The sequence below is a fragment of the Oncorhynchus mykiss genome, chromosome 20 (assembly GCF_057628025.1).
Source record: "Oncorhynchus mykiss isolate SJ-2025 chromosome 20, ASM5762802v1, whole genome shotgun sequence".
Lineage (NCBI taxonomy): Eukaryota > Metazoa > Chordata > Actinopteri > Salmoniformes > Salmonidae > Oncorhynchus > Oncorhynchus mykiss.
The window spans coordinates 15,546,066-15,596,988 of NC_143041.1; the positions used below are offsets into that span (position 1 = coordinate 15,546,066).

At 43.7% G+C, this 50,923-nt stretch overlaps 3 protein-coding genes and 1 pseudogene across 5 annotated transcripts; 3 read left to right on the plus strand and 1 right to left on the minus strand.

The window, feature by feature from the left end:
- Positions 1-13,745: 13,745 nt before the first annotated feature.
- Positions 13,746-16,250, plus strand: LOC110499585 (uncharacterized; annotated as a pseudogene).
- A 1,771-nt stretch (positions 16,251-18,021) lies between these two features.
- LOC110498740 (BRD4-interacting chromatin-remodeling complex-associated protein-like) lies at positions 18,022-38,612 on the minus strand. Of its 3 annotated transcripts, none has more exons than XM_036955734.2 (13): positions 38,320-38,612; positions 35,992-36,043; positions 35,417-35,462; positions 35,159-35,207; positions 34,983-35,048; positions 33,698-34,891; positions 33,557-33,602; positions 33,424-33,473; positions 31,356-31,405; positions 30,525-30,670; positions 21,705-21,799; positions 21,524-21,626; positions 18,022-21,433 (listed from the first exon to the last, which is right to left on the minus strand). In XM_036955734.2, exons 2-13 carry the CDS (start codon positions 36,017-36,019, stop codon positions 20,970-20,972), a joined length of 2,337 nt encoding a protein of 778 aa, XP_036811629.2. In that variant the 5' UTR covers positions 36,020-36,043; positions 38,320-38,612; the 3' UTR covers positions 18,022-20,969. The 3 variants fall into 3 exon arrangements, with proteins under 3 accessions (XP_036811629.2, XP_021431047.3, XP_090068448.1); XM_021575372.3 differs by lacking the exon at positions 38,320-38,612 and adding an exon at positions 38,069-38,262; XM_090212322.1 differs by lacking the exon at positions 35,992-36,043 and having other exon boundaries at positions 38,320-38,599.
- Positions 38,613-39,949: 1,337 nt separating this feature from the next.
- On the plus strand, positions 39,950-41,593 carry LOC110498938 (tubulin-specific chaperone C). Its single transcript, XM_021575673.3, has 2 exons — positions 39,950-40,541; positions 40,668-41,593. The coding sequence occupies exons 1-2, from the start codon at positions 39,975-39,977 to the stop codon at positions 41,133-41,135; spliced, it is 1,035 nt and encodes a 344-aa protein (XP_021431348.3). The 5' UTR covers positions 39,950-39,974; the 3' UTR covers positions 41,136-41,593.
- Positions 41,594-41,748: 155 nt separating this feature from the next.
- LOC110498939 (peripherin-2) lies at positions 41,749-50,287 on the plus strand. Its single transcript, XM_021575674.3, has 3 exons — positions 41,749-44,427; positions 47,018-47,264; positions 48,702-50,287. Exons 1-3 carry the CDS (start codon positions 43,847-43,849, stop codon positions 48,906-48,908), a joined length of 1,035 nt encoding a protein of 344 aa, XP_021431349.3. The 5' UTR covers positions 41,749-43,846; the 3' UTR covers positions 48,909-50,287.
- The last annotated feature ends 636 nt before the right edge of the window (positions 50,288-50,923 follow it).

A 50,923-nucleotide genomic window follows, 5' to 3' on the forward strand; every position in this document is an offset into this window, starting at 1 on the left:
GCAACTTGAGGCCATTCCACTACAAGGGGTTGGCATCATGTGGCCAACCTGGCTTTTGGGGGGGTGGGGGTTTGGTCCAAAAACACTGTAAAATTACCAGGAATTCAGCTACCAATTTGTTTAATTGAGGAAATCTATTCCCAAGTTTTCCCACAAATAAAAATAGACCTATGTGAGCATATTTGATTCTGAGTTTATACATAGTGTAGTGTATTCAGACCCCATGACCTTTTCCACATTTTGTAGCCTGATTCTAAAATAAATAAATACATTTAAAAAAATATCATCAATCTACACACACTACCCCATAATGACAAAGCTAAAACAGGTTTTTAGAAGTTTGTGCAAATGTTTAAAACATAAAACCCGATACCTTATTTACATAAGTATTCAGATCCTTAGCTATGAGACTCGAAATTGAGCTAAGTTGTGTCCTGTTTACATCATTCTTGATGTTTCTACAACTTGATTGGAGTCCACCTGGGGAAATTCAATTGATTGGACATGATTTAGAAAGGCACAGAACTGTCTATATAGGGTCCCACAGTTGACAGTGCAAATCAGAGCAAAAACCAAGCCATGAGGTTGAAGGAATTGTCCGTAGAGCTCCAAGACAGGATTGTGTCGAGGCACAGATCTGGGGAAGGGTACCAAAAAATGTCTGCAGCATAGAAGGTCTTCAAGAAGACAGTGGCCAACATCATTCTTAAATGAAAGAAGTTTGGAACCACCAAGACTCTTCCTAGAGCTGGCCGTCTGGCCAAACTGAGAAATCGGGGGAGAAGGGCCTTGGTCAGGGAGGTGACCAAGAACCTGATGGTCACTCTGACAAAGCTCCAGAGTTCCTCTGTGGAGATGGGAGCAACTTCCAGAAGGACAACCTTCTCTGCAGCACTCCACCAATCAGGCCTTCATGGTACAGTGGCCAGGCGGAAGCCACTCTTCAGTAAAAGGCACATGAAAACCCGCTTGGAGTTTGCCAAAAGGCACCTAAAGACTCTGACCATGAGAAACAAGATTCTCTGGTCTGATGAAACCAAGATTGAACTCTTTGGCCTGGAGGAAACCTTGCACCATCCCTACGATGAAGCATGGTGGTGGCAGCATTATGCTGTGGGGATGTTTTCAGTGTCAGGATCAGGGGAAGGATGAATGGATCAAAATACAGAGACATCCCTGATGACAACCTGCTCCAGAGCGTTCAGGACCTCAGACTGGGGGCGAAGGTTCACCTTCCAACAGGACAATGACCCCAAGCACACAGCCAAGACAATGCAGGAGTGGCTTCGGGACAAGTCCCTGATTGTCCTTGAGTGGTCCAGAGCCTGGACTTGAACCTGATCTAACATTTCTGGAGAGATATGAACATTTATGTGCAGCGACGCTCCCCATCCAACCTGACACAGCTTGAGAAAATCTGCAGAGAAGAATGGGAGAAACTCCCCAAATACAGGTGTGCCACGCTTGTAGCGTGGGTATGCCCAAGAAGACTCAAGGCTGTAATCGCTGCCAAAGGTGCTTCAACAAAGTACTGCGTAAAGGGTCTGAATACTCATGCAAATGTAAGATTTCAATTTTAATGTTAATACATTTGCTAAAATTTATTGGCCTGTGTTTGCTTTGTCGTTATGGGGTATAGTGTGTAGATTGATTGGGGGGGAGATTTAATCAATTTTAGAATAAGGCTGTAACGTAACAAATTGTGGAAAAAGTTAAAGAATACTTTCCCAATGCACTGCATAACGTGTCTATGTGAAAACTACTTCAAAGACCCATACATTCAGTTATTCCGAACACACTTGAGCTGAAGAGGGAGGCTCACTCTGCTGGTGCTAGCGCACACGCAGATCAAATATACTTCTGGAACGCCGTTTTAGGGTGTTTACATGCCCTAATAATTTGAAAGATTGCTCAGGAAACCATGATTTAATTGGCGTAGGTTTACTTCGATTTTTTTTTTAGCCTTTTGCCAATTCAAGATAAGCAGAGTAAGGTGTTTTATGTGACTATTGCATAATCTGCCTACTCCCATAATCAGCTTAATATCGAATTATTAGTATGCATGTAAACGTGCTCAATGAAATCAAAGTATGACGTTATTGTTATTTTCAAACATAATCAATATTTAGGCTTAGTTGTGGTCAATGTGGTTTTTCCAATTATTATAATTGAGTTCCGGACCCCGACCATTCGCTCCGACACAAATCGGGCCGCGGCTGAATCTAGTTGCCCTACCACTGTAGTACACTCACTCACTCACATGTAGCAGTTTTAGGCTGATGTGTGTACATAATCTGAGTATTAGAAGGATTGACAATGAAGCTAAAACACATTTCTCTCCTCTCTCAGGGTGAGTCGGTTAAGTATTTCTTGGACAATGTGGAGAAGCTCGGGGAGCCGGTAAGTTTCTCTCCCTCGCCCTCTTTCCCTCCATAAATCACTCTGCCTCCTTAACACCCCCATCCTCTTCTCCTGTCTTCTACTCATCCCTCTCTCTCCTCCAGAGCTACATCCCTTCCCAGCATGACGTCCTGCTAGCCCGTAAGCCCACGAAGGGCATTCATGAGTATGACTTTGAGATCAAGAGTATTCCCTTCAAGATGGTGGACGTGGGAGGACAGCGCTCGGAAAGACGTCGGTGGTTTGAGTGTTTTGACTCTGTCACCTCCATACTGTTCCTAGTGTCTTCTTCAGAGTATGACCAGGTACACACACAGTGGACATGCACGCACACTGAACACGCTCACCACACACGCCCTCTGTTTCTCTCTCACTGACACACTACCTAATTTATTTATTTATTTCATTTTTTTATCCCCTGTGTGTTCTAGGTCTTGATGGAGGACAGGCAGACCAACCGGCTGAGAGAGTCGTTGAACATCTTTGAGACGATTGTCAACAACCGAGTCTTCCTCTCAGTCTCCATCATCCTCTTCCTCAACAAGACTGACCTGCTGGAGGAGAAGGTCTGTACAGTCACATTCCCCGTAATCACAAACTCGTTTACCTAAGATAGTGATGCCTTGAGTAGATTGGACCCTGCTCGCATGAGTCCTCACTGAAGAAAATGGGCTCTTAGCTTTTCAGAGAGAAATATATTGATGTCAAGTATTGTGATTGAGTCCCAACCAACCTTCTGATTGTACTGACGTTCCATGTTATGTTCGGTTGATCCTTGTTCTCGGCAGGTCTTGAATGTTTCGCTAAGTAAATACTTCCCAGAGTACACGGGGCCGGACCACAGCCTGCCGGACGTCCAGAAGTTCCTAGTGGACTGTTTCCGGGAGAAGAGAAGAGACTTGACACAGAAGCCCCTCTACCACCACTTCACCACGGCCATCAACACAGAGAACATCCGCCTGGTGTTCCGAGATGTCAAGGATACTATCCTTCATGACAACCTCAAACAGCTGATGCTCCAGTGAACTATGACCTCCAGAGAGGACCTGAGCAAAACCAGCCTCCGAGAGGACCCCAGAGAGGACTTATTCTCCTGCCTAAAAGAGGACCTGATTGAGGACCTCTCACCTTTTAAAAGAGGACCTGCAATAAACCAGACTTTAAGAGGACTTGGTTGAGGACACCCATGCCTTGGGGAGGACTTTGACGTTCCACTTCTGTTTAGATGTTTTTATTTGGTTTTTACTGCCCTGTGGTGAGTGGATGGTCTATAGACTGCTCTGAAGTCAGTTTGGCTAGGGACATGATTGAATGCTGGATACTAAGCTCTGTCCCTGGGTCAGTTTGATGTCTACCCTGATGCCTACCGTGCTATCATAGCCCCTCTCCTGTCCACTGATCTGTGTGACTAACTGATGGAGAAACCATAATGCCTTCATACAACATCTTAATAACCCTTAATCACTGTGTGTGTGTGCGTGCATGCATGCATGTGTTAATCTGTACTGAGCTATCTGTGTATGTATACCTGTCTAGCCTTAGGTATTTGCGTAAACTATCATTTAATCAATAATGTCCTTGATCACCTACATTCCTGTGTGTGTGTGTGTGTGTGTGTGTATACAGTTAAATGTCTGCCTTACTATTCCCTGATGGTTAACTTGTAATTCTGCTGTAAGGACACACACACTTGCAGCAGGCAGGCGTGACGGTTAGCTAATATTGTTATCTCAGGGTTGTATGGAGACCATTGTATAAATGTCATTATTGTGTCTGTAGTCTATTGTCGAGACCCCTCAAATTCAAATCTGGCCCTTCAATGCTTTTTTCAATTTTCCCCTTCTAATCAGGGACTGGTTTAGACCTGGGACATCAGGTGGGTGCAATTAATTATCAGGTAGAACAGAACCAGCAGTACTCCATACCTCGTAGGGTAATATTTGAATACCCCTTGTCTATATTGGATACTCCAGGTTAAAGCTTTAGATTCTTAGTTAAATGTCTTCCGTGCGAACCTGTTCTTGGACGTATTCTTTAGGCACGAATTGGAAGAAACGGGCTGCAACGGGGAGGTACTATCTGAACTTGTCCAATAAGAAACTGCTTTTTTTTTTCATTGCACAATGTTTTGAAACGTTTTGCCACAGTGTGCCCTAATGAATACAACCCAGAAGAGCAGAGGGGTGTGTCTCAGGCCCTGGGCTGCATTCATTTGGGGAGCAAATGTTATATAACCTTCAGGTAGTGCCATACATGCGTGTTAATTCCTATATGAACGTTCTATAACGCCTCCCACTCCTCCCCTCCCATTGGTGCCCTTGTAAAGGGATGTGTGTTGCGTTAGACAGCCTCTCTGGCCATCTGTTTGATGTTTATAGTTGTACAGACTGACTCCAATTTATATTCTAGTTGAAATGTTTTTGTTTCTTTCCTGTCTATACTGTAACCTGTGTTGTTGATGACCATAGTGTGTGTGTATACTGTCATAATGTGTATAGGTATGCTGACACTGTAAAATCTGCCACCTTTATAGTGCTGAATGACAGCTTGAGGTTAACTCCAGATCAGCGTTGTAACGTTTCTCTCCTGCTAAATCACACTGTGCCTTCACCATATGTGTACAAGGATCAACTGATAGTTTTCCTCTAGCTACGGAGATGACGTGTCTTGTCTTTCCACTGTCCCTCTCTGGCCTTGTACATACTGACACCTGATGCCTTAGTTGTAATATAAAACACTTGGTTTACTTTCATGTGTAAATGGTTGTTTAAAAAATGGGCAGATGATTATTTGCTGATTGCTGTTTCACACATTGCCTTGTCATTGAACAGACTATGGACATGTTTCCTTTTTTCTAACAATCAGCATTCTTCCTTGTTTAATGCCACTTAAACCGTTAAAATAAAACATATTTCTTTAATGAAGTGACTTGTCATTCATTCACACCATAGACTATAAAGTAGGGGTTCTCTTGTTCTGGACCGTGTGCATGCTTCAATGCCCCAAGGTCTGATTAGACTAAGGTTTCTCAAGTTCAGTTGAACTGAAGAGTTCCATCCTCTGACCAGACTGCCTTAAAATGAAATCTAAAAAGGCATTACGTTTGATTGTTTTCCTACTGCTCTACACAACCTGCTCCACATTTCCAATCTGAATGAAGTATAGAAGTGTTTCTAAATGAATATGTGATGATATCTTCCTTTTTGTCTTCACACCCCAGAGTTAATGCTTGGTGGAATCACCTTTGACAGGAATTACAGCTGTAAATCATTTTAAATAAGATTCTACTGACTCTGCACAACTCTTAGAGCAACATATCCATTGTTTTTGTCAAAATTGCTAAAGCTCAGTAAATTTGGTTGGAAGTCACTCTGAAGGACAGCAATATTCAAACCTTTTCTATTTTTTTTTTTTTAAGCAGATTTGTCAGGACTGAGACTAGACCCCTCAGGAACACTCAACACCTCTTAGAAAGTCATTCTGGTGTGTATTCGGCATTACGATTTGTGTAATTGTCCAGCTGAAAAATACAACTATCCCAGGATTAGTTATTCAGAAGACTGAGGCATGTTTTCCTAACTTTTTACCTTGGCTTTGTTCCTTTCATATTTATTTTGATCCTGACAAACTCGAGTCTCTGCCGGTGACAAGCATACCCATGACATGATGCTGCCCCCACGATACTTGAAAATACAGAGGCAGTGGCGTGTATTCATGGATGCCATGGGAAGCCAGGCTTCCCCAAAAAGGACATTTCCTTCACAAGGTTGAATGTACTGTGCCTTCGGTAAGTATTCAGATCCCTTTACTTTTTCCACCTTTTGTTACGTTATTCAAAAATAGATTAAATAAATACAAATCCTCAGCAATCTACACACAATAACCCATAATGACAAAGCAATTTTTGAATAAAAAAAATCAAATAAACACCTTAATTACATAAGTATTCAAACCCTTTGCTATGAGACACGAAATTGAGGTCAGGTGCATCCTGTTTCCATTGATCATCCTTGAGATGTTTCTACAACTTGGGAGTCCACCAGTGGTACATTCAAATGATTGGACATGATTTGGAAAGGCACACACCTGTCTATATAAGGCCCCACAGTTGACAGTGCATGTCAGAGCAAGAAACAAACCATGAGGTTGAATGGAATTGTCCGTAGAGGTCCAAGACAGGATTGTGTCGATGCACAGATCTGGGCAAGGTTACCCAAATACATTCTGCAGCATTGATGGTCCCCAAACACACAGTGGCCTCCATCATTCTTAAATGGAAGAACTTTGGAACCACCAAGACTAACTAGAGCTGGCTGCTCGGCCAAACTTACCAATCGGGGGGAGAAGGGCCTTGGTCAGGGAGGTGACCAAAAACCTAATGGTCACTGACGGAGCTTTAGAGTTCCTCTGTGGAGATGGGAGAAACTTCCAGAAGGACAACCATCTCTGCAGCACTCCACCAAACAGGCCTTTATGGTAGAATGGCCAGATGGAAGCTACTCAGTACAAGGCACCTAAAGACTCGCACACCATGAGAAACAAGATTACTGAAAAACATACCCACCGCATGATGCTGCCACCACCATGCTTCACCTTAGGGAAGGTGCCAGGTTTCCTCCAGACGTGACGCTTGGCATTCAGGCCAAAGAGTTCAATCTTTTATTTAATTGTTTTATTTTTCCTTTATTTAACCAGGTAGGAAAGTTGAGAACAAGTTCTCATTTACAATTGCGATCTGGCCGAGATAAAGCAAAGCAGTTCGACACATACAACAACCCAGAGTTACACATGGAGTAAAACAAACATACAGTCAATAATACAGTAGAAAAAAAAGTCTATATACAATGTGAGCAAATGAGGTGAGATAAGGGAGGTAAAGGGAAAAAAAGGCCATGGTGGCAAAGTAAATACAATATAGCAAGTAAAACACTGGAATGGTTGATTTGCAGGGGAAGAATGTGCAAGGTAGAGATAGAGATAGGTATAGATAATGGGGTGCAAAGGAGCTAAATAAATACAGTAAGGGGGAGGTAGTTGTTTGGGCTAAATTATAGGTGGGCTATGTACAGGTGCAGTAATCTGTGAGCTGCTCTGACAGCTGGTGCTTAAAGCTAGTGAGGCAGATAAGTGTTTCCAGTTTCAGAGATGTTTGTAGTTCGTTCCAGTCATTGGCAGCAGAGAACTGGAGGGAGAGGCGGCCAAAGGAAGAATTGGTTTTGGGGGTGACCAGAGAGATATACCTGCTGGAGCGCATGCTGCAGGTGGGTGCTGCTATGGTGACCAGTGAGCTGAGATAAGGGGGGACTTTACCTAGCAGGGTCTTGTAGATGACCTGGAGCCAGTGGGTTTGGCGACGAGTACGAAGCAAGGGCCAGCCAACGCGAGCGTACAGGTCGCAGTGGTGCGTAGTATATGGGGCCTTGGTGACAAAACGGATGGCACTGTGATAGATTGCATCAAATGTATTGAGTAGGGTATTGAAGGCTATTTTGTAAATTACATCGCCGAAGTCGAGGATCGGTAGGATGGTCAGTTTTACAAGGGTATGTTTGGCAGCATGAGTGAAGGATGCTTTGTTGAGAAATAGGAAGCCAATTCTAGATTTAACTTTGGATTGGAGATGTTTGATGTGAGTCTGGAAGGAGAGTTTACAGTCTAACCACACATCTAGGTATTTGTAGTTGTCCACATATTCTAAGTCAGAATCATCCAGAGTAGTGATGCTGGACGGGCGGGCAGCTGCAGGCAGCGCTTGGTTGATGAGCATGCATTTAGTTTTACTTGTATTTAAGAGCAATTGGAGGCCACGGAAAGAGAGTTGTATGGCATTGAAGCTCGTCTGGAGGGTTGTTAACACAGTGTCCAAAGAAGGGCCAGAAGTATACAGAATGGTGTCGTCTGCGTAGAGGTGGATCAGAGACTCACCAGCAGCAAGAGCGACATCATTGATGTGTACAGAGAAGAGAGTCTGTCCAAGAATTGAACCTTGAGACAGCCCCATAGAGACTGCCAGTGGCGCGGACAACAGGCCCTCCGATTTGACACACTGAATTCTATCAGAGAAGTAGTTGGTGAACCAGTCGAAGCAAACATTTGAGAAACCAAGGCTATCGAGTCTGCCGATGAGGATGTGGTGATTGACAGAGTCGAAAGCCTTGGCCAGGTCAATGAATATAGCTGCACAGTATTGTTTCTTATCGATGGCGGTTAAGATATCATTTAGGACCTTGAGCGTGGCTGAGGTGCACCCATCACCAGCTCTGAAACCAGATTGCATAGCGGAGAAGGTATGGTGGGATTCGAAATGGTCGGTAATCTGTTGACTTGGCTTTCGAAGACCTTAGAAAGGTAGGTTAGGATTGATATAGGTCTGTAGCAGTTTGGGTCAAGAGTGTCCCCCCCTTTGAAGAGGAGGATGACCACAGCTGCTTTCCAATCTTTGGGAATCTCAGACGACACGAAAGAGAGGTTGAACAGGCTAGTAGTAGGGGTTGCAACAATTTCGGCAGATAATTTTAGACTGGGTCCAGATTGTCTAGCCCGGCTGATTTGTAGGGGTCCAGATTTTGCCGTTATTTCAGAACATCAGCTGACTGGATTTGGGAGAAGGAGAAATGGGGAAGGCTTGGGCGAGTTGCTGTGGGGGGTGCAGTGCTGTTGACCGGGGTAGGCCAGGTGGAAAGCATGGCCAGCCGTAGAAAAATGCTTATTGAAATTCTTAATTGTAGTGGATTTATCGGTGGTGACAGTGTTTCCTATCCTCAGTGCAGTGGGCAGCTGGGAGGAGGTGTTCTTATTCTCCATGGACTTTACAGTGTCCCAGAACTTTTTTGAGTTTGTGTTGCAGGAAGCACATTTCTGTTTGAAAAAGCTAGCCTTGGCTTTTCTAACTGCCTGTGTATATTGGTTTCTAGCTTCCCTGAAAAGTTGCATATCACGGGGGCTGTTCGATGCTAATGCAGAACGCCATAGGATGTTTTTGTGTTGGTTAAGGACAGTCAGGTCTGGAGAGAACCAAGGGCTATATCTGTTCCTGGTTCTAAATTTCTTGATTGGGGCATGCTTATTTAAAATGGTGAGGAAGGCATTTTTTTTTAATAACCAGGCATCCTCTACTGACGGGATGAGGTCAATATCCTTCCCTGCCAGGTCGATTAGAAAGGCCTGCTCGCTGAAGTGTTTCAGGGAGCGTTTGATAGTGATGAGTGGAGGTTGTTTGACCGCTGACCCATTACGGATGCAGGCAATGAGGCAGTGTTCGCTGAGATCTTGGTTGAAAACAGCAGAGGTGTATTTAGAGGGCAAGTTGGTAAGGATGATATCTAGGGGGGTGCCCGTGTTTACGGCTTTGGGGTGGTACCTGGTAGGTTCATTGATAATTTGTGTGAGATTGAGGGCATCAAGCTTAGATTGTAGGATGGCTGGGATGTTAAGCATGTTCCAGTTTAGGTCGCCTAGCAGCACGAGCTCTGATGATAGATGGGGGGCAATCAGTTCACATATGGTGTCCAGAGCACAGCTGAGGGCAGAGGGTGGTCTATAGCAGGCGGCAACGGTGAGAGACTTGTTTTTAGAGAGGTGGATTTTTAAAAGTAGAAGTTCAAATTGTTTGGGTACAGACCTGGATAGTAGGACAGAACTCTGCAGGCTATCTCTGCAGTAGATTGCAACACCGCCCCCTTTGGCCGTTCTATCTTGTCTGAAAATGGTGGTCTTCCTAAGCCAGGATTCAGACACGGCTAGAACATCCGGGTTGGCAGAGTGTGCTAAAGCAGTGAATAAAACAAACTTAGGGAGGAGGCTTCTAATGTTAACATGCATGAAACCATGGCTATTACGGTTACAGAAGTCATCAAAAGAGCGCCTGGGGAATAGGAGTGGAGCTAGGCACTGCAGGGCCTGGATTCATTTCCACATCACCAGAGGAACAGAGGAGGAGTAGGATAAGGGTACGGCTAAAAGCTATGAGAATTGGTCATCTAGAACGTCCGGAACAGAGAGTAAAAGGAGGTTTCTGGGGGCGATAAAATAGCTTCAAGGTATAATGTATAGACAAAGGTATGGTAGGATGTGAATACAGTGGAGGTAAACCTAGGTATTGAGTGATGATGAGGGAGATATTGTGTCTAGAAACATAATTGAAACCAGGTGATGTCATCGCATGTGTGGGTGGTGGAACTGAAAGGTTGGATAAGGTATAATGAGCAGGGCTAGAGGCTCTACAGTGAAATAAGCCAATAAACACTAACCAGAACAGCAATGGTCAAGGCATATTGACATTAAGGAGAGGCATGCTTAGCCGAGTGATCTTAAGGGTCCAGTGAGTAGTGAGGTTGATGATTCAGACAGCTAGCCGGGCCATCGGTAGCAAACTAGCATAGGATTGAGGTCTGTTTTTAGCCACCTCGTGCGTTTCCGTCTGTAGATTAGTGGGGTTCCGTGTGTTAGAGGGGATCATAGGTGAATGTAGCCCAGGAGTGGCTGATGCAACTCTTAGGAGTGGCTGATGGAATAATTGATGTTTGCTCCGGGAACGACATAAGCCAATAGTCACACGGATAGCAGCTAGCTAGCTAGCTGTGAGATCCAGGTGTAAATGTCCAGAGCTTGCGGTTGGTTTCTTGGTTTCATCAGACCAGAGAATCTTGTTTCTCGTGGTCTGAGAGTCTTTAGGTGCCTTTTGGCAAACTCCAAGCAGGCTGTCATGTGCCTTTTTTAGAGTGACTTCGGTCTGGCCACTCTACCATAAAGGCCCGATTGGTGGAGTGCTGCAGAGATGGTTGTCCTTCTGGAAGGTTCTCCCATCTCCACAGAGGAACTCTAAAGCTCTGTCAGAGTGACCATCAGGTTCTTGGTCACTTCCCTGATCAAGGCCCTTCTCCCCCGATTGCTCAGTTTGGCCGGGTGGCCAGCTCTAGGAAGAGTCATGGTGATTTATTTGGGTAACCTTGCCCAGATCTGTGCCTCGAAACAAGCCTATCTTGGAGCTCTACGCACAATTCCATTCGACCTCATGGCTTGGTTTTTACTCTGACATGCACTGTCAACAGTGGGACCTTATACTTTCCAAATCATGTCCAGTCAATCGAATTTACCACAGGTGGACTCCAATCAAGTTGTAGCAACATCTCAAGGATGATCAATGGAAGCCGGATGCATCTGGGCTCAATTCCGTCTCATAGCAAAGTGTCTGAATATTTATGTAAATACCGTGTTTCTATTTTTTTTTATTTTATACATTTGCAAAATTTTTCGTAAACTCTGTTTTCGCTTTGTTATTATGGGTATATGGTATTGTGTGTAGATTGATGGGGATTTATTTTATTTAATCTATTTTAGAATACGGATGTAACGTAACAAAATGTGGAAAAAGTCAAAGGGTCTGAATACTTTCCGAATGCTTTGCATATCAGAGTCAAGGCTAGTGAGGGGAGGATGGCTCATAATAATGGCTGGAACAGTACTCATGGAATGGCATAAACCCATGGAAACCATTCCACTAACTCCTTTCCAGCCGATACCACGAGCCCATGCTCCCCATTTAAGGTGCCACAAACCTCCCGTAGTGTCAAGGCATATGAACTAACAGGTTATAGAGCAAACAACGCAATTATCACAACACATAGGTTGTAAAATGCATTCTTTTCCCTGGCTTGCCTTCCCCAGTGATTTTACCCACGCACCGCTAAATGTGATAACTGGCCAAAGGGTGTGTAGGATCACTAGGCACTGTAGTGGAGCTGTAGGTTCCACTAGAGGGCAGCAAAGTTCTACTATGCTGACTACTAGATACATTATATCTGATGTTTTTCTCTTTAGAACTGTAACCAATTGCTGTATTGGTAACGAGTGAAATAAAAGTTTAGCAAAAGTAAGGTCAAACATTTGGTAACCAGTTATTAATACCAATAAGGCTCCTCTGGGGTTTGTGATATATGGCCAATTTGCCACGCTTAATGGCTGTGCCCAGGCACTCTGCCTTGTGTTGTGCTAAAAACAGCCCTTAGCCGTGGTATATTGGCCATATTTCACAAACCCCCGAGGAGCCTTATTGCTTAACTAATGTATAGATCATGTATAATTTTTTATTCTGACAATAAAGTTAGTCATTAGAGGTAAAAAATAAAACATCTAAAAATTAAACATAATTAATATAATCTATACTGAACAAAAATATAAACGCAACATGTAGTGTTGGTCCCATATTTCATGAGCTGAAATAAAAGATCCCTGATATTTTTAGATATGCACAAAAAAATAATTTCTCTCATTTTGTGTACACATTTGTTACATCCCTGTTAGTGAGCACGTTTCCTTTGCCAAGATAATCCATCCACCTGATAGGTGTATCATATCAAGAAGCTGATTAAACAGTATGATCATTACATAGGTGGACCTTATGCTGGGGAAAATAAAAGGCCACTCTAAAATGTGCAGTTTTGTCACTCAAAACAATGCCACAGATGTCTCAAGTTTTGAGGGAGCGTGCAGTTGACATGCTGACTGTAAGAATGTCCACCAGAGCTGCTGCCAGATAATTGAATGTTCATTTCTCTACCACAACGTCGTTTTAGAGAATTTGGCAGTACGTCTGACTGGCCTCACAACCGCATACCACGTGTAACCAAGCCAGCCCAGGTCCTCCACATCCTGCTTCTACACCCGCGGGATTGTCTGTCACCAGCAACCCAGATAGCAGATGCAACTGAGTATTTCTGTCCCTTTTGTGGAGAAAACCTCCTTCTGATTCTGCTTTCTGACTCCTCCTTCTGATTCTGGCCCTCCCAGGCCCACCCATGGCTGCGCCCCTGCCCAGTCATGTGAAATCCATAGATTAGGGCCGAATTAATTAATGTATTGACTGATTTCCTTATATGAACTATAACTCAGTAGAATCGCTGAAATTCTTGCATGTTGCATTTATATTTTTGTTCAGTATATTTTCATAATTTATACTGTGTGTTCCTGCAGTCATGTCTTCCTCAGTAGAGGCGTGTCCATTTTGTGGGAAAACTTTTCTTGAGACTTAACAGCCACCTTCCCAAATGCAAGATGGCTCCAGTCACCATGACAACTCAAAGAACCCCCCCCCTTGCCTACTTAACCTAATCACATGTAAGAAGCGCAAAAAGACATCATCATCATCACCTTCAAGAATTTCTACTAAGAGTAATACATTATCTTCATCATTTTCACCACCTTCATCAGCACCATCGGCAAAGACAACTAAGATTAAGAAAACAACATCATAATCTTCCTCATCATTGCAAACTACTAAGAAGAGTAAGTAGACACTGTCATCACCATCTTCATCATCCACATCATCAACAACATCAACTAAGAGTATGAGAAAGCAGAAGCTCCTTGAGACTTTGATAGTCTCCAAGGAGAGTTGGGTTAAATATCCAGCCCAGACCCCCACGAATCTTAAAGCTACAACAACCACAACCAAGCTCAACGCAGTCCCAGCCCAGACCCTGCTACAGTCACAGCCAAGACTAAACCCAAAGCTACTGTTAGGAATTTTATGAATAATGACTAAACAATATCTACATTTTAAATAGAACTATAACTAATTCAACTCTACTCTGTTTTATTATATCTGATTAATAAATACCATTCCAGCTGGGTTGGGGAGGAAATAGATTGTGGGTTTTAAGTAAGCAGAAAGGATCGTTAACCTGTGGTTGAACCGACTCAACTTAGTTCTGGGATGTTTAGATAAGGCAGCGAGTGTTTTCCTGGGTTTTCCGTTATCTGGAGCTGTCTGCTGAATAGTGATAGATGAATACTTCAGAAGTTTAATCTTGATTTAACTGTGTGTCTGGAGCGAGCGAGCGGGGGGGTGGGAATAAACTTTTGAACTGTTCTGTCCTGGTCGATAGGAGGAAGGACATTTTATAACCTATGACGTCATATTTAGTATATAAACTGTTGTTCGTGGTTACATGGCAGCGCTCCGAGAATAAATACTATTATCTAATTTTGATAAGACTGGTCTCTGTCAATTTTATGCAAATAAGAATCTTACAAATTCTCATAAAATAGACTAAGTGAATTCAATTAATGAACACATATTGGAATTATGAAATTACATTAACAGCTACTCCACTCAAGCTCAAAGCAGCCCCAGCCACTGCTACAGTCACAGCCAGCACTAAAGCCAAAGCTGCTTCTAAGAAGGTGTCACTGAAAGAGCTAATTGAGCTATCCGCTCAGACAGCCAGAGCTGCTGCCACAGTATCCAAGGATCCTTTAGCAGGGGAAAAAAGAGAAGCAAGATGCTTCTGGAAGAAGGTGGAGTTTGGGAGCAGTAGAGAGGAGTGGTCAGCCCAGACCCCGCATCCAAGACCACACCACCAGCACAGCTGACCTCAAACTTGACCGTCAGTACAGCAAGACAACCGTATTGGACCATAACCCAACCATAACCTCTGACCTCAATAAAAACAGTCTACGCATCAAGACAAGCAACAGGGACCACTCACGGTCAACCACGTTTCAACAGTGCTGGATCGTGTTCAGACCACGAACACTGATCATAACAAAATCCATCTATACAACAAGACCAGATGACTTTTCACGGTTGACCTTGTTCAAACCTCAACCACAAACCCTGCCCTCAGTGGTAACCATGAAACTGTTGGCATGTTAGCGCCCGATGCTAACTCAGCCCAGTCACCCACCCTCAGACCTCACTAACTGGAACAACACTAACCGAGAGGATAAGAGATCTCAACAGCAACATACAACCCAGCCATCCCCCCTCCCTTGCAGCCATCACCTCTGTTCCCTCTGCCCCTTCCGTCACCTCTTCAGGATTACCCCACCTTGGCCTGAATAGGGGGTCACCCCACCCCAGCCTTTTAATTTCTCTCCCTCCCTCTGTCTCTCCATCCCTGTACTCTGATCCTGCCCCTCTCTCCCCTCCTCCCTCCTCACTCAATACCCCTTGGATCCCCCCCCACCCCCCAGTGGGGTGTAGTAGGTATGGACGCAACGCTTGAGATGCTCCTGCCCTATCAGAGGATAGGACTCAAGATAACGTCATCACCCTGCTCTCTTACTGGCCCAATACTGGAAGGGCTGATGCTTCATGCATCTACTTGATTCACTCCCTGTCTCCCATTCTCCCCTCCTCCTCCCTCTCACCCTCCTACTCTTTCTGCCCCTCCTCTTTTCTTTCTTTCACCTCTCTCCCTCTCATCGTTGCGAAGGCAGCAACAGCCAATCAGAGCGTGACGAGGGAGAGAGCGCCACTCAACACCAGGAAGTACGGCACTGAGCAGAGGATAATGGGTCAGTAGTGTTTGTCTAGTCCTACTTTATTTAGACTGGCTAACACCGTTAACCTTTGACACACCTACTCCCTGTAGAAGAGATGATGAGTTGCAGATGCACTGTCTCTAGGGGAGGTGAGGCTGAAGGAACTGCCTGGCTTGATCGCTAACCGAGCTCCCGTCAACCCCATACAGGGAATACTGGCCCTGCACAGAGGTAGGACACCCCGCACACACACAAACACTCACTCACACAGTATCTTTTTCGATTATCCCAAGATATCTCTCACTTCCAACTGTCATGTTCTATCTCTCTCTAGGATAGCAGTGGTACTACGGGAGGTACTGTATATAGACGTGAGGAAAGATGGATTGGGAGGAGTGGCCATGCTGCTCGCTGGATACTGCATCCTCAGCTACACCTGCAGCTACCCACACATCAGTAAGTGTGTGCATGTGCTTGTCAACTCAGAAAATCTTTCTTGAATGACTGCGTTTTCCCTCTATAGAGCATGATCGCTGGAGGAAGTACCACTGAGCCCTGGGGGTGAGGGTCAGACTAAGGGGAAACAGCTGTCACTCAGGGACGGAGCCCCTAGTGGTGAAGACCAGATGTGCAGAGCTGTAGTCTCGTGTTACCTGGAAATAAAGGCTAGAAGATCTGAAGCTATGGCGAGTTCTCTCCATAGAATCATCTGTGAGAGGTGGGAGAATGTGAACAGAGGCAACACTAAGGTGCTGAGCGAAAAAGTCTAATTTCAGTTTCATGTCTTCTAGTCTATACCAGGCCTATATATACAAAGGTATGTGGACACCCATTCAAATTTGTTGATTCGGCTATTTCAGCCACACCTGTTGCTGACAGGTCTATAAAACTGAGCACACCGCCATGCAATCTTCATAGACAAACATCGGTAGTATAATGGCCTTACTGAAGAGCTCAGTGACTGTCAACCTGGCACCATCATAGGATGCTCCCAGTTTGTCAGTTTGTCAAATTTCTGCCCTGTAAGTGCTGTTATTGTGAAGTGGAAAACGTCTAGGAGCAACAATAGCTCTGCCGCGAAGTGGTAGGCCACACAAGCTCACAGAACGGGACCTCCGAGTGCTGAAGTGCAGAGCGCGTAACAAACGTCTGCTGGGACAGGCTGGGATTAAAAATTAAAAAAATATAGGACACAACACACATCACGACAAGAGAGACAACACAACACCACATAAAGAGGGACCTAAGACAACAACATAGCAAGGCAGCAACACATGACAACACAGCATGGTAGCAACACAACATGGCAGCAGCACAAAACATGGTACAAACATTATTGGGTACAGACAACAGCACAAAGAACAATAAAGTGGAGACAACAATACATCACGCAAAGCAGCCACAACTGTCAGTAAGTGTCCATGATTGAGTCTTTGAATGAAGAGATTGAGATATAACTGTCCAGTTTGAGTGTTTGCTGCAGCTCGTTCCAGTCGCTCGCTGCAGCGAACTGAAAAGACAAGCGACCCAGGGATGTGTGTGCTTCGGGGACCTTTAACAGAATGTGACTGGCAGAACGGGTGTTGTATGTGGAGGATGAGGGCTGCAGTAGATTTCTCAGATAGTGTGGAGTGAGGCCTAAGGGGGTTTTATAAATAAGCATCAACCAGTGGGTCTTGCAACAGGTATACAGAGATGACCAGTTTACAGAGGAGTACAGAGTGCAGTGATGTGTCCTATATGGAGCATTGGTGGAGCACCCTTACCTGCCGATCTATAAATTACATCTCTGTAATCTAGCATGGGTAGGATGGTCATCTGAATCAGGGTTAGTTTGGCAGCTAGGGTGAAAGAGGAGCGATTACGATAGAGGAAACCAGGCCTAGACTTAACCTTAGCCTGCAGCTTTGATATGTACTGGGAGGACAGTGTACCGTTCAGAATGACAATGCCCGTGTACAAAGCGAGGTCCATACAGAAAGGGTTTCTCGAGATCGGTGTGGAAGAACTTGACTGGCCTGCACAGAGCCCTGACCTCAACCCCATCGAACACCTTTGGGATGAATTGGAACGACGACTGCGAGCCAGGCCTAATCGCTCAACATCAGTGCCCAACCTCACTAATGCTGTTGTGGCTGAATGGAAGCTAGTCCCCGCAGCAATGTTCCAACATCTAGTGGAACATGCTACCAGCAACATGCTATGTTGTAAGTCTGTGGAGCCTTGAATGAATTGAATGTGAAATAATGACCAGCAGTATGAGTTTCATACTGGACCCCACAACAAACTGAATATCTAACTACTACCAATAATACATGTGTTGGAAAATGTATTAAATCAATCAGGCTGAGCCAGTTTATGATTGTATTCAAAATGAATTTATTATTGACCTATTGTTGCTGTTGTAGTAAACACACAAACTAGAAATGAACAACTGACAGTATTTTGTAACAATTTCTCTTGGAACACTTCAATGCCAACAGAATAAAAAAGAACTTCATTTTTCTCGTGTTTTTCCTCTGGGGTTTTCCTTACAAAAAATTATAAATATTTTGTGTTTCACGTTTTCATTTTTTATACCAAAAAAGCCCCTATACAAATCATGTAGATAGTGAGACAGACGAAAAGAAAGTCAACAGTGAAAACGGGTCAAGAAAGTAGAAATGTATTGCTCTCCTTGGCAGAAAGGGCATAGCCTAGTACCTTAACCCCTCAAGACACTCCTGTGTGAAATTACTTCCCATATAGTCCACTACTTTTGAGTCACATGGGGTGAGTTACATAGGCTCTGGGTAAAAATATATGGGGAATAGTGTGTCGACCAGCAGACACAGGGGTCCTCAGGACCAGGGCTGAGAAGGCCACACCCAGTGGTTGTGTTCCTCTGCTCAGACACTGCTGGCACATGAAGACCTTACAACACCTGGATAGGATAGACGTGCCACATATGTTCTAGCAATCTGGTGCCCGACGCCACGGCACAGTCAAGGACGTGGCACGCAACCATTGGTTGATGTATGCGACGTTTGAGCAGGAGAACACGACCATTCAAGCCCTTACTCACTCAGACACAAGACACTTTCTATCTAAGGCCTTCAGTCTGTTCCTTCAGTCAGTTTAAAAGCAGAGTTTACATACACTTGTCTCTCATCTCTTAACTGTGGGGAGGGAGAGAAGGATAGAGTGGAGGAGGGGAAACTAAGTGTGCTAGGGAACGAGTAACATTCATCCGGGGTGAGTGAACACACAAACATACGAACACACCAGCACACGTTCACAGAGAGTGGACATACATATACAATCCATGACCTTCCAGGGTCATTGTATCACATGACAGTAAGACATTGCCATGGTTGCGTGTTGACATCGCTGGGACACACATCACTAACAACACAAATAATAGTGATGTTTCATTTTTTTAAATTAACTAAATCTAATCTATATAAAAAAAGATAAACATGTCGTAACATTTTTCCCTCAATCTGAGGAGTTAGCTCCCCCCAACACCAATACACGTGTGTGTGTGTGTGTGTGTGTGTGTCTTGGTTCTTCTATACTTGTGGGGACAAGGATAGTAAAACAAGAAAAATTCTCCCCTCGTGGGGACATTTCCCACATCCCCATGAGGACAAATGCTATTTTAAGCTTAGAGGTTAGGTTTAGGGTTATGCTTACAATTAGGGTTTGGGTAAGGGATTAGGTTCAGGGTTTGGGTTCCAGGTTAAGGTCAGGAAAAATAGTATTTTGAATGGAAATTAATTTTAGGTCCCCATGAAGATAGAACAAAATGTGTGTGTTTGATGTGTGGGTCGGTTTTTCTATCCTTGTGGGAACCTAAAACCCCCAAAAGTCCCCACAAGGATAGTAAAAAAATAATAATGTTTTATCCCTTGGGTACATGAGGATACATGGGTACATGAGGACAAAGGCTATTTTAAGCTTAGGGGTTAGGTTTAGGGTTATGGTTACAATTAGGTTTAGGAGTTAGGAGTTCAAATCAAACTTTGTCACATGCGCAGAACCCGAACACAATAAGTGTTTAGGGGTTAAGGTTAGGTCAAATAGGATTTTGAATGGAAATTAATTTTAGGTCCCCACGAGGATAGAAGAACAAAATGTGTGTGTGTGCGCGCGGAGGGGCATCACATACCTTTAAGGTACATAAGAAAAATGTCAAAGATACATTTAAAAAACTGACAGAAAACCAAAAGCTGCTTTAGTAGTTAAGACACTCAGCGTGTGAGTGAGTCTCTCTGGCTTGACTATGAAAACTGAAGTATAGAACAGAAAAATAACAATATATTTCTGGTAGTTGTCAAATCCATCAAATGACTATGGTATCATACACTGAGTATACAATACATTAAGAACACCTGCTCTTTCCATTCCATAAGACTGACCAGGTGAATCCAGGTGAAAACTATGATCCCTTATTGATGTCGGTTGTTAAATCCACTTCAATCAGTGTAGATGAAGGGGAGAAGTATTTTTAAGCCTTGAGACATGGACTGTGAATGTATGCCATTCAGAAGACCAAAAATGTAAGTGCCTGTGAACGAGGTATGGTTGTATGTGCCAGGCACACCGGTCTTTGTCAAATACTGCAACGCTGCTGGATTTTTCACACTCAACAGTTTCCTGTGTATATCAAGAATGTTCCACCACCCAAAGGTCATCCCAGTCAACTTGACACAACTGTGGGAAGCATTAGAGTCAACATGGGCCAGCATCCCTGTGGAACGCTTTCGACACCTTATAGAGTCATTCCCCTGACGAATTGAGGCTGTTATCATGGGGGAGGGGGGGGGGGGGGGTGTTCCTAATGTTTGGTATACTCAGTGTGTGAAGATGTGTAATGTCAGGTGCAAAAATTAAAGGACATTTCTTACAAGGCTTCTTCATGTAAACATTTGAAGGACAACATAGAATTTCTCAGGCACAGAATCATCATCATCATATTCTTCCTCCCTAAACTTCAGCATAATTGCACGTGGCTAAAGTTGGGGTTCAGGGGGTTGATATCTTCTTCCGGCTCACACCCAACAGGACATGATGTAACACAGGTCATGACCCCTGGTTGTCCTACAGTAACCATAGTAACCATAGTACTGTAACCATATATCTAGATTATATTTCTATGACTGTAACTAACTCAGAGCTGGTTGAAAAGGACTGACAATGGGAGAGCAAAATAAGAAAAGAAACAATAAAAAACATGCCCCAAGAATGAGCCGGCGGGGCAAAGGATGGAGGGGGATGAGAGAGATGGAATGGTGGCACGTCCGTCTGTCAAATCTGTCTGTCTAACATTCTAGAATGCTGTTCACAGCTGCCTCTAGAACCGAGTCTGTGTCGGGCAGGGTGGGAGGGAGGGGCAGGGGGGTCTGGGGGTGAGAGGAGGACAGGTGAGACAGGAACTGAGTCTGTACCGGCTCTGTCGACATCGCGACTGTGGCAGTAGCAGCCACATTGCCATGGTGATAGTTGCTGTGGTTGCTAGAGGCAGCTTTGTTTCCATAGTTGCTATGTTGAGTCCTCCTCAGGTCCATGATACTCTTAAAAGAGTCTATTCCTCCTCTCCCTCCTCCCCCCGGGTCTCCATAGCCCGACTGGGGGTCTGTCCTGTAAGGGGGGTCTGTGGTCGCACCCCTCCCTGTCTGTCTACCGCCGTGGCTGGACGAGGGGGTGGAGAGAGGGTCCAAGGAGAGGCAGGGTAGAGAGAGGGGAGATGTCTTCACCCCACAGCAGAAATCTTCCAAGAAGCCATCTATGGAGGGAGAGAGAGACGATGATGAGAAAAAACAATGGTCCACACTTGCTCAATGGTCCACAACCCTGCCAAGTCCCACCTCCTCACCTGGGTCCACCAGTATCATACGTTTGTCTTGTGTCAGGTTCTGGCGCTCCTCTTGGTTGAAGGTCCTGTCAATCATCACCATCTCTGAGGAGGGACTGGAGCGCTGCAGGGAGGGGAAGGGACTTCCTGTTAGCACAACACTTTTCAAAGATTCAAAATAATTGTGTGTGTGCGTACTCACCTCAGCCTCCACCATCAGCAGTCGTCTGTATTTGTTGATCATGACCTGGGTCCTTTTCAATACCTGAGTCGCCATCGACTCAAACTCATCATCCACTGTTAAGAGACAGAATACAGTGGTTACACAGACACACACACACACTAGTGGTGCATGGGTTGACACAGAACCTGCAGTCCCAGCGGTTATGTCCGCAGGGCGGACGGGTTTAGGGTCATGAAATATGGCGTGGATGAAGGGCGGGTGGGTTGAATAAAGAGAAAACAATGCATTAAAAATCCATAAATGTATCATTATTGCGCAGTTCATATCTATAGGCTACATTGAGGTTTTTATTTAGGGACTAACTGTAAGTTTACCAAATACACACCAATTGCCAAATGTTTTGGGAACTTGAGCAGAAAAAGTTAACGTCGATCCACTGAGACAAAAGGTCTGAGTTGAATTCAATAAGAGAAAAGCTGCGAAATGGAGAGTTGAAAATAAATAGAAGGAGGGTCAGAACAGTAGGTAGCCTAATGTATGGGGAAGATTTGGTGAAGAGGTAAAAGAGGATGATTGCAGTGGCAGCTACGTTCTGTGTAATGATTGTGAGACACTATACTAATTCATATACAAAACCTACATTTTGACTCTTCAACAGGAGTGGAGAAATATGATTTACTTCATTCAGCCTCGAGAGAATGTGAATGCGAGATAGCATCTTTACAGACGGTCCCTATCCTTATCAGCGTCATAAAAGCCGATAGTATTCCAACCACATAAAATATGCATCCAAGACGAACTGAAATCTTCTCAGAAACATGTTTGGTTGTTTTCACAGCTTTTAATTTCCTTAAAACCGGTTAAACTGATGTAATTTGTTAATTATAATTTTTTTAATTGCATTTTGTCCCCGGTCCTTAAACATCTTAACTGCTTAAGAGAATGAGAGATGAAAAACTTTAACAATGTAAACTAGATAGAATGAATGCGTCAATCATTAAAGACACCTCTGGTATTCTCAGGCAACAAAGGCATATGGCTAAGCTTTCCCTAAAGTATATTGAATTCAATTGCCATAATTATAAAGCCTAAATAGTCTATTACATAAATAAATTAAAACAGAAAAAAAAAACAGGCTACGGCACCAGAATGCATCATTTGGCCACAAAGGATTATGAGCGTCTTTGGAAAAAAAACAAGCTGTGGATTGTTTTTAAAATCACATTGCCTCCAGCAGGAAGGGTCCGCAATTTGGGCAGCGCACACGGCAAATACCAAATAGATGATTGTTGAGTTTCGACTGTCAGTGAAAAGTAGAGAGGCCCAGCCAGGCATATTGCAATATTTCAAAATACAATTACGGGAAAACATAGCTATTTTCTTTCCAAACTATTGCTGTAAAGCAGTGTTTCCCAAACTCAGTCCTCGGGACCCCAATGGGTGCACGTTTTGTTTTTTTGCCCTAACACTACACAGCTGATTCAAATGATCAACTAATCATCAAGCTTTGATTATTTGAATCAGCTGTGTAGTGCTAGGGCAAAAAACTAAACATGCAGCCCTTGGGGTTCCCAGGACCAAGTTTGGGAAACAATGCTGTAAAGAGAAAACAATGAAAAGATCTGTCTTTTAGTTAGCAAAAATCGCAACTTAATTTAATGAACAATATAGCCTTTCTCAGGGATCATCAACTAAATTCACCCACAGGAAGATTCTCTTGTAGACTGCAAATTGACCACAAGTTGCCAAAACCGATATAATATTTGACTAAAACATAATCATTTACAACCTTGCTTATATATTTGAATACGATCACATACACTCAGTGGCCAGTTTATTAGGTAAACCCATTTAGTACCGGGTCGGAATCCCCTTTGTTTCCAGAACAGCCCAAATTCTACAGGGAATGGAACCATTGCTCAACGAGTATCAAGGGACCTAACGTGTGCCAGGAAAACATTCCCCATACCATTACACCACCGCCACCAGCCTGTACCGTTGACACCAGGCAGGATGGGGCCATGGACTGCTTACGCCAAATCCTGACTCGCCAACCGCATTACGCAACATGAACCTGGATTTGTCGGACCAGGAGATATTTTTCCACTCTACAATTATCCAGTTTTGGTGATCACGTGCTTCTTCTTATTTTTAGTTAATAGGAGTGGAACTCAGTGTGATCGTCTGCTGTAATAGCCCATCCGTGACAAGGACCGACAAGTTGTGCGTTCTGAGATGCTGTTCTGAACACCACGGTTATGCTGCGTTTGTGGCCCGCCTGTTAGCTTGCACAATTCTTGCCATTCTCCTTCGACCTCTCATCAACGAGCTGTTTTTGCCCACAGGACTGCCGCTGACTGGATGTGTTTTGTCGCTCCATTCTCGGTAGACCCTAGACACTATCGTACGTGAAAAGCCCAGGAGGCCGGCTGTTTCAGAAATACTGGAACCGGCATGCCTGGCACCAATGATCATACCACACTTAGGTCACTCGTTTTGCCCATTCAAACGTTCAATCGAATAATAACTGAATGTTCTATATTGCAAGCCACGCCCATGTGACTCACTCTGTAGGAGCTAAACATTTGTGAACAGGGTTGTGTAATTTTTAAAAAACTGTCCACTGAGTGTCTCTCTCTCTCTCTCTCTCTCTCTCTCTCTCTCTCCTAAGTGTGGCAATACTTTGGAACAGATTTCTGAAATTAAAATCACTTGAAGCTAATTTGCTTGTGTTTTTACAGTCAATACAAATATACAGTGCCTTGCGAAAGTATTCGGCCCCCTTGAACTTTGCGACCTTTTGCCACATTTCAGGCTTCAAACATAAAGATATAAAACTGTATTTTTTTGTGAAGAATCAACAACAAGTGGGACACAATCATGAAGTGGAACGACATTTATTGGATATTTCAAACTTTTTTAACAAATCAAAAACTGAAAAATTGGGCGTGCAAAATTATTCAGCCCCTTTACTTTCAGTGCAGCAAACTCTCTCCAGAAGTTCAGTGAGGATCTCTGAATGATCCAATGTTGACCTAAATGACTAATGATGATAAATACAATCCACCTGTGTGTAATCAAGTCTCCGTATAAATGCACCTGCACTGTGATAGTCTCAGAGGTCCGTTAAAAGCGCAGAGAGCATCATGAAGAACAAGGAACACACCAGGCAGGTCCGGGATACTGTTGTGAAGAAGTTTAAAGCCGGATTTGGATACAAAAAGATTTCCCAAGCTTTAAACATCCCAAGGAGCACTGTGCAAGCGATAATATTGAAATGGAAGGAGTATCAGACCACTGCAAATCTACCAAGACCTGGCCGTCCCTCTAAACTTTCAGCTCATACAAGGAGAAGACTGATCAGAGATGCAGCCAAGAGGCCCATGATCACTCTGGATGAACTGCAGAGATCTACAGCTGAGGTGGGAGACTCTGTCCATAGGACAACAATCAGTCGTATATTGCACAAATCTGGCCTTTATGGAAGAGTGGCAAGAAGAAAGCCATTTCTTAAAGATATCCATAAAAAGTGTTGTTTAAAGTTTGCCACAAGCCACCTGGGAGACACACCAAACATGTGGAAGAAGGTGCTCTGGTCAGATGAAACCAAAATTGAACTTTTTGGCAACAATGCGAAACGTTATGTTTGGCGTAAAAGCAACACAGCTGAACACACCATCCCCACTGTCAAACATGGTGGTGGCAGCATCATGGTTTGGGCCTGCTTTTCTTCAGCATGGACAGGGAAGATGGTTAAAATTGATGGGAAGATGGATGGAGCCAAATACAGGACCATTCTGGAAGAAAACCTGATGGAGTCTGCAAAAGACCTGAGACTGGGACGGAGATTTGTCTTCCAACAAGACAATGAGCCAAAACATAAAGCAAAATCTACAATGGAATGGTTCAAAAATAAACATATCCAGGTGTTAGAATGGCCAAGTCAAAGTCCAGACCTGAATCCAATCGAGAATCTGTGGAAAGAACTGAAAACTGCTGTTCACAAATGCTCTCCATCCAACCTCATTGAGCTCAAGCTGTTTTGCAAGGAGGAATGGGAAAAAATGTCAGTCTCTCGATGTGCAAAACTGATAGACATACCCCAAGCGACTTACAGCTGTAATCGCAGCAAAAGGTGGCGCTACAAAGTATTAACTTAAGGGGGCTGAATAATTTTGCACGCCCAATTTTTCAGTTTTTGATTTGTTAAAAAAGTTTGAAATATCCAATAAATGTCGTTCCACTTCATGATTGTGTTGATTCTTCACAAAAAAAATACAGTTTTATATCTTTATGTTTGAAGCCTGAAATATGGCAAAAGGTCGCAAAGTTCAAGGGGGCCGAATACTTTCGCAAGGCACTGTAAATAGGCTTATTAGATCAATGATCATAAGCTATATATATATATAAATAAATAAATCACTGTATGTGTGACACATTAATTTACCACTTTACAGTGTAGACGAGGCTAATCTCCCCCGCACTGAAATGGTAGCATCCACTTGAACCACAGTGATGAACCACAATTTTCCAGCCACGCTAATATTTCAACTTTCAGGTCAAAAAAAGGTAAATTAGAACATTTTACATGGTAGAAAAATAAGAATTGTAAACAATTTCAGCCAATTTTCTATTATTCAATTTCAACAAATGGACCCAACGATGTATAATTTTTAACACAGAAACTAATATTCTATTATTCAATATCAACGAGTGTATTAGAACATTAGATTGATCAACGTTACCCCCTCAAGCCATAAATTGTTGGCAAGCGGTTACAGTGCACAAAATCTGGAACCAACAGGACCCTGAACAGCTTCCACCACGAAGCCATAAATAAGACAGCTAAACAAGACTGCTAAATAGCTCATCAAATGGCTACCCGGACAACCTGCATTTACCTTTTTTTTGCACTAACTCTCTTACACTGTCTCTATGCACACACACTGGACTGTACTTACACTGACACCACAACACATACATACATACGCCCGCGCACACATGCATACTGATGCCACACACTCACACTCACCACATATGCTGCTACTACTTGCCTAGTCATTTTACCACTACCTATATGTACATAGCTACCTCAATTACCTCGTACTCCTGTACATCAACTCAGTACTGGTACTCCCTGTATTTTTAATGACATGTTATTTTTTGTCATTATTGTTATTTATTTTTTCTTTAACTCTGCAATATTGGAAAAGGACCCATAAGTTAGCATTTCACTGTTAGTCTACACCTGTTGTTTATGAAGCATGTGACAAATAACATTTTATTTATAGGCTAGGCCTGCTCTCCATCACTACGTGCTCATGCATTTTTACAAACAGTGATTGAGTTATATTATTAGCCTAAATTGTGATTATCAAGTCCACACATCACATTGGGAATCAAGGTTATTATAGTTTTGCGTTTTTCTTTTCTTTTAGTTTGCCATTTTCTATTTGAAATTCAGTTTAGATTCAGTTAGTTTGCAGATCCACTTTCCTAGTTTTTATTTAGCTTAAGTTCTATAAAAACAGTTCAATTTTTTGTAATTTCAGTTTTTGTTTTAGTGTTAGTAAAGAAAGTCGCCTATCTACTGTATGCAGGGGAGGCTAGGAGCCACGCACAGTTGAAGTCGTAAGTTTACATTATTAGCCAAATACATTTAAACTCAGTTTTTCACAATTCCTGACATTTAATCCTCGTAATAATTATCTGTCTTAGGTCCGTTAGGATCACCACTTTATTTTAATAATGTGAAATGTCAGAATAATAGTAGAGAGAATGATTTATTTCAGCTTTTATTTCTTTCATCACATTCCCAGTGGGTCAGAAGTTTACATACACTCAATTAGTATTTGGTAGCATTGCATTTAAATTGTTAAACTTGGGTCAAACGTTTCGTGTAGCCTTCCACAAGCTTCCAAAATAAGTTGGGTGAATTGTGGCCCATTCCTCCAGACAGAGCTGGAGTAACTGAGTCAGGATTGTAGGCCTCCTTGCTCGCACACACTTTTTCAGTTCTACCCACAACTATTCTATAGGATTGAGGTCAGGGATTTGTGATGGCCACTCCAATACCTTGACTTTGTTGTCCTTAAGCCATTTTGCCACAACTTCGAAAGAATGCTTGGGGTCATTCTCCATTTGGAAGATCCATTTGCAACCAAGCGTTAACTTCCTGACTTATGTCTTGAGATGTTGCTTCAATATATCCACATAATGTTCCTTGCTATGCCATCTATTTTCTGAAGTGCACCAGTCCCTGATGCAGCAAAGCACCCCCACAAATGATGCTGCCACCCCCGTGCTTCACGGTTGGGATGGTGTTCTTCGGCTTGCAAGCCTCCCCCTTTTTCCTACAAACATAACGATGGTCGTTTTGGCCAAACAGTTATATTTTTGTTTCATCAGACCAGAGGACATTTCTCTAAAAAGTACGATCTTTGTTCCCATGTGCAGTTGCAAACCGTAGGCTGGCTTTTTTATGGCGGATTTGGAGGAGTGGCTTCTTCCTTGCTGCACGGCCTTTCAGGTTACGTCGATATATATTACTGTGGATATAGATACTTTTGTACCCGTTTCCTCCAGCATCTTCACAAGGTCCTTTGCTGTTGTTCTGGGATTGATTTGCACTTTTCGCACCAAAGTACGTTCATCTCTAGGAGACAGAACGAGTCTCCTTCCTGGGCGGTATGACAGCTGCGTGGTCCCTTGGTGTTTATACTTCCATACTATTGTTTGTACAGATGAACATGATACCTTCAGGTGTTTGGAAATTGCTCCCAAGGATGAGCCAGACTTGTGGAGGTCTACAATTTGTTTTCGGAGGTCTTGACTGATTTATTTTGATTTTCCCATGATGTCAAGTAAAGAGGCACTGAGTTTAAAGGTAGGCCTTGAAATACATCCACAGGTACACCTCCAATTGACTCAAATGATGTCAGTTATCCTATCAGAAGCTTCTAAAGCCATGACATCATTTTCTGGAATTTTTCAAGTTGTTTAAAGGCACAGACAATTTAGTGTATGTTAATCTGACCCACAGGAATTGACACCTTAAGTGAAATAATCTATCTGTAAACAATTGTTGTTGGAAAAAAGAATTGTCATGCACAAAGTAGATGTCCTAACTGACTTGTTTGTTAACAAGAAATTTGTGGAGTGGTTGAAAAAACGAGTTTTAATGACTCCAACCTAAACTTCCAACTTCAACTGTATGTGTTGTATAGTTTGTGTTTTTTGGGAGGTCACTTCTTGCCACTGTGGGGCAGTAATACATAACGTGATAGGTCAGGTCAAGTTTAAAGGTAGATTTAGGGAGATGACGCGAGATGACGTAGGTGCACGACTTAAACAGTAGTAGTGGGTCAATTTCCGCAACAACCTGGAGCGTTGAAGCGTAAGGCTAAACCCTCAGCTGTTTTGATCCTGTAACTACCACGTTGTAGCAGGGTGAAGCGAACCCGTGCACAAGCGCAAATACTCTTGACTGTGTGAGAGCAAAGCATTGCATCATGCCCATTCTGGGGATAAGAATTGTCCGACTGCCACCTACGTAGCACATGGGATGTATAAAATGTACTCCTCAGCCTGAAGTGTCCCTACTTACGCCAGCCGACTGGTAAGACACTTCAGGAGAGCGGTCACATGTGCTAGCAAGGCACAGGTTCAAGCCTCAGTGTGAGCCGAATCGGGAGGAAGTGGTACTCGCTAAGCAAGCAGCGTCACACCAACATGTCAACTCCATGAACTTTACAAAAATCACGTGATCAAAGTTAATGACGTTTCTTCAGTTGCTTTTCCCCAACTGCGCTATGCAGCCATCGCATGCATTGTGGGAGGCTCTATTGTCAACCAATCATTAGGGTGTTTACGTTTTACCCACACAAATACATGACTGAAACAAATTTCCCAGAATTTATGTGTACAGCGGATATATTCAAATAAATGTGATATTTGAGGCTCTCTCTCACTAATCAATTATACAATGTGGAAACAATATTATATTATGATTTCAGTTTGTGGGATATCGGGGTTAGATGATTATTTTGACATTCTAACGAAAACATTTCATAAACAATGGCAACACAGCCATGTTGATTTGAGACTTGCTGTTGGAAAACCACATTATACCCTGACTACACCGCTCACATCGCATGCGCGAGCGTTGCAAAATAAATTTAGAAATCTATATTATTCCATTATTGCACCCACTGCTCGCGGTCTGCGTTGCCAAGGGCTAAAATAGAAGTCAGTTCTATTTGTGATGCAGATCGCAGTGCAAGTCCTGCCTCTCCCATCTCCTCATTAGTTTATAGAAGCAGATACCCACGTACCATCTCATTGGTTATACCCACGTAGGTGATTGAAAGACGAACTGTGTTGTCGGTCGTCGTGGTAATACTATGAAAGTTTAGATGCCAATCACCCTATAAGTTCAAAGAATAAAAAACCTGGAAGGAGGAGAGATGACTAGAAACGATTCGGTTGACCGTTTTATTTGTGGATTAATTGTCCGAGTAGAGGACCTTGTGCATTTCAGGTAAAATAACAACTCAATGTTCATATCCCAGGACAAATTAGCTAGCAACAGCAAGCCAAGTGCAAGCTAGATAGCTCAATTGCCATAAATGTTTAATGCTTTTGACCTATACCCAAATTAATGTAATTAGTTCAGAGTTTGTTTTGATATTTTAACCTGGGGGTAGTGATCGCTTTGATGTGGGGGGACAAAATAAATGTATGCACGATGGCGCGCGCGCAGCCGGTTTGGGCTCCGTGTTAGTGTCTGACTTTGGGCTGTTGCATATGCACCTCCGGGCGGGTGAACAAACAGCTGACCTTGGGAAAACTCTTCCCTGTTGGGCGGAGCTCCATGGAACACGTGGTAGGGGAGGAGTCTGTGCAGTGCGTCATCCAATGAGGTGAAGCGGGCGATGTCAGGTGACAGAACCCCCGAATGATCCATCCTCAACTGCTGTAGCATCCTGGAGAGACACACATAGTACACTTATCATCACACACACACACTCCAGCAGCCCCCCAAGGGGGTGCCCAGCAAAACTGCGGTACGCCACTGACACGCACATATCCAGTCCCTAGTTAAAGTCTACACACCCCTTGCACAGTCTTCACATTTTGCTGCCTTAAAATTCTATCTAAAAACGATTAAATGAAAACCAATCCAAAGTTGATTGCATGTCTTCATACCCCAGAGTTAATGCTTAGTGGAAGCATCTTTGGCAGCCATTACAGCTGTGAATAATTTTGAATAAAATTCTACCAACCTTGCTCAACTCTTAGGGCAACGTACATCCATTGTTTTTGTCAAAATTGCTCAAGATCAGTACATTTGGTAGGGAATCATTGATGGACAGCAATATTCAAACCTTGCCTCAGATTTAAGTCAGGGTGGAGACTGGACAATACAGGAACACTCAACACTCAAGAGAGCCATTCTTGCTATTTAGTTTCTTTTTGACCATTTTAATTGAAAACAATCACAGTAAGGCACTTAATTGTTACCCAGAAATGATTTGATATTGAGATAAAAACAGATGCATTGGACCTTTAAGGCAGCTAAATTTGAAAACTGTGCAAGGAGTGTGTAGACTTTCACAAGAGCACTGCATGCACACACACACACAGCATCTATACACATACACTACTTACATTCCTCCTCTGGTGAGCTGCTGAGGGGCCGGCCTCTTCTGAGCACTGACCTACAAGAGACATATTTCAATATCATCATCATCACCACACTGGTCTGTAAACCCATGTTTCGCAATATTTCTATAGGCCACTATTAAAAAGAAGAGGATCCCATCCGCTTTCTGTAGGCTAGGCCTACTATATTTATTTCTCAACTTTCCTAATATCAAGCACATCGCTTCACTTTATAAATCGGGGGGCGTGCCTACCTGACTAGCATGAAAATTCAAGTGCATAGCCTAGTGGTTAGAGTGTTGGGCAAGTAACCCAAAAGGCTGCTGGATCGAATCCCCGAGCTGACACGGTACAAATCTGTCGTTCTGCCACTGAACGAGGCAGTTAACCCACTGTTCCCCGGTAGGCCGTCATTGTATATAAGGATGTATTCGTAACTGGCTTGCCTAGTTAAATAAAAGGTTTCATTTAAATACAGATGACATGTATTTTTTGACCCTGCCTCTGTTCCGTGAATGATAATGGTCCATTCTAAATCTAATTTCACACATATACTAAATAATATTTGTAAAGACAAGATTAAATTGAAAATAGTCTGATAGGTGAGAATATTATCACTTGTGAATGATGCCAAGCGTGTGCAGTCTAAGGCCAGAAACAGCACAACTTTTTCAAATCATCTCATGCATCATGTATCTTAGCCCATGGGCCTATGTTTTTATAAGGTTTGTATCACAACTAAAGTGGCTAAATAACCTCAAACGTAGCCTGTAGTCCCAAGACCCCTGGAACACAGTTGGAGAGCCCATAGCCTACAGAGCCTAGTGAAACATGTGTTCTTATAAGCTTTGTTCAATCACGTGTGAAAACATAGTTTTGACTGAACACTATTTAAAAAGAGGATGCCAGCTTTCTCATGCTGCCATATTTATTGCTTAAAATTTAAGCACATTAATACACTTCACAAACAGTGTAGCCTACCTGGCATATTAAAAACCTACCTGGCACAAAAGAAAGAACGAATGAATGAACGAACGAAACAAACAACGAACCGTAACAAAGAGGTGTAACATACACTAACTCAAAACAATATCCCATAAAACACAGGTGGACAAAATGCTACTTAAATATGATCCCCAATTAGAGACAACGATAGCCAGCTGCCTCTAATTGGGAATCATACCAAACACCAACATAGAAAAACGAAACTAGAACCCCACATAGAAAATAATAACTAGAAAAACCCCCAGTCACGCCCTGACCTACTATACCATAGAAAAGCAAAGGCTCTCTATGGTCAGGGCGTGACAAGTGCAGGCTACGGATGACATGTTTTAGTTTTTTCTGGGCCATTCTAAATAAAATGTTATTAAGAATAATCTTATGGGTGAGAATATTATCAGTGCTTGTCAAATTGTGAATGAGAGACTGATGAAGTGTGTGCAGCCTGCGCAATAAATCCTGCGCTTGCCTTTCATGTGACTTTTTTCAAATCATCATTAGAGTAGCATCATGCAGCCTTAGAATGTGTTAGAAATCAAAACATATAGCCCAACGTTTGTATCACAAGTAAAGTTGCATAAATAACTCTAAATGAAGCATTTAGGAGGACCTGTTTCTTTGTTAACCGCTCAACACAGAATAGCTGCATGTGCGCACTACCTGAGAAAAATATAATTTATATTTTATTCAGCTATGTTCAATTGTATTCTTCTAACTATAAAATAATGCCACAGAAATTAAAAGCAAATCTTGCCTGCTAAATGATCTAGCATAGCCCACAGCCATACGGCATAACTTAAGGACGACATATTTAGACCTGCCTAAAATAAATAATGGATTTATTGTGATGGTGTAGGCTATATTAAATGTATTTATTAGACTTTTTCAAATTCAGATGTTCCAAAGGTCTGCATTAGTGGATTGTAAGCAAAGCATGGAAGCTGGATATGTTAAACATTTTAAACAGTTTATGTTACTTAAAAGTCAATCAGTTATTGTGAGACAGGCATGACAATCACCAGCTGACAACATTTCATGACCTCACACACACAGTGTATAACATGTAGAATACCTGTGTGTTTAGCGGGGCGTCTTGGCTGATGTAGGTCATTGTTTTCACAGCTAGGAAACAAATGAGAAACAGAAGTCAGGAGAGGGGTTTATATACATCTATAACAACAACACACAAAAACACAAACACAAACCTTTGTTTCCAAGGAGGTTGACGAGCTGTGTCTGAGCCTGCTTGTCCTGAGGAATTGGAGAACAAAACAAGACAAAAACATATTATAGAAACGCATGCAAAGAGGTAATAATTAAGTGAGGAAGAGAGTTGTAGTTAATACCTGTGTGTACTCCTGTTCATGTGAGGCAGTACCAGTACCAGAGAGAGACAGGGGGGAGAGGGAGCTGCTGTTCTGAGTCTGAGACAGTACGAGGCGCTGCACTGGGCTGCCCGACACCTGCCCTTGAACCCCAGTCGCCGTTCCAACCAGCGTCAGACGCCCCTGGTTTGATGCCGCCTGTACTGGGGCAGGGTTCGTACCAGGAAAATTCTGCCATGTTTGGGTCATGGCTCCTCCTACTCCCACCTGGCTGCCTCCCACCTGGATCAGCTGACCTCCCGCCGTCGCCGTGAAGTTCTGCCCGGCGACGAGCTGTACTGTGTTCTGATTGGCTAGCAGGGTTGATTGGGATGGGTCTGAGGGCCCATTGTGGTGGACCAGGTACTGCCCTGGGGGCAGGTTGGCCTGGCCTTGCTGTCCCTGGTTCTGCTGCCCCAAGGGAGAGTGGACCAGGATGGAGCCGTTAGCTGTGTAGTGTCCCTGGGCCGCGGTGTTAACCATGGTGGTGGTTGTGGTCTGGAGTCCCAGGCTATAGACAGTCTGAGCCCCAGCTTGAAGGGGTTTGGGCTGGATAGGTCTGACCAGGGCCTGGGCGCCCCCAGGTCCTCTCTGGATGATGATATTCTGCAGGGGGATGTTCTTAAAGGGCAAGCCTACCTGGTTCACCTGGCCCACTGGGGAGGGAGTGGCAAACACCTGCCCCCCTGCTGCTACTCCCCCCACCGCCCCCCCTACCCCACCACCCTGCCGGAGGAGGATCTGCTGGACCCCTCCCCCGCCAAAGGACCCCAACACCTGGATGTGCCCCCCTGCCTGGCCATTAGGCAGCTGGGACACGCCCTGGAGGAACTGACCACTGGGAAAAGCTGCAGTCGATGTGGTGACCCCGCTGCCGTACCCCCCCGAGACCAGCTGGGGGGGGAATGGGGAGGGGGCCGAGGGGAGAGGAGGGGGAGGTGGTTGGGAGTCTAGCATGGCCTCCTGTTCCAGAGTCTGTTCAGTAATGTCTGCCTCCATGAGAGACTTCTGCAGGATGTCAAAGGGCTGGTCCTCTCCTCCGCCAAGATCCATTCCTCCTGGAGAAGCTTCTCCCCCCAGCTCATCCTCAATGAACGATAGGCTACTGGAAAGCTGGAGGCCCACCCCTGCTGAATCCTCAAACTCTTCATCTTTGAGGCCGGAGTTAGAGCCAGCCTGAGAGAAAGAGAACACTTTATAACTATACAGGCTCCATCAGTTTATAAACCCATTACCAGCAGGTAAGTGCAGATTTATTTCTACTCACAGTGTTACTGGTGAAGAAGGTTCCGGCAGAGCCGTAAGCTGCGTTCGTCACGTCATCCTCCTCAATCTGAGGGAGAAAATACACGTCACTTCACCTGTATGCAAAGCAGCGTGCTAATATTCTATGACTTGAAATGGGCATGGATGAACTAGTAGACCAGAGGGGGAGACACTCACAGACTTGTTGGTGGAGCCGTGGAGGTAGTCATTCAACGCCTGCACATCCCTGGAGGACAGAAGGAGGGAGAGAGCTTCAGTCAGAGAACATCCAAATTTGACTTTAGAAAAAAAAAATAGATATAATTATTATTTAACATTCGTAACCCCTGGGCACCAGATTTATCTGTTCCACTTACCATTACTAATGCCTTAGTGTTAGATGTTTGTAGATGTGTTATAGATAGTGTTTGTGATTTATGTGTTATATGGATTTACCCTATAATATCCAGAAGACGGCGATCGTCCTCATCATCCATGACACCTGGGTGAGGAGAGAGCAGAGAGAGGGATGAAGTGACAGGGGAGTGAAGTGAGTAGAAAGAGGTGTAATGGAGGAAAGGATAAGAGGAAGGGGGAGATATCCTATTTTAACTGTATACTGCAACTATGCTAAAAAGCTCATAAATGCAAAAGCTCTAATTCTAAATCCTCTTTGAGTATTCTACATTGCTGCAACAATTCTTATGAATGCTTGTGAGCACAAAAGAGTTACGGAAAGTAATGCAGAGACATAAACAGTGAGACAACACAGAGGACGTGCTGGGTGGGTGGGTCACAGGCGGACGGTGGCACCTGGGGAGGACGGGCTCATAGTAATGATTGAAATGGAGAAATAATGGAATGGTATCAAACACATGGTTTTTTTTATATATTTCCATTCACTTCATTCCAGCAATTATTATGAGCCGTCCTCTCCTCAGTCTCCTCCTGTGTGTGTGTGTGTGTCTCAGACTGTATCTGCATGCTTATCTCTGGTGTGGTAACAGTTGGCGATGCAATAAAACACTCACAGCTTTCTGACAGCGAGCATGGAATCATTCATTAACCACCACCTTTTATTTGCTGTGATGGGGCAGAGTGAGAGACAAGAGAGATAAGAGGGGAGAAAAAGAGAGATGGGGGAGGCACAGAAAGAGAGAAGTTAAGAACAATGGTATTAAAAGTGCAGTATTGAGAGTGAAGCTCCCGCCCCTACCCTTGTCTCTTCTCCTGCACATTGGTCTACTCTCCTGTCACCTCCCATTAAATGAAGATGGTCATCAAAGTGTAAATAACTCCACCCTGTTCCCTTTAAAAGGTTGTTTGTTTGGGAGTTGAAGGTTTACAAAGCATTTACTTTGTTTTACAGCCAACAACATTCCACAGAACTAACTCCAATGATGCTGGCTTTGTATCGTGGTGAAAGGGGACATAAAACAGTTAATAATGTGGTGAATAGCAATGAGGAGCAAAACAGTAAATGTAGCCTTGGAATATTCTCAAGGTGAAGCTGTGTATTTTGTTAATTCAGAGCTGCAATGCCTGGGTTAAACAAGGTGGTGTTTTGAAAAATGGTATGCCACTGTAGGGGGGGGGGCCTGTGATGTGTCCAACGGTAGCAACATTTTCATTTTTGACTTCTTTTGTGTCTTTCGTTCGAAGCCATGTCGAATGACAAATGTGATACATTGTGTCAAGTCAGTGATGTAACATTGTGCTCTTGAACACATTTAACCAGTCGTTAAAACAAAATGGCGACTCGGCCACCATCTTTGGTTGAGAAAGAACCAAGCCTAATAAGGCTAAAAAAAATGCGTCATAAAATGTCTCAGCTACAATTGAGTAGCTCAATGTAGGGAATTACAAGATTAATAGTTAATAAAACTGGTCGTTTTGGAATTGTGAAACAACTAGCTGTATTTTTGCTAGCAGCCCAGATATCTAGCTAGCTGCTAGCATACGCAGTTAAGAGTGCCACTTTATATTCAGCTTTCCACCAACAAAAAATGAAAACCGTAAAACTATATTTTATTTCACAAGTTACACCGATACACGTGCTCTTTGAAGGATCTCTTCAAGTGTGTCCGTTTTGAGATATTTGCTGACAACTACGACACCATCACCAGGTTAACGTTGGCTAATCGGCTAGCTAACCTCTAATGAGATCCCTTCTCAACATTGGGGTTATTTTGTCATAGGGGCAGGGTTAGCTAGCACCACTAAATGGGGGGATATGTCTACACGTGTCAAATAACTGGCAGAAATGCACTCAATAAATCCTGGAATATTTAGCTAGTTAAATTTTCCAAATTTCACAGAATTTTGAGCATGTGGAAAACAAGCAGCGGCTAGCTAAAACGTTGTTAGCTTGCCAGTTGCCCAAGCTATTGAAAATATGGTGTTTCCTCTCCCCTGCACCTAGCTTAGTCACCAAATTAGTGGTCGGAGTAGGCGTACAAGACGATATGGCTAGTCAGGGTCGGAGTAATTTATAAATCAGTTTATCCAAAGAATAGTAGACACATTTAGCTCCAATTGAAATAGTAATGACACCCTCCCAAATTGTAGCATCAATGTGCAAACAGCTAGCAACGACAGTCGTGCCACGGTTTTAAGCTTTGGAAACATCGTTTAGACCACCAGCTGATGTACAGCTTGTGATTTATGTCCAAAAATAGACTGAATCGACAGACAATGATAATCGCATTCGAGCACAAAAAGCCTGTCCTCCCAGCCTCTAACTGGTCGCTGACGTGCTCTCTTTCTCTGCTGTGCTGGGGTAGACTTCAGAGGTTACCATTTGTCTCCTATTTAGCTCATCTGCCAGCATGCAATGCAAAACGTCAGATTTCTCTCGATTGGCTGAACAGACATATTTCAATCGTGGAATTTACGACCGCGCGGAGTCTTCGGCAACAGCTCTTTGGGCTAGCTATTTGACCGCGGACTTTTACTTGTAAACATCGGCCTGTTCAAGGTTAGCTAGCCGTCGTCGCCTATTTAGAATCGTCGGATAGAATTCGTTCACACGGCTAAACAGTGTCGATACCTAGGTGTTTTTTTCGATTAGCATAACATAAAGACGACTGAAAGAAGGCAAACCCTTACTCCTGTCTCACTCCTCTTGAAACCCAATATCTCCATTTGGCAACTTTTAATTTGCTCCCCCCTCCTTCTCCTCCTCCTCCTTCTTCTCCCTCTCCCACTCATATTTTTCTCACTGTCCCTGTTCTGTCTCAGATAGATTTCTCTCCACTCTCACTCTCTTCCCTCCCCGAAGGAAGGGAGGAAGGAGGTTGTGTGTGTTTTTTCCTAGAAATTTTATCACAAAATTATAATACACTCAAAGGGAAACTCACCGTCATGAAAAAGCAGTGCCTTGTCAACGGGGTTTCCTCGCCATCACAGCACGGGTAGTGCCGCTCCAGAAGAAGGCAGTAACATCAGAGCATTCTACAGATAGCGATGCAATATTCCATAGAAGTAACATAGAACGGACAAAAAGTCACTACACTCTAAATACTGAAAAACTATGTTCTACCATTCATGAAAGTTTTTTTTTGAACTTTCATGACAGATATTTCATAATTATTCTCCCCTATGAATAGGAAATTGTTTTACAGTAGACTTGGCCATTATGAACGGTAGGGGGCGGGCCACTAGCAGATGCCACACCTTGATGTGGCTGATAAAGTAATTGAGGAAGCTGTACATTGTGACAACAGAGAGATCAGCAAAACGAGGGCGTTATTCCACTCACATACCCTCCAATGGGATATAGGATGGGGGAAACAGCTTTTATAAGTAATCGCCAATGTAACACAATTAATCATATTCACAGTGATGCTATGTACACCATGTTTCAATCAGAGATGGGGGTCAGCCACACACACTGTATGTAATTCAGTCTATTCTGGTGTAAATTCATATAGGCCTATTGTGTTCCTTAAACTACAGACCCATTTCTTATACTTGCATCAGCAGTCTACACTGGAAGAGTGCAGTTATTTCTTCCTGCAGAAGAATTAACAGGTACTGTATGTGAAAGTGAGGTGTATGTGACATTGAGAAATGCATAATAAACTCTTCTACACCTACTGTGAAGGTGGCTACTGATATACTACTTTACTATTCTGAAATGTGTATTTTGTTCTCCTAGATTAAAGCTCAGGTTTTGCTTAATATGTGCACTGTCATCCTTCCACTTGCTTTCACAATGGGGCACAATAAAACATGAACGTCATTATATATGGATATTTGCAGTGGTGTAAAGTACTTAAGTAAAAATACTTTAATGTACTACTTTAGTCGTTTTTGAGGGTATCTGTACTTTGCTATTTATATTTTGGACAACTTTTACTCCACTACATTCCTAAAGAAAATAATGTACTTTTTACTCCATACATTTTCCCTGACACCCAAAGTACTTGTTACATTCTGAATGCTTAGCAGGACAGGAAACTGGTCCCTACTGGTCCCTACTGCATCTGATCTGGCAGACTCACTAAACACAAATGCTTCATTAGTAAATTATTACTAAGTGTAGGAGTGTGACACTAGCTCTCTGTAAATTAGTATTACATTGTTTTAAATCATGCTGACTGGTTTGCTTAATATAAGACATTTGAAATAATTGATACTTTTACTTTTGATACTTAAGTATATTTTAGAAAAAACATTTACTTTTGATACTTACGTATATATAGACTTTTACTCAAGTAGTATTTTACTAGGTGACTTTCACTTTTAATTTAGTAATTTTCTAGTAACGTAACTTTACTTTTACTCAAGTATGAAAATGGGGTACTTTTTCCTTCCACCACTGGATTTTTGTTATGGGTTTACAATTATGCATGAACATGGGTGGGAATGGGAGAACGTAGCAAACAACGCTCCCTAATCCACCAATGGAATGACAGTATAGTCACAAGAGAGGAGAGATTTATCCAATAAGAAGGCCGTTTGTTACGAAGCAACCGCATCTCTTCCGTATTCAAACAACATCAGTGAAAACATGGACGTGGAGAGTAGTATTTGTCAGGGAAACGAGGATTCTGGTCCCAGTGAGTCCGGCATTAAGATCCCGGACAGGATGCTTAAACGAGAACAGGATAGGCTTGAGGACGTGGAGAGAAAGAAAGAAGCGAAAAATAGCCAGTCTGTCACGGAGGAGAAGAGTGGGTTCTTCACCGCGACGTTCAGTAGTGAAAGGGCAACAATCGAGGAGTTACTGGAGGGCTGCTCGGGGGCTACTGACCGCGCCCTGGCCACTCAAACCTTGGAGAAAGTGACGACTAAAACACAGTTCCTCCAGAAGTTTCTAAACGATAGCATGGTGTTTTTACCGCAGTACGAGCTGAGACGGGCCCAGGCGGCGCTCCAGAAACTACAGAACTCTCTGGCTGAGAAGAGAGACGAGATTCTCCCCAAGAAGAAGTTCGCCTTTAGGTCGCGCGCAGCAAATACACCCAAAGTAGACCCACCAGCTCCACCTGTAACGCCTAAGGATTCTGGCCGAACTAAAGTGGACGGAGCCATAAGCCCCCCAGAGCAGTGTGGCTTCTCCCACTTTGAGGCCCAGGTAACAGTCCCTAACATAACAAGATTCAATCATTTCTTCTGAGAATGTTTCTAGTCAATTGTGGTTTAGATTCTGCTCTTTGCAGGTATGTATCTTAAATGTCTGACCACTGTTTATTTTTGGCAGGTGCTGACCAAGTCCGGGGCGGAGATTAAACAACAGGATGTTCTACTGACCCACCTGACCAACTGCAAGGTCAGACTTCTGGGCTCCCCCAGCACCATCCACATCAAACACGTCCAGAACTGTGAAATCTTCTCTGGGCCAGTGTCCAGCTCTGTGTTTGTGGACCACTGCACCGGCAGCACCCTCTCCTTCCCATGCCAACAACTACGGACTCACCACACCACCGACACACAGGTCTATCTGCATGTCACCAGCCGCGCCATCATAGAGGACTGCCAAGGGGTGCGCTTTGCCCCCTTTGCCTGGTCCTACCTGGGTCTGGACCAGGACTTCAAGGTGTCTGGTCTGGACCGGGAGAGGAACAACTGGAACCAGGTGGATGATTTTAACTGGCTGGCCTTAGGTACCCAATCTCCTAACTGGTCTGTCATTCCAGAAACTGAGAGAAGAACAGAGTGGGACTCCTAGAGACATTAGTATACAAAGAGCCTGTCAATCAAACAAATGAAGCTCTTATTTTCATTCAGCCCTGATGTGACACAGCCTTACTTGACTTTGCTTTTCATGCTAATGAGTTCCATAGTACAGTTGTTCCATAGATGTCCTGACAGGATTACCCATTAAATATTGGGTAATATTCAGTAGCGTGCTGCCTGAAATCTTTTTCTTCACAGGGAGGAAAAAGTTGCTGCATTTGTTTTCTCATGACTATACGATGAGCAATAAACAGAATGTCAACCACGTACTGTAACACAGCTTTTAATCAGGAAGAACAATCTTAGTCCTTAAATGCCATCTTATGTTTACAAACAGCACTTGTTCTGTCATTCTCCCATCTATAAAGCACTAAATACCTATGTTCTTCTGACTAAGTGGTCTGGAGTAAATACTAGATGTGAATAAAGGGTTTGGCTGACATCAACCAATCTGTCTTTCGTACGCTTGTCTTTAATTGTGCATGAAATAATTGACTGAAACAGTTAGGGGTGGTGTTATGCAGACCTCTAGGAAGAGGGAACGCAACACCCTGCTACAACTCCACTCCCTGTGGAGTGAATGAGGAATGGGACTGTAGATGTAAGGATGACAAAAGGCAGACAATTTGCCGTTTACTGGAAATTTATTCCTTTACACAAATTTGCGGAAAAGGTTGAACGGAACCAAAGAAAGTAGATGTCAAAGCCCCCTCTACCTTACCTGCCTACCCACTACTTACCTAACTTAGCACCACCTGGTGTTTGAACCAAAATACAGGGAGTTGTCTGCCCAGGTCTTACCTAGTGTGTATAGACAGTAAATACTACAGTTTGTATGCCCGCAGGCCTCTTGCCTAAGTACTCCCTAGGTGCCTTCCCCTTCCCCCTGGGAACAACTGAAACAATACACATGTAAGTAAACAATTTCAGTAATCAAAAACACTGCGTCCTATGGGGACACACGTACCTTAGAAGCAGTGGCTATAAAGTACTTAACAAAGAAATATATCAATCCGCTCTCTTAACAACCAACACGGAACACACTAATCATCTCTCTTCTGAGCAACAAAACACTGGCTTATATAGCTGGAGAAGGAGTCTGTAATGGGATACAGCTGTATCCTCTGACGTGAGGGCGGGGTCGGCGCCAATTAGCAATGTGGCCGACCAATCAGCTGCTTGGGGGAATTTCAGGAATCCATCCTGAAACACACACATACAAACAAACAAAACCCACAACACAGAAACTGGGGAACGTAACAGGTGGTTTCCCGTACACAGATTAAGCCCAGTCCTCAAATTCCTAGGAATCTCAATTGAAAATGCTGTTTAGTCCAGGACTTGTCTTAATCTGTGCATGCCCCTAATGGTTTCTTCCCCTTTCCACATCCTGTCCCCACTCTTCCCATGAGATAGCTAACTCATTCGAGGTCAATATCATTCTGCGGTAGTGACAGTACGAATCTCCGCCCTCGGGTACACTAACACCAGTATGCTCTTCTGGTTTCTCTGATCTCTGGCTCTGTCACAAGTTCTGCCAACTACTGAAGCTGTCATCAGGTCTGCTGGCCTGTTGTGCGTCCCAGTGTAGCTCACATGTACACTAGTGTATCATGTCGTTAATTGAATGCACTGACAACCACACATCTCCCTGCTCTCATATACTGTACACATCACAATCCTAACTTTGCTGTGCAGTGAAGAAGCTCCCATTAGAAGTTAGTTATTGGTCTACCAAACTGCCATCAGCATACACTGATAGTTCAGTTAGTGTAGACACAAACACCTATAGCTAAATCTGCCTGCTTCTTTACTACAGGCGAGAGACTGGCAGGTTGTTGATATTGACTGCTGAGTGTAGGTGGAGCTAAGTGGGTCATGGAGAGTCTTACATGGTTTTTGGATGGTTTACTGAAACATCTTAGGTGACTACACTGTAAACTTTCTTCCTCGCCTGAACCCAGGGACCCCTTCCAAAAGTGCAGCATGGCGTTGTTCCACATCTCCACTCTCCGTCAACCGTTAACTGTCCTTATTAATGGCCCCCGGTGCATTCGATCAGGGTGACAATGACCATGTGAGCATTCAAACCAATTATGTCTCCTGGCAACAGCTTACAGCCAGGCTCATCTTCTGGAGAGGGATTTTTGTAAATGGGTTCAGGCTGCTTACAGGGGATTATCATGACGCACCTCCCCTCCGCCTGGAATCTGGAGGATCTTCCTCAATCCTCTTCCAACCAGCGAAAGGAACATCACGATTAGCCTCACCTGTTGATTTTCCCAACGTTTTTGGAGGGAAAGTTTAGAACTAAGGCAAGGGGACAAGTGTGACCCTGTGTTCTGTCATCCGTCTGGGTGAGTTTTCTTTGTAGGGTCTGGCCACTATGGGAGAGGAGAGGGTCCTGAAGGAATAACCGCACTCCTCTTTCTTTACCTCTGCTCCTTCTCTTTGGGATGGATTACAGATCATTGCCTGAGCTGACAGTCCTGCACTGCTGGATGAGCTGCAGGAGAGACTGAGAGACGAAGAGAACGGCTGAAGCCACCTTACAGGGAATCAACGGTTCAAAACGCTTAACGAGAACAGCTGAAACTCTACTGGCTGGGGCATCCAGAAGAAGGACCCGACCGTAGAGCTATATCTCATCTCAGTAGTGTATTTTCCTTGTGTATAGGTAAGAAATATCCCTAGGTTGCCACCATGGCACTAATGGTGGTCAAGTTTGACCTAAAGAAGCGGGTGAAGCTAGCCCAGTTCCTATGGCTGATGTACTGGTTCTCAGTGATGGCAGGCGTGCTCGTCTTCAGCATGGGGCTGTTCTTTAAGATCGAGCTGCGTAAGCGCTCGGAGATGATGGATAACAACGAGAGCCACTTCGTTCCTAACTTACTAATTGCCGTGGGGCTGCTGGCCTGTGGGATCAACGCCATGGGAGGCAAGATCTGCTACGACTCCTTGGACCCTATCAAGTTCTCCAGGTGGAAGCCTATGCTCAAACCCTTCCTAGTCTCCTGTGTGGCTTTCAATTGTCTCCTGGTGCTGACGGCTCTGCTCTGCTTCCTGATGAGGATCCCTCTCCAGTTCACGCTTGCCGAGGGCCTGAAGAACGCACTGAGGTTCTACAAGGACACAGACACGCCGGGACGCTGCTACATGAAGAGGACTTTGGACCAGATGCAGATTGAGTTCCGTTGCTGCGGCAACAACAACTTCAGGGACTGGTTCGAGATCCAGTGGGTCAGCAACCGCTACCTGGACTTCAGCGCCAAGGAAGTTAAAGAGTGAGTCATGATATTAGCAACAGCTCTAGGATCAGTTCTAAAGCTATCCCAACCATATCCCTAACTATTAGGTGGTTATAATGTAGTGATGTAAGTTTTTTTGTAAAGTAAGAGGCCTATATATTAGGCCCACACCAACAAATGGCATGAATGGAGATTGTAGGGTTAGGTTATGGTGAGTTCACTGTTCTTAATGGGTGTTCAGTATAAATGGATTGCAGGTGCAAGGAGGGGGGCCCTAAGCAATATAAAAGGGTCACTTTCGATTATAAGGTAAAGGAGGGATTACAGGGTCAGTGGATTTGAGGTTTTAGTGTTAGAGGTGGTGATGGGGCTGTGCGTACGTGTGGGTTGGTTTTCGATTTACGGGAGGTGAGGGGGATTCAGTCATTAGTGTGGAGTAATAACGAAAGTGGTGGTGGGGAGGGAGGTGAGCTTTCTGTGAGAGTTGAAGGGGAATGATGCAAGGGTTCGTTTTACAGTGTACGGGTGTACGGGTGTAAGGTGTGCTTGGGTGCAGGTGTTTCAAGTGTTGGTTTTCAGTGTAAGTGATATCAAGTGTGTGGTTGTATAAAGGGACAGTTTTCATTGTATGTGTTCTCACGTGTGCATTCACCGTGTGTGCGAATGTGTGTGTGAGCCTGTGAGTTCTTAGTGGCCAATCTTCTTGGACCCCATTTCCTCCCCCTTCAGGCTTATGTGCTAACGAATCAGCATGCGGCCTGGTGATGGTCTGGGAATAGACCTGTCTAGAGAGAGAGACCGAGTTAGCCAACAAGGCCTTGCGTAGAGACAGTGATTGGCCAACCATTCATTTACGACAATTATTGACCAATAAGGGCTTGACAGTGATTAACCAATAGGACCTCAAGGAGATATTAGCCGCATGCTCTTTTGATTCAGGGTTGATGATGACGACGATGGGCTATGGGCTGTTAAAGGACCCCATCTTAGTCCTGCTTAAATTGCTTATCTTTCAGGAAACAACAAATTATCTAAAACAGGGCCTGCAAACCCTCTTCCTGGAGATCTATGCAAATGTTGTCTCTAGCCCTACTGTAATACACCTGATTCGGCAAATCAAGGTCCTGTTAAGTGTTTCCCACCCCTGGTCTGTGTCAGCGTTAACCTACAGTGTCAGTACTCCCAACAGAGTGTAATTCCATGTCCATATTGTTGGGAATGACTGGGAATGATCTGTATCCCTGTCACATTTTTTATTTCACCTTTATTTGACTCCGACAAGTCAGTTAAGAACAAATTCTTATTTACAATGAGGGTCTAGGAACTCTGCCTTGTTCAGGGGTAAAACAACATATTTTTTTTTACCTTGTCAGCTCAGGGATTCGATCTAGCAACCTTTCAGTTACCGGCCCAACACTCTAACCACTAGGCTACCTGCTAGGCTGTCATACCACTCTTTCCACAATGCTAATTTGGAACTGCCCTACACCTGTCAATCACAATTGAAACTCCACCCCCAGACCACCCAAAGGCCAAATGCACACTTCCTCCTACAGAATCAGAGATGACTGCTGTCACAGTCAGTCCATTCATTCTCACTTTGTTAGGATAATCCTCATCTACTCAGACGATCTACAAACTGCTTGATTGATTACCCGTCAACTACAACTCTGTTGACAAGCCACAACGATGTTTACTACTACTGTATATCCAGCCATCTATTAGCTAGTATGCAGACTAATTCCATTTAGGCAATTCATCCTCATTGAAAGTAATGGATCAATCATCAATTTATAAATACAATTCCAATACATCCTCTGAAATGCCCTCTCAGTGTAGGGGATGAAAGTAACTCTGGGAGAGATAATTTGTATGTGGTGTGCAGCATGATTTTTCATATCCTTTTGCTGTAATTTCTGAGTATTTGGCAGATATACTATATGTGCATCTTTCCAAGAAAGATGTGTCCTCCAAGAGTTGCTGAATGTTTTTCTCATCTTCAGTGTGCATGTCTGTCTATGTTGGAAAGCGAGGTATAGTGGAAGTATTATTGTTCCTTCCCAACGTGAGCAGAGTTCTTGGCTCATGCACCTTCGTTGGAAAGCAAGTGACAGTATTAGTTTTCCTTTGCACTGTTTCTTCCCAAAGCCAGTGTGAAGAGACCGTGTTCACAGTAGGGAGGAGCTAATGGGGTTAATCCCATTCAAACAGCATGTGAGAGACTGATAGACCTTCATGATCCTCTCTTTACCAGGTACACTGTGAACTGATTTCAGCTGTGTCAGGAACAATGCAAGCATTGTAAACCCTCTATCATGGATACTGAATGAAAAATCAGTGTTAGGTTGTGTCAAGGTATGAGTGACTTTGTTGCAGATGTTCTTTCAGCCTAATCCTACCTTTCTAAATGCTGGTAGTTCACTAGCACTTCCTCACACTTACAGTACATGATGATGGATGGATTGGGTAGCACTTTCATATATTACCCTGAGTCTAACCTCTGCCCATTGCCCTCTGACCCCCGTTTCACTCCGCTAACCCCATAAGGACCTCGAACCTAACACACAATGCACGGACCCTAACCCACAATACCCTAACCCCTGTCCTTTGCCCTTTCACCCCCCAGTCGTATCGGCAGCAACGTGGATGGGAAGTACCTGATGGATGCTGTTCCATTCAGCTGCTGTAACCCCGGCTCCCCTCGGCCCTGCATCCAGTACCAGGTGACCAACAACACGGCCCACTACTCCTACGACCACCACACCGAGGACCTGAACATCTGGAAACGGGGCTGCCGCGACGCACTGATATCCTACTACGGAGGCATGATGAACACCATAGGAGCCCTGGTGCTACTGGTTGCTATTCTGGAGGTAAGGAAAATGCTCCCTCTTACTCGCTTTTCAAAGGCGTGGGGTGATTATTTTGTGATGGCGTTCATCACTGACCGATGACAAAGTTGCCCCAGATGCCTGGCTAGATCCAGAGTTCCTTGCATGGTGTCCTCCTTTACTCTCAATGTACATTTACACACCTCCTCCACCCCTCCTGCCATTGTCATGTTTCCAGGTCATGTGTGGGCTGCTGCTACACCTGCTGCTCTCTTCTGTAGAGGCTGCATCACCTGCTAGGCTTACAGCGGTACACAAACACACACACCTGCCAGGTTTACAACAGTACGCACAGACACACACACACCTGCCAGGTTTACAACGGTACACACAGACACATGCGTAGAGGCAGCTTCACCTGTAAGGCTTACAACAGTAGTACACAGGGCTGGTAACTAGACTGCTGTACTGGTAATCCTGTGGGTCCGTGTGGATGCAGGCTTTCACAACAACCAAAGCAGACTAATTAAGTCCATATTGAAGAAGATTATTGGTTAGTTAGTTGAATCAGGTGTGTTACTGATTTTGGCTGGCGCAAAAGTCTGCAACCCCCACTGGCCTACGAAGACAAAAAAGCAAAATGGCTGCCCTTGAACATGCGCTGTTTGTCTCTTTGTCTCTTTGTCTTCTTTTCAGAATAAATTATCTGAAGAAGTATGAGAGAAGTGTTACTATACATTTTTAGCTGTTTTGGTATTTGTAAAACATATATTACTAAGGACAGCAAATCTCTGTTCTAGAAATCTTACAGTACTTAACGTGTACTAAAAACCTGGACTCAATCTGCTGAAGCTTATCAGGGACAAAAACAACCATGGCTGTCTCCTACCTGGAATAGCCATGATTACGCAACTGTCTCCATGGTATTACCTTACCCATAGCCTTGTGAGAGGTGGAGTGATGTCTTCATTTGGGGGAGGGACCAATTATGGAAATCAGACTCCTGATCAAATACTGGGGGTTATAAAATGACCAATCAGAAACACAGATAGTGTAGAGGTAAAAATATATATATATATATATTTGCTTGTGTATGCTATGCTACTACATTAGCAAACTTATGATTGCTTTTGTTTGTTGTTGCTATCTCTGTTAGTGTGATTCTCTGTTTTTAACTCCTTGCTTCAGACTGGTTTGATGTGTTTATGTGGAACATATTCAGTTGTTAAATGGGGATTGGTGTGATCCATTACCGACAGCTGTTAGTGCAGGCTGATGTGTCTATCACTCTCTGGGTCTACCCCTGTAGGTTGGTTAATGCGAGGTTAGATTTAGTTATGGTGGGTTTTCACTTTCAGTACATGAGCATGTTCTTGAAGCTAGCTCTTACTTCAGGCCAGGTGTAGCTCTTCACACACGCTAGCCGTAGTCTTAGTCCAGGCTAGCTGTAAGTAATATGTCTCTCTTTATCTTCTGTAGGTTATTGTGATGATCGGCCTCCAGTACGTGAACACCTCCCAGTGCAACCTGGCCAACCCAGAAGACCCAGAGAGTGAAAGCGAAGGCTGGATCCTGGAGAAGACGGTGAAGGAGACGTTTACTGACATCATGGACAAGATGAAAGCCATGAGCAAGGGTAACGCAGTGGAGGAGGGCGGAGTGGATGGTGTTGCCACGGTGAGCTGATCACGATATGCCCACACAAACTGAGACCACTCCCACCAAAGGGAAGAGAGGAAGATTGACCACCTCCTTTGCATTTATGACACAACATACAGACATACACAAATATGCGCACAACACACACGTTTCTGGCCATCTGAAGGGAAAACTAAAATGGACAGATCCTGAGTACATGCCAGCACGCACATAGGATATTTTGAATGCATGAATGTATGTGTAAGTTATATTATAACCAATTGATAAATTGACTTTACAATATGCCCCCCCCCCCCCACACACACACACACTCACAATACACTTTTTCTAAACCTCATGATTTTTCAACGCACACACTCCCTCCAACCCCAGCTTTGTTAATCTTCCAAGCAGTTCCCATTTGATGGGATACTCTCTGTGTGTTTTCTAACATTCTGTATAATTCTGCTCTATTTCATGTTCATATTTTACAACTTTATTTGTACCCCTTTTTTTACAAAATGAGAGGAAAAACATCAAAACACTATCCACTGTCATGAAAATGCATAATGTCAGATATTTGCATTGTATTGAGAATAATATATATATATTAACAGGTTAAGAGTAAGGTCAGGAGAGCAGGTATGTTGCGTTTTAAGGATGGTGTGGGGCTGGTGGTTGCTACGCGACCCTCCAGCCCAGAAAGGAGGTTAAAGTGGAAAGGTTAATTCATCGCCCAAGGAGCAGAGAGTTTTATCTTAAAATATTTGGACCCACCTGTAGAGCACTTTTTATATTAGCAAATTCCAAAGAAATGGACTGAAACACCTCAGACATCACCTCTTTAAAGTCCTTCCTCTCCTACCATTACCTTGAGGGATGGAGGGGGGCTGGAAACTCCTGGGGTAGGGGAGGTGGAAACATTTCAACTTAACCTGATGGTGTTGAAGTTTGGGGTGCGCTGCTGGAGGATTGGAGGGGCTATAGGAGACGAGGCGCGGGGGAAAGTGGTAGAGGTGAACCAGGGGTGACCCCAAAAACTTGAGGAGGACATTTGAGATTGGCAGCTAAACCCCTGATCTCCAACCCCTGAACTCTGACCCCAGCCCCTGCTCTGTGACATCACTCAGCAGGTCCAATCAGCATTTCTCTTATTGGACCGTCGAGAGTTACTGTATATATCACACTCACTAAGTTCCTGTACATACCTCACTCATAGGCCAACGCCCGTGCTACTGTTATCTTTGTAAATAGTCTAGTATTGATACATAACTTTTTTTAAACAATGTAATTAATATAAATTATTTTATTTACTTTAAAGAAAATGTGTTTTGCCATGGGAAATCAATCTGGTTTTCTTTCTGTATGTTGTGTAGAAAGATGATAAGATCATTGTGTACATTTGAATAAAGGATGTTAGCCCTGTGTTGTGTTGTGTTGTTTCTACTTAAGACTGATCAGAAATCAAACAGCAATGCCTTCTGGGAACTCAGCGGGGCACCTGATTTAGCCAATTGGATCAGGGTAATTATCAGATTATAGCGATCACATGGACACAGGACAACCCTGCACATGGAGGTTGAAGGACGAAGGTGTGTACGTGTGTGTGTGTGTTCTGTGACTGTGTGTTCTGTGACTGTGTGTTCTGTGGTTTTAGATTTGATCTATTACTTTCTATGTGTTTATATTAGTTAGGCAAACAACGGATCCACCATAAACTACATTACAAATTCCAATGTCATGATTTAAGCCTCTTTATAAGACTTGATCTGACTTATTGAATTGTCTAATTTTCAAATTGTCTGTCTATGACATTATGTGATTGTCTGTGTCCAGCTGTAAAGAGTAAGTCTCATAGTTTATAGATTTAACTCGACAACACCAGAGCCCAGTCATTCATCTAAGCATTCAATGACGAACAGAGATACAACAACGTTATTCACCTATGGGCGATCATCACATATTTTGTCAAGTAAGTTGCCAACCAGCGCCATGGGGCCAAATTCTGTTTACTTTGCTGTATATTTATAAATCGGCGTATACCAGTGCCTTCAGAAAGTATT

Excerpts from the sequence above, each read along its gene's own strand:
- LOC110498740 (XM_036955734.2), bottom strand. The coding sequence starts at position 36,019 with ATGATTCCATGCTCGCTGTCAGAAAGCT. Across the intron at positions 34,892-34,982 it reads CCTTCTTCACCAGTAACACT|GCTGGCTCTAACTCCGGCCT; the intron begins GTGAGTAGAAAT and ends TCTTTCTCTCAG. Across the intron at positions 33,474-33,556 it reads CAACCTCCTTGGAAACAAAG|CTGTGAAAACAATGACCTAC; the intron begins GTTTGTGTTTGT and ends TTTGTTTCCTAG.
- LOC110498938 (XM_021575673.3), top strand. The coding sequence starts at position 39,975 with ATGGACGTGGAGAGTAGTATTTGTCAGGGAAACGAGGATTCTGGTCCC. Across the intron at positions 40,542-40,667 it reads TCTCCCACTTTGAGGCCCAG|GTGCTGACCAAGTCCGGGGC; the intron begins GTAACAGTCCCT and ends TATTTTTGGCAG.
- LOC110498939 (XM_021575674.3), top strand. The coding sequence starts at position 43,847 with ATGGCACTAATGGTGGTCAAGTTTGACCTAAAGAAGCGGGTGAAGCTA. Across the intron at positions 44,428-47,017 it reads AGCGCCAAGGAAGTTAAAGA|TCGTATCGGCAGCAACGTGG; the intron begins GTGAGTCATGAT and ends TTCACCCCCCAG. Across the intron at positions 47,265-48,701 it reads TACTGGTTGCTATTCTGGAG|GTTATTGTGATGATCGGCCT; the intron begins GTAAGGAAAATG and ends TATCTTCTGTAG.